At 42.8% G+C, this 72,089-nt stretch overlaps 1 protein-coding gene across 1 annotated transcript; it reads left to right on the top strand.

Moving 5' to 3' along the window:
- Positions 1–20,012: 20,012 nt before the first annotated feature.
- Positions 20,013–55,488, top strand: LOC141984517 (uncharacterized). Its single transcript, XM_074947599.1, has 3 exons — positions 20,013–20,075; positions 53,980–54,388; positions 54,968–55,488. Exons 2-3 carry the CDS (start codon positions 53,983–53,985, stop codon positions 55,486–55,488), a joined length of 927 nt encoding a protein of 308 aa, XP_074803700.1. The 5' UTR covers positions 20,013–20,075; positions 53,980–53,982.
- Positions 55,489–72,089: the final 16,601 nt, after the last annotated feature.

Raw genomic sequence — 72,089 nt, 5'->3', positions numbered from 1 at the left:
AAAAACATTTTCTAGTATCTAAAATGTAACAGATTTCAGTACCGGTCTCAGGCAATTTCTCACCTACCATCAGCTCTCAGCATCTTCAACCCACATGGTTGGGGCCCACCTGTCACAGATGCCAAGAGTGCTGGCCCCTTATGTCTCTTAAGTGATGGATGCCAAAATGGCTTTTTGCTTCTCTTTATATTTCCCAAAACTCATTGTTTTGTCCTCAGAGTCAGAATGACCCCCTGGGGTTCAGACTTTAGTCACGCTGTTTGTTTTTCAGCAAGCTGGGGCCTTCTTTGTGGTGATTTGATCACTCTGTTTTCCTTAGATGCAAATGTACATTTGTTGTCTTTTACTTGTAATCAAGCCGTGCTGTTTCTTCCTTTGATTGTTAGCTTGATCATTCTGTTTGCCACATCTGCAGATGTATTAACTGTTGCCTCTGGCTTACAAAGCTTGACCCCAAAAGACTGGCCACTATATGTTCCTTTATACAGGACAAACCTGTTTATCAGCTCTACTTGGACTGCTTGGTCTAAACATTTTTGTAATGTATTTCCAGCAGAACTATATAACTCTTTACATGCTAACTGTACTTACATCACACAAGAATATTAATGACCAGAGTATCACAATTTTTCATAAAAACAGCGAGGAGTTCGGTGGCACCTTAAAGACTAACAGATTTATTAGGGCATAAGCTTTTGTGGGTAAAAAACCCACTTCTTCAGATGATACCTTACTTTTATAGTACAATAGTATTGTATACAATCAGTTGATTCAATTGCTTATTCTTTGGGGTTCAGACCTCCTGTTCTCCTCCTGGGATGTCTGGACCCTGATTGTCATAGTTATTGAGTAAGGGGGATTCAAACCAGTAAAACTTCAAGGCACTTGGTGGATGGATAGTTAAAAACAGACACCTTTTAATAAGCCCATTCTTCTTTAACTGGTAGAACTGTATACTTAAAGGGCCCAGGATAAGCAGTGCTCTACTCAAGCCAGCCTTGTAAAATGCTACTCACCTACTCACTTGGGTGAGTGATTATTTTTTCATGGGCAAGAAAAACCATTACTATCCTTTGTATGATAATTTCTATAAGGTGGATGAACAGAGGTTATGGTTGGACTTTTAAATGTTTTTGATGATTTACATAGCTAGCTTATGCCACTCCCTTGTACTTTAAAGGAAGAGCAAGTGAGACTAAAGATACATCTACTCTACAGAGCCTTAGATGGTATGGTTATGCTGGCAGAGCCCATAGAGTCTGTCTGGAATGAGCCTTCCATCCCAGGACCACAGATTTGTGCCATCTGGGATTGCACTAGCATGCTGAAAATAGCTGTGTGGACATTACTTTGACATTGCCGCTTGGGCTCTCAAGCCTGGAGGTGGGCTTGAGAGCCAGAGCTCTAGCCTGTACTGTAACATCTACACAACTATAGCGTGAGCCCCACTACCATGAGTGTGTAGAACTGGGCTGGGAGACTCACTCCCAGATGCAGTAAACAAGAGGTATAAGCCAGCAGAAGTTCTTCTGCTAGCATAGCTATATCACCTCCACAGTAACGTTAGCTACACTGATTGAAACACTCTTCTGTTGGCTAATTTTGTCTACACTGGGTATTTTACTGGCATAACTATATTGATTGGGGGATGATTTTTTTTCCACGCTCCTAGTCGACATAGCTATTACAACCAAACTTTGTAGTGTAGACCTGGCCTAAGCAGTTGGGGCATAAGACAGGGTCAAAAGGAGGCAATCTCTTCTACTAGATGTATCTTTTGCTAGTTTACCCCTTGAAATGACATCTTTTGTCTCAGTTAAGCAGAACCCAGCTCAGTGACATTAAACACCCTCCTGGTTTCAAAAGGGGTTAAATTTTCCAGAACTGACTCCAGGCTTGTTCCCTTAACATTTTGCAAGAAAGACAATACCCGTTGAATGCCCTTTATCCAGAACCAATGGAGATGAGATTACAAAATCAGCATATTCCCAAGCAATAGAACCAACTGACTAACACGTGACATGTAGGTATCGGCCATGTAGGTGTTTGTAGTAGCCTCTTTGTAAACAACTTCTCTCATTTCTTTCATTCCAAATGGCTATGAAGTACAATTGATGATGGGAAGATAAAAGTTAAATAACATAAGAGAAGTGGAAAAGCTCTGTCTGAGCACAGGTCTTCTATAGGTACATATACTGTTTCAGTGCTATTAAAGGAAACTAGATTTATTAGTGCGCACTGAATAAAATCCAAATAGTTCACTAGTGGAAGAGCTAGTTTGTTCTGTTTTTTCCTGATCATTGATCCAGAAAAAAAATACTCATATGATGGGAACTTTAACAATGCTTGGGTGACAATTTAAAATTGACTCCAATCAGTAAAATTTCTTTGGTCCTCAACATTAGTTCTGATGGCTCCTCTGAGAATTTCTGCTACTGAGAGTAGCAACAAGCAATAAGCAAAATGTTCAGGCTGCTACAGTTTCATTCAAGCAACTCTCTCTCTTGCACTGTGTCTGGCTCTCCAAAATTTAACCTTCAATATGCAATTGTTCCACATGGGATAGAAAGAGAAATTGAGATATTTTTATAGAACAGTATACATTTTTTTACAAATGTTATTTGAAATTGCACTGGACTTTTCCTGAAGATATTATTGCCAGTGATAAGTGAAACTCAGTACATTCAGAGTTTGGGTTGAATTCATACAAGCACTGAAAAGTTTGGAATCTTAACCTGAGCTTATTCAAACTATGCACTGTTCCTGAAGGTGTAAAATTAGGCTGCAAATCATGACAAGAAGCTTTCTCATGACATTTCTGATTCTCCCTAGCTCTGGTCAATCTGGAAAAAAAATTGAACATTTTGAACTCTGTAAAAGGTTCTTTTTATTTTATTTTTAACATATTACTTTATTAAAATTTCCATAAGTTGCATTGGCTTCATTGCTCCTTCAAGTATGTACTAAGCAAATCAGTAAGCATTTCACAGCAGCGTCTGAAGCCTTTATTTTGCAAAGTTTTGCACTTTGCGTAGTAGTGAGCACAAGGTGTTTGAAGTTAAGCATTTATACATGAAAGATTAAGCATTAGGCATAAATCCTCCATGATGGCCAGGAATTCATTCAAGCCTTCTCTTTTACTGTCATAGAATATCAGGGTTGGAAGGGACCTCAGGAGGTCATCTAATTCAACCCCCTGCTCAAAGCAGGACCAATCCCCAATATTTGCCCCAGATCCCAAACAGCCCCCTCAAGGATTGAGCTCACAACCCTGGGTTTAGCAGGCCAATGCTCAAACCACTGAGCATCATAGGATAAAAAGAGGACAGGGTATAGATGGAGACTGTGTCTCTGAGGAGGCTTAAGTGAGCAGGCAAACAAGGCATTTAGCTACATGCTCCCTTCTTTGGCCTTACTTCTCCAAGTAGGCAGAGTAGTGGCAATGCTCATTAAGGAACTGATCCAAAGTCGACTGAAGTTGGTGGAAAGACTCCCATTGGTTGGGTTTTGTGGATTTTGGAATAGTCCCTCCTCCAGGATTGGGTACCCCTGAATTCCCTATCTTGCTCAGCACCTTTTAGCTTGTGTTTTAAGGGTACCACTCTACACCTTCACTGTGCAGAACCAATCCCCAACCCTGTTCCCTCTGTTCCCCTAAAAAAACCAGCCCAGGGTCACACTTGTATTAGTTTTATTACATTCCACTGAATGCATCCAATGAAGTGAGCTGTAGCTCACGAAAGCTTATGCTCAAATAAATGTGTTAGTCTCTAAGGTGCCACTAGTACTCCTGTTCTTTTTGCGAATACAGACTAACACGGCTGCTACTCTGAAACCTTGTATTACAATGCCACTGTTAGGTCAGACAGAAAAAGGAAGGAGCTTATTTATACATCGCATTCATACCCCCATGTACCCACACACTTACACAGGCGGAGAGTTACCAGAGATAACATCAGAAGCCAAGAAGCCAAAACGTCGTAGCTCTGGTGTGTCCACCTGTGGTCACGGATCTGGGTTGGAGAGCAGGTCAAAGAGCAGAAGCTTGTGTGCGTGGCTGCTTCCTTTTATTTTGGAACTGGGCGCTCCTGTCACATACACTTGAGTTTTTCTTCTGTGTCTGTCACCGAGAAGCATTCCCAGTCCCTGTTCTTTTCATGCATCTTTTCTTTACAGCACTCCATGATTGCCGTCTCAGGGCAGATTACATCAGACACACCTGTCTCCGGGCTCTTTTCTCCTTGCAGTTCCTCTCCGCCCAGTCCCCCATACACTCCCTCCTTTGCACCCCCTTATCTTCCACACACACACACACACTCTCCCTTGTTCACACTCTCTCTGACTGCGTGATGGGATATTAAAAAGCTTGGCAGTTCATACAAGTGGTAACTTGAAAAGGTTACAGAGCTTGCAAAGGTTACAAAACTTAAAAGGCTATGCTAACAGTAACTGAAGTTACAAAGTCTGCAACAAGGTTGCGGAATTTAATGATACAGGTTACAGATCTTACAATCGCATTTGAGCAGCGGCTTTCCATAACAAACCCATTAATGTCTGAAAGCATCTTAAGTTCCTTCTGTGATATTGGAAAAATCCTTCAGTTGAAACTATTGATTCATAAAGCTTGCTGTGCTTTAAAGAAGACATCAAATAATCTCCTGCTATGCTAAAAAGCACAGCCTCAGACAGTGACTTTAAGAAAAATGTTCACTTAAAAGGCCTTTAGTTCCATTACAAAGTGCTAAAATGCACATATAAGTATTTTTGTAGCATAATAGGAATATATAGGCATGTTCTAGTGCTGTACTAGGATAGACTCATAGACTTTAAGGTCAGAAGGGACCATTGTGATCATCTAGTCTGACCTCCTGCACAATGCAGGGCACAGAATCTCACCCACCCACTCTGCAATAAACCTCTCGCCTATGTCTGAGCCATTGAAGTCCTCAAATCATGGTTTAAAGATTTCAAGACTTTTTGAGATCATGCCATTGTTTGATGGCTTCTTACAGCCACACAAAGTTTAAAGAATTCACAGAGTTCCTGAGGTTTGGTGAGCAGTGGAGGGAGGTGGGGCGGGGATTCCCAATTTTAAAAAATCCTGTTTTTTTAAAAATTTGAAACAACTTTATAGATGGTCAAAAGTTGGCTAACAAATTTTTATTTTTTCCATTTAAAAAAATCATAATTTATTAATTCAAACATTTGAAAATGGCTAAAGAGCTGGTACTCAGATCAAGATCTGGATCTATTAAATTTATACAGGGCTGGTGGTCTGGATGTAAGTCTGAATCAGGGCCACATTTCAGGTTCAATGACACTGAAAACACACAAAGCCACTTTTGTGAGATTTCAGCGCCAAATGGCATCTTATATTTTGAATAGCAAAAGTGTTGTCAGATCATCTGTTTCATGGGATTTCTACCATCTTGGGTGAGAATTTGGAAAGTAACCCCTTCTACTTCTCAAACTGGAAAGTAATCCCTTCTATTTCTGGATTTGACACAGAACCAAACCTTGTAACGGCAGGTTTGGGGACAAACATTTAAGTCTGAATTTCCTCTCCAGAAATTAAAAGAGCTTGAGATGCCAGGTTCTAGTTTTCGCCTATCTCTGCACAGGGGATTTGATAGTTTTATATTCTGCAAGTTATTTTGTCAGTATCAGTTGTATAGTTACTCTGAAATATCACATTGTGGTAGGTTTATCACAATTTGAGATTCAATATACAGATACATTTGAAATGTTCTTGCCTTTTTCTGTTACTTTCATTCGTGATATAAATGTGATTTAATTAAATGGACTAAGACTATTTTCAGTGGAAGCAATTTTCCAGTGTAATTGGATAGACTTGGATTATTTTTAAAAATTCAACATTTTTACAGTTCTTAGCATATGGGGAATTTTTCCATAGAACTCTTGCTGTCTTATCTAACACATGCTCAAAAAGGTTTGGTTTGAGTTTTGAGCAAAGATTCAAGTTAATTTTAATTTTATCCTGACAGGTTCACTTGCACCGGTTCTCTCATGTTTTGATTTAAGTTTATAAACCATGCCTCATTGTTCCACCTGATCATCCCCTGGTCCACGTATTCCAGGCCTAAGATCCCCACACTGGTGAATGAACACTTCGAGAGTTACAGCATACCACCAGTTATCTGATAGGATAAGCTCAGCGGGGAAAATCAGCATCAATTAAACAACAGAGATAATCCACACTGTCAGTTGTGATTTAAGGTGTCTCGTCCCCCTTCTCTCAGAATGCAAAGCTCCCACAAATTCCAATAACTGTAGTTACACACACATAGTTGTGCCCAAAGACACACACATTTAGAGAAGAAATCATCTCCCCTTAATGTTCATTTAGGGTCTGATCCCCCTCCCAGGGCAAGACATTGGCAAAACTACTGTTAATTTCCATGGTGCAGGATCAGCTCTTGGTGGAGCAATGTATGGTCCATTTTCAGCAGCAACTGGCCAGATATTGATTAAAAGGGGCATGGTTTGTAGTGGAAAGACAAGTATCAGACCTAATTTGGTCACAAGTGGTACAACAGAGAGGATCTATATTGGCCAAACAACTGAGTTTACTTTATTTTCTCACCAATGACAGAATGACAAATAGTATGCCTTGTAATATGCAACTTGCATCTTCGATGTCCTGAATAGAACTGGGAGAAATTTTTCCGCCAATTTTTTTTGACAAAATATACAGAATCAGGTACATTAAAACATCTCACAAATTTGTGTTGAATTCACCAGATTGTGTTGATTTAATAAACAATGAAAATATATCTTTGAGAAAAGCAAACATTTCATTTTGACATTTTTGAAACAAATTTGTTTGAATTTTTCAAAATTTACTTCAATTTTACTTTTAAAAAATGTTTTAAAAACTTAAAACTAAACATTTAATATTTTTTTCTCAGTACAGACAGTGAACTGAAAAATCATGTATTCACACCACTGTAGTCCTGAACTGGATACATTATCACCTTCCTCTCGTCGCTTGCTACCCATCTGCATCCTGAAGAGATATGGATGCCTAACCAGTGCTAATCTTTAAATCTCTGTTATTTAGTAACTAGTTTTATGTCACAGGTATCTAATGTCTTTAAGACATTCTCAAGCAAAGGGTAAATGAAGTTTTGTATCCCATATACTTTGAGCCTCTTTGCTGTACGTCACACACCATTGTGCACGGCTGGACATTCGACTGCCTGGGACAAAAGGTCAGGTCTCATGACTTGCAAAAAATAATGGAAAATTACAAATGTGCACTCACAAAAATGTTTTTCAATCATTAAAAAGTGTGCAAGTAATGGAAAGGGGTTATAGGGAAAGGCTGAATGAATTAGTTGTAGATCATTTCATTGTATATTCACAGTAAATTGTTCCTTAATGTGTCTGACTTGGGGCCTAATTCTACCCTCAGATATTTGTAGTTGGCTCACAGTGATTTCCACAGGAGTCCCATGTATCAAAGGGCATAATTTGGCCCTTTGAGATGAAGTGATTATTATTGCAGTTTCCTAGTACTGACTGCTACAGTTTTGGTTATGTCAAAACTTTACTTACTATTGTTTTCACATGCATGTAACTTTATGAATAATTCTCTAGACCTGAAGTTAATTTTATTTGAAAGTTTGAGGAAAATCTCTTCAGCTGTTACTGCATTATTGGAAAATGATAGAAAAATACTTTTTTTGTGTGTTTTATTTTTTTTTCTCACCACTAACTCAAAAATAACTCGACACTAAACTCCTGCAAGTTGTACATTAGTAGACCACATTGAGAAACAAGGTCTTTGAAACAAAACAATTTCTGGGCATGCACAGTTGGCATCTGCTAAGATTTTAAACATTTAATAAAGCATACCTACATTTTTAATATCACAATGCAAAATTTTCTTTCCTATCATCAGGTTCCTAAATGGCTGCCTGGAAATTATACACCACGAACTATATTCAAATAATATTATTAAGGTTGATACCATAATGCATACACACAAGTGGGCCGAATTAAGGTCACATTTCCTAATTTTTGAGTGCCTGACTTTGTAATTTTAATAATGTTCTTTCAATATAGTATTGTGTGTGTGTGTGTGTAACATATAATATAAAAAGAACAGGAGGACTTGTGGCACCTTAAAGACTAACAAATTTATTTGAGCATAAGCTTTCGTGAGCTTATGCTCAAATAAATTTGTTAGTCTCTAAGGTGCCACAAGTCCTCCTTTTCCTTTTGCGGATACAGACTAACATGGCTGCTACTCTGAAACCTGTCATATAATATAAAGAGAGTTGAGATTTGTAGTGGAAACAATTTCCCAGTAGATTGAATTGCTCTAGTTGAGTCTAGAAGGGGAAAGAGGGAGAAAAGTAGGCTAGGACACAGTTGCCATGTTGGCATGTAGCGTGCGTGGCCTGGATGTGGTATATAGCACTGCCCAGTAGCACACATGAGCTCGTGTACAATATTACCTGTGAGCTTGTTATGCTGGATATTTGGCAATCCTGAACAGGTTTCCTGTTGCTGACTTTTACACACAAAATGATCATTTAAAAAAACCGAGCCTGAAAAAACAACCAAAATTCCAAGGAAAAGTGACGTTTTCTGGTACTACAAAATGTCCAAGATCGCAACATGGAAGAATCTATCATCATGGGAGTATCAAAAAAGGCTGAGCAGGATAGACCACAATGCTAGAGAATGGAGCAGAGCGCAATGCTAGAGAATGGAGCAGAGCGCAACGCTAGAGAACGGAGCAGAGCAGACTATTTCACTGCTGTATCGAAAACATTCATATACAGGGCAAATTGTTTTTCACTCAATAATGAGATAAGCATCCTTGTTCTTCTGAAAAGAGCTAAACATATGATAACACTTTACATCAAACACCCATCAGAATATGCTCTTCTTTCAATAAAGTGTGTAAGGCTCCCCAGGTGTGTTGCACAGATAAGTTTGTTTCAAGAGGATGGAGTGAGGTTTCTACTACAGCTATATTCATTGGGGGATGGCTATTATGTTCACCTGTGGGGGATGTTATTTATTTAAGCTATTGTAAATCTTTCATTACTGAGATACGTCGGCGATCCCTTTACCATTCCAAGTGGTGACAATACTTGTGAACTGTACACAAAAGAAATGAGAAGTAACTTGAGTGAAAGCTATTAATCACTTCAGGAGGTAGGCCTACATTTACATCTATCTAGTGTGAAGCTTGATGTTTGATGTTTATACCAACATACACACTACATTAAGTGCATGTGCTGAGTGTGATGAAACTATCTGTTCTGAATTATAATAATACAGCTTTTAGACAGCGTGTACTATCTAAGAGTGGGATCGCTGCTTGTCTTCCAGGAATTTCATACACACCTCATACCCCATGAATGTCTCAATTCAAACTGGCTTAAGCATGTGTCTAACTTTGTACAAGTTAGAATCCTCACTGACTGCAATGGCACTATGCATGTGCCTAGAGTTTGGCATGTGCTTAAAGTGCCTTGCTGAATCAGGGCCAGAATACCTGAGTATTAAGGCATGTGCAATCCTGTTTAATTCATAAAACAGGGGTCACTTCACCTGCAATAGCAAATGAGGAGTAATTAGAAATAGCAAGTGAAAAAAGACAGCAAGCGCTTTGTTACTGTTTTGTCTTTACTACGGCACTTATTCTGTTCAGCTAGGTGTTTATACCATCTGTGTAAGATTAGAGCACCTAGTTAAGAATAATTGTTAGGATATAGATATTCAGGCCTGTCTGTAAAGGCCTATACTCTAAGAATGAAAGTCTATGTTTATCATTTAGCTAGTAATAGAGGTATAGAAGAAAGAATCTGTGTAAGGGCCTTCTCTCACTGTGACAGTCTGCGGCCCTGTTCTTAGGCCAATGCCTTTGGCTAGGCAGCAGAGGCAGCCATAAGCTGGGAAGCGAACGATCACATCCTCACATTCCAGACTAGTCAATATGGGGCTGTTAGGAAGGTGATCCGATCTATCACCTCCAGAGAAAGGGAAGAGCCTAGAAGATGTAAAAGGAAATGTAGGTTGATAGTTTTCTGTCTGGTAAGAACTCACTTATCAATAGACACAGCTGGGAAACCCTTCTGTCTTTATAGATGTAGTTGTGAAATCCTCACTTCTGTATTGTTTTGTCATTATAGTTCCCACTTTGCTATTGTTTATTGGCATGGTGTCTGTCTGGTTCTGTGATTGTTTCTGTCTGCTGTATAATTAATTTTGCTTGGTGTAAACTAATTAAGGTGGTGAGATACAATTGGTTAGCTAATCATGTTACAATATGTTAGGATTGGTCAGTTAAATTTCAGTAGAATGATTGGTTAAGGTATAGCTAAGAATATTACTATATAAATTAGGGGCAAACAGGAAGTAAGTTGGGATTCGAAAATAAGGAAAAAGGAACTTGGATTTAAGCTTGCTGGAAGTTCACCCCAATAAACATCAAATTGTTTGCACCTTCGGACTTCGGGTATTGTTGCTCTCTGTTCATGCGAGAAGGACCAGGGAAGTGGGAGAGTGAAGGAATAAGCTCTCTAACAATAATCACTTTGACATTTTCCCCTTTCGCTTCCAGTATCTTGTAACATATTAAATCAGCTATTTGCATGGGGGACCCCTAAATCAGGAGATAATTTTTTCCCAAGTCACCAAAGAACCCTTCAGTTATTGCCAGCTTTCCATGCCTTTCTCCCCAAATTCTCAAAGCCCATTGTTACAGCCAGGTGTCGATTGGGCAGTTACCCTGATGGGGTGATCCCTTGAATGTAGAAAGCTGGTGCTGCTCCCACATCCACTTCAGAAAGGCTGCTTTGATCTGCTGGTAGCTCTCTGTTCTGTTCCTAGCACAGAGCTTTGATCAATCAGCAGTAGGAGTAGAGTTCAGATCAAAGTTCTCTCGGGCTCTGCATACAGCTGTTCAGCCCCTAAACTCAATTACTCCCCACACTGAGGGGAGGTGGAAAAGAATGATAAAACCAAACCCTTCCCTCTTAGTCTTTTCTGTAGGGAGATGCAAAAAGGGGAACCCTCTGTTCCTTTCTAGGGGCTGAAGCAAAGGTTGGAGGAGACTGAGGACGAAGAAGATGCTCCTACCCACAGCTGGCTTTTTGCCCTATGTTTGTCATTCATTGAAAAGGGGAATTATAGAGTTGAGTGTGTAAGGACTCAGCGAATTATAGACAAGTCAGCCTAACTTTGATACCTGGAAAAATACTGATACTGGAAAAATAATTAATCAATCAATTTGTAAGCACCTAGAGAACAATGGGCTAATAAGTAATAGGTGACATGGATTTTTCAAGACCACATCATGCCAAACCAACCTAATTTCCTTCTTTGTCAGGATTACTAGCCTAGTAGGTGGGGGGGACGGGGGACAGTAGAGAGCATACAATCATAGGACTGGAAGGGACCTTGAGAGGTCATCTAGTCCAGTCCCCTGCGCTCCTGGAAGGACTAAGTATTATCTAGACCATCCCTGACAGGAGTTTGTCTAACCTGCTCTTAAAAATCTCCAGTGATGGAGATTCCACAATCTCCCTAGGCAATTTATTCCAGTGCTTAACCACCCTGACAGTTAGGAAGTTTTTCCTAAGTCCAACCTAAACCTCCCTTGCTGCAATTTAAGCCCATTGCTTCTTGCCCTATACTCAGAGGTTAAGAAGAACAAATTTTCTCCCTCCTCCTTGTGATATGATGTATCTTGATTTTTAGTAATGTTTTGGACACAGTCCCACATGCCATTCCCATAAGCAAACTAGGGAAACTACAAGGTGGGTGCAAAACTGGTGTAAAGACCCTACTCAGAGAGTAGTAATAAGTGGCTGGCTGTCAAATTGCGGGGAGCATATCTAATGGGGTACCACAGGAATCTCTCTTGGGTCCAGTACTAGTCAATATTTTAATTAATGACTTGGATAATGGGGTGAAGAGCATGTTTAGAAAGATTGCAGGTGACTCCAAGCTGGGAGGGGTTGCAAGCACTTTGGAAGACAGAATTAGAATTTAAAACCACCTTAACAAATTGGAGAACTGGTCTGAAATCAAGATGAAATTTAATAAAGACAAGTGCAAAGTAATACAGTTAGGAAGGAAAAGTCAAATGCACAACTACAAAATCGGGTATAACTTTCTGGGTTATAGTGGACCACAAATTGAATATAAGTCAACAATGTTGTGCAGATGTGAAAAAGGCTAATATAATTCTGGGGTGTATTAACAGGAATTCCATAGGTAAGACACGGGAACTAATTGTCCCACTCTACTCAGCACTAGTGAGCTCTCAGCTGGAGTATTATTTCCAGTTCTTGGTCCCACTGTTTATGAAAGAGGTGGACAAATTGGAGAAAGTCCAGTAGAGAATCACCAAAATTATAAATGGTTTAGAAAAATTATTAATGACTTATGAGGAAAGGTTAACAAAATGGGCATGTTTAGTCTTAAGAAAAGAAGTCTGAGTGGAGATCTGATAAGTCTTCAAATATGTTAAGGGCTGCTAAGAGGATGGTGTTCTCCCTGTCCACTGAAGGTAGGACAAGAACAGCCAAGGAGATTTATAATTAGAAAGTTTTTCATAATATCTAACCTAGGTTAGTTAAGCTCTGGAACAGGCTTCCAAGGGAGGTTGTGACATCCCCGTCACTGGAGGTTTTAAAAAAAAGTTAGACAAATGCCTGTCAGAGATGGTCGATTGTTACGTGGTGCTTCCTCAGAGCTGGGGCTGGACTAGACGACCTATCGAGGTCCCTTCCACTCTTATGTTTCTATGATTCTATGATATTCTTGAAAATGTATACCAACCTGCTCTCCCCAGAATGATTGGGTCAGTGGATCCACATAGTCACAGAGCCACTGGCCCTATTCCCAGCTCCACCTACCTTTAAAATTCTGCTTCCTGCTGGCAGGCAGAGATCCTGAACCCTTTGCACAGATGCCTGCCATCCTACTTCTCTCCCTCTTCAGAGGCTTCGTACTGGTTTCACTGTATTTTGGGTCTTCCACGTGTGTGAGTGATTGGGTTTAATGCTTAGGCCAAATCCTCAAAAGCATTTAAGCCCCTAATTTCTATTACTGGAGGTTAGGAGCCTAAATGCCTTTGTGAATCTGGGCCTTAGTGCTCATGTGGTTGGTCTCACTTCCACTCTCATACACATGAAAGATGATGAGACATCTGCCAGAATCAGATTTTGCAAATATATCTTTGTGTTAACACAGAACCACACTTAACTTGCTTAACCCTTCCCTAAAAAGGATTAAACCGGGGCAGATTCTCCTCTTCATGCATAGGCATTACTTCTATTCAGCGCTGGATTAAGGCAATATGGGGCCCTGGGCTCACCTTAACATGACCCCACTCCATGCCAAGTTCATCTTTCTGTCTTCAGACTGATATTTTAACATGGCAAGCACAAAGTGGTACAATTTTCCACTGCAGATATGACTGCATTTCATTAGTGGGTGATGGACCAGTAGAAAGATGTAGAGCAAAATTCTGCTCTTCTTTCTGCAAAGGGAATCTCTAGCACACATCTGAGGTGTAGATCTTCCACTGACAACAGTTTTATGATCCAAATTTGCAATGGATGTCCATGTTATACAGTTAAGCGTTCTGCAGTACTGGCTGGAGAAAGAATTTTTGCCTCTACTCAGTAAAACAACTCAGGCATCAGGTTTTCTGGATGAAAGGACAGAGGTAGTAGATTATACATGGATAATGTTAGTGTGAGTTATGCACATGTACTGGCAGTGAAGCTGTATGAAACTCATGGCAATCTCAGGGCGGGTTTATTCAATCCTTTATTTTACTTCATTTGGTTCTACACACACCTTACTCCAGAGTTTTGCTTTGAGAGCTGGAATTCAAATGAATCCCAAAAATTCAAACTTGGAACAGATAGAGAAACATACCAAATACCACTGTCATGTCAAAAGGTGCCTGTTTGCCAGCTTAACTTCTGGCAAAGCAATCTTTGGCTTCATATTTTGGTAGGTATGGGGAGCCCATCAAATTGAATCCACCCTCCTCTGTTTCACCCCAAGGAGAACATGTTATGACATGACACCACCAGTTTTGGCATAGTTTCAGGTTGAAACAACGTGAAACCACAAAAAAAATTTTAAATGGTTTACATATAAAACCATTAACAGGGCCAAGGTTTGCTGAAGTAACTGGAAACTGTCACCCAGATTCAACAAAAAGTTTATAAACTTTGGCAAAAGTGATCTGAGTTTTCTACCTATCCATTCACTCACCCACTTAAATGGTCCTGAGCACTGTAGTACCTAAGCGTGTTTGTTGCTTACAGAATCCCAAACCAGTTCCAGAATTGTTTATGAAAATTTTGCACGATTTTTCGCTAACTAAGAAGAGAACGTACTCCAGTGGATGTCACAGGATGATTAACAGAGGCTCTTGTCATGTTTTCAAGCTTTAGTATGTCTCAGGCTTCATTTGGAGAAATCTTACTAAGATTTTTCTTTTTAAATAATAGACTATTCCATTTGATTAAAAATAAAATCAGGCCTCAAAAATTGCCTGGATTTTGTGGATGTTTGTGCATTAATACATGACTTTAACATAGCAGATAGAAATATTTTCCAAAAGTAGTTTCTGAAAACCTGTCATTGCACTATCAGGAGCTCACCCAGCTGTCAGAATCTGAGCATCTTTCCATTGCCGTGGGAAAAGATATTTTGACATCTGCAATGCACCAGCAACATTTTGCATCACAAAGAATAACAGACTCATGGGAGGAAGTATCTCCAAGGAAGAATTCTCAGCTTTTTAGATTTGTCTATATGAATCCTTTACCTTTAGTCATCACACACCCTGGTAATATTCTGTGCTTCGCTGTGACTGGGTAATGTTTATTCATCATTTCTGAGACTGTAGATATTACCCTGGGAAATTTAAAAAGAAAAACTTTCTCAAAACATCAGAAAAGAACATGAACCTGGGAAATTTCATGGGACATGCTAATCAGATCATATGGCTTTCTCAGCTTTCCTCATAAGTACTGATTTCTGCTCAGTGTCTTGTTTGCTCCGTTTTCTCAAAGAGCAAGAAGGAAAGGAGGGTTATAGAAAATAATAGCCTGCCTGCACATTTCCACATTTTGTAAATCACCCATCAACAGCTTCTATGGACAATGTTATGTTGCTTTAACTTTCTGAATATGATTGCTCACCCAGAACATGATGTATGAGTAATATGAGTAATGATTGATTTAGAAATGATGAATGAAACCTGAGATCAGGGCTCTAGAAATATATAAAGTCTCATAGTTTGGTGTATAGGTTTTCCAAATAAAAGGAATTTGAAGACTGGTTTAAATTAGAGAAAAGTAACTGATAGTGACATCATAGGGGTTCCACATTTAATTGTCCTCAATTATTTCTATATCTGATCTTCCCCATTTACAAGTTTAAAGAGGATTTTTCTAACTTGGTATTGCAATCTCTGATCTGAAAATCAACCTGAATTCTTGCTGCCTCTTGTATTTATCATCACCATTAAGAAAGACTCAGTAATCAGAATTTAGCTAGGAGGTTTGTTGCGCATTCATGAAGCAAAATCACCAATTCAGAGGTGTGTTCGCTCTGCAGTGCCTAATGCAGCAACGACTTGTTTTATTAGTAATTAAGCAGATAAGTAACCTTACAGGGAGCTAGCTTGAGCACACGTGAACTTAAATGAAAGCAGCAGTCAATTCTGCTACCCTAGTTATGTTTGCAATGATTCTCACATTTAAAAGGTTAAAACAAATTCTCAGCATTGGATGCCTGGCAATTCAGTCTTAACTTCGACCCCAACTTTTTCCCCTCCAAGGTCACCTCTCTCTCTCTCTCTCTCTCTCACACACACTCTCTGGACCGGTGGTTCTCAACTTGTTTACCATTGTGGGCCGCATATGAGCTCTCTCTGTGTTATGTGGGCCGCATCCACACAATATTTATACTATCTGTACAGCCCTGAGGATATCAGATGACCCGCAGCTGTGTGCTGATTGGGCCACGGGTTGAGAACCTCAGCTCTGGGCTGTTTCCATGATCCTTTCTCACAGATTCCAGAGGGTCAGTCTTTTTCTAAGTCATGTCCTTTCTGCTACCATGCCTATCTTTGCTCAGATAAACGCTCCTCTCTCACTGCTATTCTCACAGGTAGTGCCCTGGGTGTGCATAGTCTACCGTGACAGCAGCAGAACATTCCTCTGCCACCACAGCATGTGGGATAATAAAGGCAGCCATATTTTGATGGTACAAGCTGTAAATTGTTTTATGTAATTAGAAAAATATGTTTTCTTGGGCTCTGTAAAAGTTTCCCCGGGGGAACGAAAGCACAGTCTTTTCTAAATGTGGTTACACCGGTCAGGACACCCGTCAAACCTTGTTTAAAAACGGTCATACGGGTCTCATTGGTTTCTCTTACACTTGGCTTTCCTTGTATCATTGACAGGGAGCTACCACACACAAAGAATGGTGCACAGCTGCTTAGTGCCCTTGCTCAACACTGAAGAGGCTTAAAAAGAAGAAGGGTTTCTTCTGGCTGTGTATACACTACTGCTCATGTTGGTATAAGTTATGTCACTCGGGTGTGAATAAGCCACCCCCCAGGAGCGACGTAAGTCACACCGACCTAAGCACTGGTGTTGACAGCGCTTTGTCAGTGGGAGAGCGTCTCCTGGCGACATAGCTCCTGCCGCTCGAGGAGACTGGAGTAATTAAGTCGACAGGAGAACTCTCTCCTGTTGGCTTAGAGCATTTGCACTAGCAGCACTACAGAGGGGCAGCTGCATCGGTGCAGCCGTGCCGCTGTAAGCTCTGGAGTATAGCCGTAGCCTTAGGGATCACATCTGAAATGTCAACGTCTGTTTGCATGTCAGTGGGATGGTGGTGGCTGTTCAGTTAAAATCTGAAGACATAAGGGGAGGGAGGGATGGTGACCAAAATTATAATTTTTAGATTAGAAGATGGGGATTCTTATAGAATGCAAAATCCAGAGGCACTTTGAAATGAGTATTAGCAGGATGCTTTAGCGTCTATATTTGAGGAAAAAATAGCTCAACACCACCAACTGTCTCTTTGATTCCAGGTCAGCTAAAGGGTAAGTTGAAAAAGAGCTGTCTTGGTTGCTTATATAGTCCATGTTGTTGCACTTATGTATTGTAAAAAGAACTCCTGGGTTTGTGACTTCTGGTGCATATTTAAAAAATGGTTGTTTCTTTCAGTACATGATGGATGGTATGTAACATAACATTACCCCATGCAATGTGATGCAACATTGCATAAAGCTATTACATTTGCCCCTGAGCACCAGGGAGCATAAAAATTGGTTTTAAAGAGCTCTCTTCATAGTCAAAATACATTCCAAAGTACTTTTCAAACCAAAGTGCTGGGTTGGATGGAGGCAGTCACAGTGGTCATTACACACTCAGCAATAGCTTATGCATAGCCATGGACATCAAAACTTGTGCTTTCTTTGATATAGGGAGAGTCTGTTGGCCTGATCGGTGGCACTGTAATGTTAATCTACTGTGAATATTTGCGCTTATGGAAACGTCAATATCTTTGATGTTTTCTTGTTTAGTGACATTATAAATAAATAGGGGCATGTTATATTTGATCGGTGCGAGCCAATAATAGCATCTCATAACAACAGGAATTAAAACACTGGTGTTTCATGTGGTCATAGTTAATGTTCTACAGATGAAATCTTGACTCCCCTAATTGAAACTGACATATCTGACAGGATTAGGAATATATATTGGAATCGTCTTATCTCTTCCCTTCCCTCATCTTATAGCACATTTAGTCATAAGCAACCTTAACCTTCAGTTTCTTTTGAAATATGATACAGGTGACGACAAGACTATATGTGCAGTTCAAGGGCCATATTCTTCCCTTAGCAACTATTACATGGAGGTCAGTCAGGGCAGAATCTAGCCCAGTCTTCATTTGCTGCTGGAAGCAGAAAACTGTATTTTAGACAGCATGCATACCGAAAATTTTGCCTGAGTATATACTGATTAACATGAGGAACCACACTGAATAAAACCATTGCACACAATTCAGATTCCAGTACATTCAGATTTCTTGAATGATCACAAGGCGGGGCTGATATAATATAGTAAAGGACAACTATGATTTAAGGGCATGCATCACAGCTAGTTTTGTACCTATTAGGAATAAGCCATAATTTCTGGCCAGGTTTTTGGCTTAAGTATTATAATTTGGAACGATAAGGCATTAACATTTATGACAATATGTTGCTCCGCTGTTTGTATGTTTCAGGGAAACAAAGACAATCCCTGCCCTGAAGAGTTTATAATCTCTATTCAACCATGACATGACAAACGAGCCGTAAACAAGAGTGGTAGAAGGGGAAAGAGAGAACGAGGGTTATAATAAGATCACACAGTTACTCAGAATGGCATTGAGATGGGGTATACAAACCCCTCACTGGGCAATGGGGGGGCTAGGAAGCAGCTCTTGTCAGGCTCCACCCAGCCATGCCTGAAGAGCGTTTTCTCGATGGTGGAGCTTAAAAGGGTGCCGCAGGGGACAGACCTGCACTAGTAGCTTCTGCCAGAATACAGTAGGAGCCCCACACTGCTCTAAACTGGACCTCAGCTCAGAGCTGTAGGCCACCGCGTATGGGACAATAGAGCATATGCTTGTGAGTGGGGAAGGGAACGTCCTGACCTTTTTCCGGTCGGATGTGTGGTGGGCCAATAGCCAGGTCTTTGTCATGCCTCTGGAGGGGCAGGGACACAGTATGAAGTAACCCAGAAAGTAGGCTAGTTGGTATCCTTACCCAGATTGCACACCTGAACTGCCCACCCCAGGGCCCTGGCTTGAAACCTGGTGGAGTGGGTGGGGCTGGGTTCCCCTATCGCCAATCCCTGAGCTTGAGCCACTAGATGCTATGGCTAGGTCTAGGGAGGCATCTCCCCATCACAGGCATACACACCTCTTCACAGTTCCATTACATTTGGTGGTCCCTCTCCCCCCCCCCCCCGGTATTATGAGTAATAATGAAACCGGTTTCAGGTGGACCTGGGATTTAGGATTTACATTTTTCTTTCAGAAATCCAGAGCGTGTGTTAAAATAGCATCCCATTTGTAAGGCAATTGGGGATGTTTAATAGATACTTGTCTTTTTTAAAAAATAGCAACGTTAATTTAGTGCAGGTGCACAGTGGTGGAACTGGCCAGTGCATAAGCAGAGAAGGTACAGAATAGGCAACATTTGAATAAGCATCCTCACTCTGCTCTAGTAATGTGCCTAACCCTGATTTAGATGGGGAACAAAGAGGATGGTTCAATCTCTATAACCCTTCAGTCCACGGCATCCCTGCAGAAACTGCGAACAAAGTTTGCCTACTGGAACCAATTCATTGGGATGCTGGGTTTTTGTATGTTAACGTATGTCAAGTATCACGTGTTCTGAGACCACCAACTCATTTCAGATCTGGCAATCAAATGCAAAGTGGTTGTGGCACAAAGACACTGGACCAGATCTTCATCTGGTGTAAATCAGTGTCACTCCATTGCATATATACCAATTTACACCAGATGAGGCTCTGGTCCACAAAGTCTGTAAGTAAAGAAGAACCGTGTACTACTGAGGCATAAGTAGCAGATGTAATAATCAGTTGTGAAAGAGCCTCCAGGTCTTCTCACCTGGGAGGAGAAAGCTTGATTTTGTTGCACCACAGGGAAAAGGGTGAGTTCCGTGAGAGCAAAGAAAAGTTTTGACTTGTTTCATGCAGGTAGTTTTATAAGTGACAATGTACCATACAAATTTGCCCTTGGTACAAATTCCAATGAAGAAAGCTTCCATCAGTTAAGACCTCAGCTCCTGAGGAGGTAAATAAATAAGCCAATAGTTAAACATTTGTAAACTAAATTTGCAAATAAATCCCACCCTTTATTTTAAACCATGTGGCCAATTTCTAGCCTGGTGTCCTACAGTCTATGCAAAGTGGGGTGCCAAGACAATATGTTAATGTCCCACTTGGTACAGAGACAATTAAGGAAGCAACCAGGTAATTCTTAGAAACTCCCTGGGAAGCATGAAAGGGAAAGCAGTGGTGTCCGGTCACACCTTACCTTAATCCTGATATAGACCTGATGAAATCTGCATCTGATTCTGTACGGTATGCCTAATTTTGTGACAACATCATTAACAAATTGGGCTGGCTGACACTTGTAAAATGGTTTTAACTCTGCATGTGCTCCATTATTGCATGTTTCACAACTTTTTGAATACCTCCCTGCTAAGATTTTATGAAAAGGATCCAGTTAATTACTACTGAACTAGAGTGGGCTTCTACCATCGTGATCAGTGTTACTGCAAAGGGATTTATAATGACAACGATTCTCTTAACGTGCTATCGGCTTCATCTTGTATTCCCAAGAAATTCATTTCCCAGCATAGGTAGATTTTAAATTAATTGATACATGGATAGTGTGTTTTTTCCCCTAAGTCAATTCCTGTCATGCCCACAGCAATCTTATTATATGAAACACTGATAAGAATATCAATCAGGAATGTATTTGATGTCTGGTTTCCACCACATCAAAAACATTGAAAAGGCAATGAAAGGAATATGTGTAATTAAACACTAAGTACATATTGCAAAGTAGAAAATGATGTAACCCATATCATACATGCTGTAAAACATGGAAAGCAGAAATGTTATAAAGAAACATATACCCACTATAGTGAGTGCTGTTGTATCCACAATAGTTAGGGCTGAATTCTGACTTCCATTGTAATCCCCCCTTTTCAGTGACTTCTTTTTGGCAAACAAATTCCTGTAACATGGAAAGTTCTCTGCTTGGCTCAGCCAGGAGAGGAAACTTTTTAGAATGTTTGAGCAAAATTAACTCTGATTTCCTGGTCAGATAATGCCCAGTTGTGCATAGGTGCACAGATAAATACAGTCTCTCTCTTCAAACTTCCTGCTGTGATATCAGTTTCATATGGTATTCTTCACTACCACTCTGTGAATCAGCTGCTCTGGTTTACCTTAAGGCAGCTATATTTCAGTGATGGGAAATGTGACCCTTATACATCCCTTACTAAAAAGGGTCTACTGTATTAGTATATTTTGACTGGACCATTACTATACAAATCAGAGAAATGGAAGACCTCTTAGGTCATCTGCTCCATCCTTTCCATGTCCTTGTTCTCCACAAGCAATATAGTGTGTGAGATGCATGTAAAACACTCAAACACCTCTCCTTTCCCCCAGGAAAAGGCATCAGTATGGCAAACTGGCTAATATATAGTTGATTTAGTTTGCCGGCTGGAGATTGCTAGATCTGAACCTGCTTGCGACAAGAAATGAAGACTAGCAAACCTCGACGTAGTGCTATTATAGGCCGCTGCCTCACGAAAAAGGATTCCTATCTGATTTTAATGCCATGTGCTATGGGCAGCAGCGTATGACTCAGTGTTATAAAGAGATAGTGACATATATTAATTACCCTCCCTGAATCCTGGATTTACAGGAGTGAGTCGTAGGATAATGTGATTTCATAACACTTACCTCAGAAGTATCTTAATGTGTGGCCTTATACTTTCACTATTTTATCCGTTCACATGGGTGATTGGAGAAGATGATACATGGTCACAAACAAACTCACATTATTAACTAGTAATAATTATTGTGATTTATATGGTGCCATAGGCATGCATAATAAGGGTACTGCACCTAGGGGCTTGCAATTGGCTGCATACAGATGTGACAGTCATATCATGAACTCACGGTGAGTGGGGCTAGTGACATGACATGCAAGTACAAAGGCTCTTGGAAGCATTTTATTTATCCATTTGTCAATGATTCCAGATCATACATTGTCCCACTGCACACTAGAGATCAGTCAGTGGACAGGCTGGGGTCAGGGGCACTTTGGAGGAGGCGTAACGGGGTCAGAGATAGGGGCTGTATTCACTTTCCTAAGCATCTCCATCTGCATTTGGTAGGAAGAGCAGGCACCTGCTGGAGTGCCTCAGGGCATGAGCAGGGGCAGAGCCATGAAAGAATTGCAGAGCCTCTTTAGGGGAACATGCCTTCTATGTGGATGGTCCTGTGTCCCTGAGATATGTGCGACTGTGCCACTTTTGACAAGTTGTTTAATCTCTGTGCCTCTCTTACCTCATCTGTCATAAAGTTTGCACAGCTGTGTCAATTGCTTTGAGATCTAGAGATGAAAAATGTTATCTAAGTACTAAGTGTTATTGTTTCCGTTATCTAGGTCTTATGTGATCCTCATTGTCAGAGTTTCTGAGCACATCACAACCACTAAAGGATTTTATCCTCCCAATACTTCTGCAAGCAAAGGAAGTATTATTGTCATAATCTCCATTTTAAAGATGGGAAATGGAGGCACAGGGTAGGTTAAATTATTTGCTCAAAGTCAAACAGCCGTCTGACTAGGGAATGGACCTCAGATCCCCTGAGTCCCAGCTCAGTGCATTAACCACAAGACCATCCTCACTCCTGTACTGCACGTATGCCAATGGGCTGTACTCATCTCCATTATAATGTATATCTTTCTTACTTTTCATCCTATTAAGTGAGCACCTGGACTTTAGCTAGACAGCTCCTGAGGGACGATTAGTGGTAGAAGGTTCTAGCTGAAAGAAGTGTGTTTTGAGGAAGGATTTGAACGATGAGTCAATAGATAAAACTTTGGGGAAATTGTGGGCCACAATTTTGTTTTGGAAACCACAACTTTTAACACACCCCACAACTTTTTATCGTTGCTGCATATTTGCATGGCATTGCGTCCCCATGTGCCAGCTAGCAATGCCACTCACTCAGATTTGGCCAGGCCACCCTGCCGAATTTGAGTGAGTGGTGATGCAACCTGGCCCCACACCATAACCACTGCTTTAACAAACTGGGGCCTCAATCTCTGAACCAAAAAATCATGACTTTCATACAGCCTTATCAACAGGTGCATTGGAGGACGGAAGCTGCTTCATTTATAGGAAGAAAATTCTTGCCAGGCTGTATCACCTTTCTCTTTTTAAAGGTTAGTAAGATCTGGAGTTCAGAAGTGGTGGCGGTGGTGGTGGGGGGAACGGGGGGTTGAGTTAAGAATATAAAGTGTGTCTATATAGGAAAGAATATATTATATTTCAAACTATCTCTCTCTCTAATTACCAGCATTTGTGAAACACCTGTTACCATGATACCTATGTGCTGTATAGGGTCATAGCAACTAATGGGATCTAGCTGGAAAGAGCCTTCAGTTCTCCACCCTACTCTTTGGTTTAACTGTTGGCTTCTCCCTTTGAATGTGCTGCTATCTTTTCTTCTGCTCTGGTTCTTTGAGGAATGGTTTGATGAAGAGGTGAGTCCTGTGTTAAGAGCATTTACTATATTAATATTTGCAATATATAAATAACTACTACAATTAGAATTGTTCTCACTGCATGCTGTTTGGGGCATCATGCTATGCATATATGTTTGTATATTTTTCTTGTCACTGCATGCATATTACTCACAAGAATGCTAATGGAAAATTAGACACCAGTTCTGAGAGGAGAGTAAAATATAACCAACCCTAATTAATGTAAGTTCTACTCACATCTGGCTGATTTAGAAAGAAATTGCTCTGCCTGTGAAAGTGTTTTTTTCTTCATGGATTTCTTTTAGGTGGCAGGGAGAACCAGGGCAGCCTGGGAGGAACAAGAAAGCACAGCAAGTAAAGGTGGTGAGGTGTACAGTAAAGCCCAGAAGGTGGTGTTCATAAGCTGGCCTAGTCCTCAGGGACAACACAGCTCAGTCACAGTTTATGCTTTAATAGTAGTGACACACTCTCATGATGGTTTGCCTGCTGATCTGGAAAATTATAGTTCATGTCACAGCAGACTTCACTGGTGGCTGCCCATAACCGTCCCCCACACAGACTCCTAAATCCTGTCTATGTGTTATGTTATATGTGGTATTTTTACAATCTAGCCATTTTTAAAAGAGCTACATGGGTGGTTACATTGGATGTATCGGAGTAAGCTACATAAGCATAGACCTTATTGCTGAGTTACTGGCCCTAGTTTGGGCAACTTTTGTGTGGCATAAGCCAGGAGTAGAGTGCTTTTATTCAATAGCATAAAGGCTGAGTGTACTCTTTGGTGAGCTTGGCACTTTGATGTGCAAAGTCTGGGGAGGGGAATGACTGTATCCAATATTTCCTTTGAATAGAGTCATTGTTAAATGAACAGTACATGAACACAATGCACGTGTACCTTTTTGCTGTACCAAACACGGTACTCTAACTTTTCAATGCAAGAAACATGACATATTTGGAAAGGAGGCACGCACAATTAGCAAAAGCTAATGTAGCAGAAAACTAGGCATGATGTGAAAATAATATATCAGGCAACAATTTCTGTGGCTTTGTTTTTATGCTCTTCTGCAGAACCAGTCCTGGGGTTATGAAATCAAGTGCACCCACATCTTGAATACTGCATGCGGATCTGATCATTTCAACTAAAAATATATATATATTGGAATTGGAAAAGGTTCAGAAAAGGGCAACAAAAGCGATTAGGGGGATGGAACAGCTTCCATATGAGGAGAGATTAATAAGACTGGGACGTCTCAGCTTGGAAAAGAGATGACTAAGGGGGGATAGGATAGAGGTCTATAAAATCATGACTGGTTTGGAGAAAGTAAACAGGGAAGTGTTATTTCTCCTTCTCATAACAGAAGAACTAGGGGCCACCAAATGAAATTAATCGGCAGCAGGTTTAAAACAAACAAAAGGAAGTATTTTTTCACACAACCCACAGTCAACCTGTGGAACTCCTTGCCAGAAGATGTTGTAAAGACCAAGACTATAACTGGGTTCAAAAAAGAACTAGGGGTTGGTCCTGCTTTGAACAGGGGGTTGGACTAGATGACCTCCTGAGGTCTCTTCCAAACCTAATCTTCTAAGATTCTATGATAGATGAATTCATGGAGGAGAGATCCATCAATGGTTATTAGCCAGGATAGGCAGGGATGGTGTCCCTAGCCTCTGTTTGCTGGAAGCTGGGAATGGGCAACACTGGATGGATAACTTGATGCTTACCTGTTCTGTTGATTCTCTCTGAGTCATCTGGCATTAGCTACTGTCAGAAGACAGGATACTGGGCTAGATGGACCTTTGGTCTGACCCAGTATAGCCATTCTTATATTTTGAACATTGTTTCCCTTACCCTTGGGACCCCAAAATGCTAGGGCTAGGTGCAGCAGCAATAACAACGTTGTCTTATTTTAAGGAAGATGGAAGTGCTGAGAGCAGTGGGGGAAGTGCAGGTGTGGGAGAGTATCTTAAGAAACTAGTGCATCATCCATACAAGGCAATTGTTGTATTACCTCTAAAACTCAGTTACACTAATGCTGATCTTCTGTATGCTTCAGAAGCAACAGAAATGAAAGTGTCCAAGTTAACGACAGAGAGTAAGTTTGATCCCAAATATGGTTAACATAGTGCCTGCAAGCTGAAGCCTGAAGGTGATCTCTACTTATTTGAGGATGGATGAGCTTATCGCAAAACACTCGGTCTGACCCAAAAGCTGAGCTCTTGGGTTTTCCTTTATTAAATTATTGTCTAACATTTATATTACAGTGATGCCATTGGGAGTTGGGCATCTGAGTGTCAAGGACAGGAACACTTCTGTAAGCTGCTTTCAGCTAAGCCTGCAGCTGTTAGGGGACATGGTTCAGACTTGGGTCTGGGTTTGCAGCAGGCTAGCGGGTCTGGCTCAAACCAGGCAGGGCACTGAAGTCCTAAGCTGACTGGGCAGGAAAGCAGGGGCAGAAGTAGTCTTGGCACATCAGGTGGCAGCTCCCAGGGGGTTTCTGTGATCCAACCTGTCACAGTAGTGCTGTTTGAAACAACACTGTGTTAAAGCATACTAGGGAACACTACAAAAAGATTCTTTGTATACACTGTAATGTGTAGAGAGTCCCAAACACACTCCTCACAGTTTTTTTGATATCTACATAGAACTCAAAAATAGCTAAAATTAAACCTCAAAACTTGAAAATAATAAGCCCTGAAAAGCAGAAGCCCTCCATATAAAGAAAAAAGTCCCTTCTCCAAGAAGCTTGCAATATAAGAAAAGGGACATACCTAGAGTATCCAGACAGGAGTAAGGTCAAATACATACATTCTTTAAATACATAGATATACCCAAAGTTTGAAAAGAATATTTTTGAGTAAATGCCTCTCAACTGGCCACCACTCCTCATCTCTTTTCTTATAGGCCCTGCGCTAGAGATGACATGTGAGTTCAGATTTGTCGGAGAAGCTTAGGGAGGATATTACACATGTAAAATCCAGCAGCATGGGACAAGACCCAGTTATGTCTGTGGGAAGCTGACAAAAGGGCAGACAAGGTTGGCATCATTGGCAGAGCTGAGGGAGTGACACCATCAGAGGCAAGAACAGAGCAGAAGGGAAAGGTACAGTTGTGAAGGGCCTTGAAGGTCAGGGCAAGAGGATTGAACTTGAGGTGGTGAAACCGGAAGGGGAAGTCAACAAATGGCTACGCAGGTGGTGTCGGAGAGAAGGCTTTGGATTCTTTGACCATGGGATGGTGTTTCAAGAAGGAGGAGTGCTAGGCAGAGATGGGCTCCACCTAACGAAGAGAGGGAAGACCATCTTCAGAAGCAGGCTGGCTAACCTAGTGAGGAGGGCTTTAAACTAGGTTCACCGGGGGAAGGAGACCAAAGCCCTGAGGTAAGTGGGGACGTGGGATACCGGGAGGAAGCACGAGCAGGAGAATGTGAAAGGGGAGAGCTCCTGCCTCATACTAAGAAAGCAGGACAAACAGCAAGTTATCTCAAGTGCCTATACACAAATGCAAGAAGCCTGGGAAACAAGCAGGGAGAACTGGAAGTCCTGGCACAGTCAAGGAAAATATGATGTGATTGGAATAATAGAGACTTGGTGGGATAACTCACATGACTGGAGTACTGTCATGGATGGATATAAACTGTTCAGGAAGGACAGGCAGGGCAGAAAAGGTAGGGGAGTTGCATTGTATGTAAGAGAGAGGTATGACTGCTCAGAGCTCCGGTATGAAACTGCAGAAAAACCTGAGTGTCTCTGGATTAAGCTTAGAAGCGTGAGCAACAAGGGTGACATCATGGTGGGAGTCTGCTATAGACCACCGGATCAGGGGGATGAGGTGGACAAGGCTTTCTTCCGGCAACTAACGGAAGTTACTAGATCGCAGGCTCTGGTTCTTATGGGAGACTTCAATCACCCTGATATCCGCTGGGAGAGCAATACAGCGGTGCACAGACAATCCAGGAAGTTTTTGGAAAGTGTAGGGGACAATTTCCTGGTGCAAGTGCTGGAGGAACCAACTGGGGCAGAGCTCTTCTTCACCTGCTGCTCACAAACCGGGAAGAATTAGTAGGGGAAGCAAAAGTGGATGGGAACCTGGGACGCAGTGACCATGAGATGGTCGAGTTCAGGATCCTGACACAAAGAAGAAAGGAGAGCAGCAGAATACGGACCCTGGACTTCAGAAAAGCAGACTTTGACAACCTCAGGGAATTGATGGGCAGGATCCCCTGGGAGAATAACATGCGGGGGAAAGGAGTCCGGGAGAGCTGGCTGTATTTTAAAGAATCCTTATTGAGGTTACAGGGACAAACCACCCCGATGTGTAGAAAGAATAGTAAATATGGCAGGTGACCAGCTTGGCTGAACACTGAAATCCTTGCTCATCTTAAACACAAAAAAGAAGCTTACAAGAAGTGAAAGATTGGACAAATGACCAGGGAAGAGTATAAAAATATTGCTCCGGCATGCAGGAGTGAAATCAGGAAGGCCAAATCACACTTGGAGGTGCAACTAGCAAGAGATGTTAAGAGTAACAAGAAGGGTTTCTTCAGATATGTTAGCAACAAGAAGAAAGTCAAGGAAAGTGTGGGCCCCCTTACTGAATGAGGGAGGCAACCTAGTGACAGAGGATGTGGAAAAAGCTAATGTACTTAATGCTTTTTTTTGCCTCTGTCTTCACGAACAAGGTCAGCTCCCAGACTGCTGCACTGGGCAGCACAGCATGGGGAGGAGGTGACCAGCCCTCTGTGGAGAAAGAAGTGGTTCGGGACTATTTAGAAAAGCTGGACAAGCACAAGTCCATGGGGCCGGATGCACTGCATCCGAGAGTGCTAAAGGAGTTGGTGGATGTGATTGCAGAGCCATTGGCCATTATCTTTGAAAACTCACGGCGATTGGGGGAGGTTCCGGATGACTGGAAAAAGGCTAATGTAGTGCCCATCTTTAAAAAAGGGAAGAAGGAGGATCCTGGGAACTACAGGCCAGTCAGCCTCACCTCAATCCCTGGAAAAATCATGGAGCAGGTCCTCAAGGAATCAATTCTGAAGCACTTAGAGGAGAGGAAAGTGATCAGGAACAGTCAGCATGGATTCACCAAGGGCAAGTCATGCCTGACTAATCTAATTGCCTTCTATGATGAGATAACTGGCTCTGTGGATGAGGGGAAAGCAGTGGACGTGTTGTTCCTTGACTTTAGCAAAGCTTTTGACCTGGTCTCCCACACTATTCTTGCCAGTAAGTTAAAGAAGTATGGGCTGGATGAATGGACGATATGGTGGATAAAAAGCTGGCTAGATTGTTGGGCTTAATGGGTAGTGATCAATGGCTCCATGTCTAGTTGGCAGCTGGTATCAAGTGGAATGCCCCAAGGGTCGGTCCTGGGGCCAGTTTTGTTCAATATCTTCTTAATGATCTGGAGGATGGTGTGGATTGCACCCTCAGCAAGTTTGCAGATGACACTAAACTGGGAGGAGAGGTAGATACGCTGGAGGGTAGGGATAGGATACAGAGGGCCCTAGACAAATTAGAGGATTGGGCCAAAAGAAATCTGATGAGGTTCAACAAGGACAAGTGCAGAGTCCTGCACTTAGGATGGAAGAATCCCATGCACCGCTACAGACTAGGGACCGAATGGCTAGGCAGCAGTTCTGCAGAAAAGGACCTAGGGGTTACAGTGGACGAGAAGCTGGATATGAGTCAACAGTGTGCCGTTGTTGCCAAGAAGGCCAGTGGCATTTTGGGATGTATAAGTAGGGGCATTGCCAGCGGATTGAGGGACGTGATCGTTCCCCTCTATTTGACATTGGTGAGGCCTCATCTGGAGTACTGTGTCCAGTTTTGGGCCCCACACTACAAGAAGGATGTGGAAAAATTGGAAAGAGTCCAGCGGAGGGCAACAAAAATGATTAGAGGACTAGAACACATGACTTATGAGGAGAGGCTGAGGGAACTGGGATAGTTTAGTCTGCAGAAGAGAAGAATGAGGGGGGATTTGACAGCTGCTTTCAACTACCTGAAAGGGGGTTCCAAAGAGGATGGATCTAGACTGTTCTCAGTGGTAGCAGATGACAGAACGAGGAGTAATGATCTCAAGTTGCAGTGGGGGAGATTTAGGTTCGATATTAGGAAAAACTTTTTCACTAGGAGGGTGGTGAAACACTGGAATGCGTTACCTAGGGAGGTGGTGGAATCTCCTTCCTTAGAAGTTTTTAAGGTCAGGCTTGACAAAGCCCTGGCTGGGATGATTTAGTTGGGGATTGGTCCTGCTTTGAGGTCCCTTCCTAGATGGACTAGATGACCTTGGACTAGATGACCTTGTGAGGTCCCTTCCAACCCTGATATTCTATGATTCTATGATTCAAAGTGAGGAATGCCAGACAAAGAAGATTATCTTTACTCTGGGGCTACAAATGTATCCTTCTAGCACAGTCCATCTTATTAATTACAATCCTATGACATTCATTCTTGTATCTAAAGATCCACCTTCTTCTCATGAGAGCAGTTAGTGACTTTGGTAGTTGTTGTTACGTTCCCAATATCAAGCTGCATGGAGAAAAGAGCTAGCTGAGTGGTACAGTTCTTGTATCTTTTCAGGGTCTGACTGTGTCTCCACTGAAATCCACCTCGGCTCCACTAGCTTAGAAAGTTGCAGTGGAGTGAAAAGCTAGGAACTTGACATGAGGTGGTAAAATCTGCCTTTTTCACAAAAGATTTTAGAAAATATCCCCTTATGTAATCTTGCATGTTTCACTATAAGGAAAAAAAGAGACATTTTCCCTGGTAGTGAATCAGAATCCACAGAGAAGAGACTGACAAAGAAAATCACCCATGTCCCAGAAGAGGAGCGCTGTGTAGCTCAAAATCTTGTCTCTCTTGCCAAAATAAGTTGGTTCGATAAAAGATATTACCTCACCCACCTTGTCTCTCTAATATCCCAGATGTCATCATCAAAATACCCACAAGTAAAGTTATACTACGAGACACTCACTGGGTATGTCTACACTGTAAGGAGCCATGAGGGAACTGGAGGTGAGGCAGGCTGAACTGATTCATAGATCCCAAGGTCAAAACGGACCACCTTCTAGTCTGACCTCCTGTATAGCACAGGCTATGGGGGAGCTAAGCAGAAGCTGAAGGTCGGGAGGGTGGCTGGATTGGGGCTGCTTGGGAGCTGGAGGAAAATGCGTTTTGGAATTGGGAAAGGGGCCCTATTCTTGCACCAGGGTCATATTTTCAGGTAGTTCCAGAGAGATAAAAAGAGAGCCAGTTTTAGTGATGTTTATAGCAGAGCAGTGCAGACCCAGAGAGGTTGGATAAGCTTCAGATGAGCATCCAACCTCATAGCTGTGTATGTGAACCAGACTGAACCCAACCTCTGAAATGCATCAGTTTCTGCTGCCTTTGAGGGGATCAAACAGTCTGGAATGTTAGCTAAACCATGACAACCCCCACTGGATATCAGATGACACAGGACTCTGACCTGACTTTGGGGCTTCAAATTCCCATGATTCCCTTACACATGCTGTGGGCCATATCCAGGAGCCCTTATTTAGTTCTTATTTCAGCAAAACACTCACATTTAAACATCTTCAGAGTCTGGTAAGCGACTCATCCCTTTGCAGCTCTTTGTTAGTGTCACTTCCTCAACGCTGTGAACGTCCCCATCTCTTCTGCCCATCATGTTTGGTGCACATGCATCACCCGAGCACAAGTTACATAATGTTTTTAAATGCTTTTGGTTTCCCTAATAAACCACATTTGGCACTGAAGTTGTTCACTGGGTTATTACATAACAGGGCTGGGCCTTGGATGTGCACAGACAATGAAGGTATAGTTTTATGAGGACTTGAAGTACTAATTTTGCAGAATGTTCTCCGTGTCTCATGACTGCTCCCAAAGCAGCCAGGTGGAAAAAAGAAAAGAAACTCTACAAAACAATGAGGATTACATCAGTATGAAGATCAAAGATCCAAAGAGAACACAGCAATATAAAATTGTGACTCATTCCAGTAAAATCCAAAATGCATGGGTTCACTCACTGAGCCAGTGTGTTGTACAAGTATATGAGGTGCAGGGACTGGTAGGCGGCCCTTTGTCAATTGGTCCTGCTCATCTGTAGATTCTTTGCTTGATGATGATTAGTTAACCCCTTCCAGGCAGGCTCAGGGGTCAGAATTTGTTTTATAGAGCAGACGTTAATAGTTTATCTGATGAATTTAGCTCCCTGCCCTGTTTTCAGATTAGCTGGGAACAGACTGCAGGTTGGATTTGAAGTCAGTAGAAGTATTCTGATATTAAAAACGTGTGAAAGCAGAATTGGGCCCTTTCAGTTTTACACCTGACGCTGAATTGTTTTTCAGTGAGCAGCTGTGACCAATTTCAATCAAATTCAGAGATGGTTCATTTAGTCTCTTCACTATTCCTTATTGCTTAATAACGAAGTGTGATTGGTCAACTCAGTCACATGGGATTTTTTTTCAGCTCACTCACTGAGGAACAGAAATTCTATGTGAACAGAAATTCATTCATGCAAACGAGCTGCAGCCTCATTTTCACTTAAGACCGTGTCCAAGATTTGATCACACAAAGCCCCGGACGTGAAAAGAAAGCTCGTTGAACTGAAAGGAAACCAGAGTAAACAGCAGACTCATACAAAAGGGGACTTTATGCTAAAGGCAAGTTATACATTTAAGGGTGAAATGCACACTCTCAACATAGGCATTTGGAAAAGTGGGCGCTCACTTTTGCCTGTGTATGTTGGAAACTTTTATCCTTAAAGTGGGGTTATGGTGAGAAAAATGACGTTGTAAAAATTTTACCTTCTTATACAGCAGCTCTGCTTTCTTAGTACCCTGAGATTAATCTTCTTCATCTAGTGATGAAAATAAGTTTTGTATTACTTTTAATAACAATTAGCATATCAATGAGAACGTGAGCTGGAATCTATTCCATTCTGGCTCATGATTCATCAACAGAATGATTAACAAAGTTCCAGCTACAGGACCAAATTTGCCCTCAGCCCCACCTTGGTAACTGCTATCACTGAAGATAGCTGAGGGCATAATATGAAAACAACAGGGTTGCCTATAGAAGGTGAGCAAGGGCAGGATTTTGCCTTTCAAGCTTAATTATTGGTGGTGATGCACAAGCTGAAATTTCCCTTTCAGGCCACAGGTTGACTTTGCAAGACTGGCAATTAGAAAAGCCATCATTTTACCTGCAAACTGATAAGTCTGATCTAGGAATCACTGAGAGGCAATAAACATGGAATGCCATAATGCCAATTTGAGAGGCTGCTTTTCAGAACAGTACCACACTGTTAGGTCTTGTAGTGCCAAAATCTGCCTAACCACAAAGACATGCCCAGCTGTTTCTTGTCTTGTTGTACAAGAATGCTGTGCTAATATCAGTGCAGAGTGGTCAATCCACTGAACAGCTGGTTTTCAGTGAGATACAAATATTGAGATTTGAATCCATATATGCACCAAGACTCCCACTGACTTCAGTGGGCTTTGAATCAGGACCCACAAGGTATGCCAAGAATAGACTGACTTCACCTTCCAACAACTAACTAACAACTAACCCAGACTGGTATATAAAGCAGGCTGTGTTAGCAGGCTTTTACTTGTGTTACAACAAAAGAGGTTATTGAACCCTTTCCAATCCTGCTTTTGAGCCAGATGAGCAAGCAGTTAATTATGAGAGTTATTGCTCATGACATTTCAAAATAATTAAAAAAAAAATCAAATCCCAAATGTGACTAATCCTGGAATCCACGGGATGAATGGACTATCCCAGAGTAAAAGTAAATCATGGGCGATTATCTCCTTCATGTGAGAGGCAAGTTCTAACCGTTACCAAACAAATCCCTCTGACTCACTAGGGTTGCTTGTATTACTTCTGATCCTCCCAGCAAGGAAAAGGCTGGGTGGTTGAGGAGCTACAAGTTTATTTTTCTACGGAATATGAGAGTGTCAGCACTCAGAAAAGTGGCTGCCATGAGCTGTAGGTTTCCCGAATGGGAAACATAACTTATAACACAGAGAATGGCAAGTACTTTATAATGTGTGGTATGCCGCTGGAATATTTTTTCTCTGTTTTACATTTTTTTTTTTTTAATTCTCAAGAAAGGTATCGGCTGGAAAGCCCTGGAAGTAGGTCCTCCCCTATCCTAGGGATGACAAATATTTGCTCCTTACTTGACTTTTGTATGTACGCCTGTCATTTGCAGTTATTTGTACCCCAGCAAGTATTAAAATGGACATTGAATATTTGTAGCTACTACCATATGCCTGCCGCATTTATGCCAGATTCTGGGGCTTCCTTGGTACTTGTAGCCCAATATGCAAGGTTTTTCTGAACCTCCATTTCCAAAAGTGTGATGCACCACGGGGTTGCCTCAGCGTTTCAATGCAGCTGCAGTGGGATCCAGGACAGGGGTTATTGGATCCCACCTCCTCTGCTCCCCATCCCAGTGCAGAAGACCCCTCTACCATTACTCACATCCACTGGCCTTCCCAGCTCCAGAATGATCCTTTCCTTTTCCTTTTCACTGCTAGATCTCTCCCTCCTTACCCCACCCCTTCAGTGCATCCCTCTTGTCCCTTCGCATTGTTGGCTCCCCATTTCATTTCACTCTATTCCAGATCTCCCTCCTGTTCCCTCTTCCTGGTGGCTCCTTCCCTCTGAGATTCCAGCTGAGGTTTCAGAACTTCCATCCCACCTGGTTTCCTTTCCGGAGTGGAAATTAGTGTGTATTGCGATGGTAGTTTTATAACATGGATGCTTTTTTAGTTGGGATTGGACTACGTCCAGCTTTAATTTCATATAGGCCACGGAACATCCACCCGATGATAACTCTATGTCACTACTAAAGTGGTGTGAAATATTTTGGCCGAAAGGTTTTTCAGAGAAAAAGGCAGATTTGGTGACACTTAAACCTTTCATGAATTTGTGTCAGTTCTGTTGAATTATTCATGTAAAAAAACTTCCCAAAAACTCCAAAAAAATTGAAACTTTTTGGACATTTTCAAAATGAAATGTCTTGATTTTTCATTGAGAAATTTCCTTCAACTTTATTTAAAAAAAAACCCTGCTAGATATGCTCAAAATAGGACAAAATATTTTGTTTAACCACAGATGAACTATTTCAACGTTTTGATTTGCCATTTTTTTCCCCCAAATTTGTTTTCTGGTCAACCTGAATATTTTTTTAAATTTCTTTAAAAAGAAATTACCAGTGAACTGAAAAGTCAGTTATTCGCATGGCTCTAGTTGCTACCATATTTGAATCAGTGACCTAGAGATTAATGGTTCTGTATTCCATTACCATTTCCTTGAGCCACTGAGCCTTCCTGATAGGATGATCTAACAGTGTATGGGTGTGCTATACAAATACCAGAATGCTGCTTAATAGCTTCAAGAAAGTCATGTCTAAATGTTTTATCTTGAAGTATTTAATTTTGCCTAGAGAACTGGGATAATTTCCCTCAAAGGGACATATTGCTACACATTTATCTGCTTGAGAAAACTTGGGAGAAACTTCTCCCATCTGAATGTTGTTCATACTATTACGCACTTGTCCACGTTATGGTTCTTTACTGATGCTGAGTCTAATTTAATTTTGTAAGTGTTCTCATGGTGTCATCAGTTTGCTGCTGGCTGTCAGGTGGGAAATTGTTCCTTTTGTTGAATACACTGCTAATTCATTAAAAGTAATTATTAAGTAGCATGTCAAAGCGTGCCTAATATTAGAGCTACATGGGCATGTCTGAGGAACTCTACTTACAACACTTACTGCAAATGCAGCTGTCTTGGCACTGTCCTGAGTCTATTACTGTGAACAACTGTGCATAGTAAAAGTCACTCTCCCTGAGATAGCATGAATTAGGAAGATTTAAAGAACAGAAACGCTGGTCCAAAATCATCCCTGGTGTAACGCCACTGACTTCATTAGAGCTACACTAGAGATGAATTTGTCCCAAATATGCAGTGCATTAGAATCTCTTGGTTAGTGCCAAGGTGTTACAACACACCATATGCAACTAGAAATAACTTTCTGTCTTGCCCTAAAGTTTGTCTCAGGCTTGTTTAGCAGACAGCTTTACTCTTGTGTTACATGGGCATTGTTACTGAATCTATTACTTTACCTAATGAATCGCACACAGCTGCATGAGGGGTACACAGATCATTTGTCTGAGGGAATTCTGAATACCTTATAAGCTACTGAATTGCATTAACAGTAAATAAAGTTTCCATAGACTGTCCCTAGGAAGAAACGTGCTTTTTTGGCCAATTGCCTGTTAGGGGTTGGAACGTTTGTGAAGAGGGACAAGTGCCTTTTCAGGTCCCTTCCCTATTTCCCCTCCAGTAGGAACCCTTGGCTAGGATCCTGAACCACTGCAGCTTATCAGTCTCTTCTGACAGCAACTGGAAATCACAGTGCAATCTCCTCTGGCACAGGCTACATTTTCGAAAAAATGCATTTGAATGCCTTGACAGCTACCCAAGAATTTAGATACATCCAGTCAAATCAGCAGCTGTGCTTCTGAAATTACATGTACATCCTAATATTCCACTGATTCCAATGGACTGGTATAATTACAAGGAGTAATTGGATAGCATTCAGAATGATAGGAATGATGCTTAGGATGCTTGTCTGGGACTTGGGAGACCTGGATTTAACTCAAGGAAAGACTTCCTCTGTGATCTAGGGAAGTCACTTAGGGTATGTCTACACTTGGAGCTGGCAGTGTGATTCCGAGCTTGAGGAAACATGCTTGCACTAGCTGTCATTAAGCTAGCATGCTAGAAACGGAAGTTTAGCTATGGTAGCATGGGCTAGCTACCCACATATGTACCTGTGGGATCCAGATGGTACTCAGGGCAGCTAGTCCCTCCTGCTACCATGGCCACAATACTATTTTTAGCAAGCTTGTGCAAGTATGTTTCCTTGAGCTGGAGATCGCAGCTCCAAGTACAGACATATCTGTAGTCTCTCTGTGAAATCTGTAAAATGAGGACAAGAGCATTTCCTTACCTTACAAGGCTAAATATGTTAAGAGATTGTGAGCTGCTCAGGTACTGGGGCAATATTAGTACTTCAAAACAGATAGAATGGGAAGATTTTAGGCTGAATGTCAGGACTGTAGATTCCTCAGGAAATTGGTCTTGGGGAAAAGAAAAAGCATCGCACAAACCAAAACCCTGACCTTTCTATACCGAGTCGCATGGGGTGGGAGAGGGATTTGGGGGCAGGGGAGAAGCAAGAACTGAAACCGGGATAGCAATGTGAAGGATTCCTGCTGATGTGGGGCAAGCTAGCTCAGAGGATAGTTTGAGGAGAACCTGCTCTGTACTGCTCTTTTAACAGTAGATTCTGTCAGGCCCCAGCATGGGTAGTTGGGTGGGGAAGCATTCTTTCCATCTGCATTCACCTTGCACATAGAAAGGCCATTCATCCGATTCGAAGCTGGACCGTCCTGTTTTTCTACGGTTTGTCCCTGTCTGGTGCTGATATAAAACTAGACGTGGTTTTGTCTGGTCTCATCATGGGTGCACAGAGGATGCCATTTAGCTGAGCACACTACTCTGGCCCCACCAGCATGACCTCGCTTGCACTGTATGTGTGAGGTGATGCTGGTGGGGGCTGTGCAGTGTGCTCTGCAAAAAGACATTGTGTCCTTTATGTGGCATGACCTCACACGCACGTGTGTGTGAAGACATGCTGGTGGGGGCAGGCCCATGCCGTTCTGGAAGTCCTGTATACTGGGGATGTGTCAGTGGCCACCTAACTCTCACATGGACCAACTCCATAGCAATCTGTCCCTCATAATATCTCTGGGAGTGCAAGGCACCACAGTCCTGCTGCATCTGCCTCTGTATCATGAAGTATGCCTCTGTACCATGTACTATGAAGGTGCACTGGAGAAAGCAGGCTGCACCAACCAAAGGACTGGCACAAAGTGCATATTCCCTCTGTGTGATAGGAGGGATGAAGAATCAATGGGGTAATGTGGTTCCACACAGCCCTGAACACACATTTCTGACTATTTGGCATGATCTGACCTGAAGCATGGTGGGCTCTACCCCAGTACTTGCTGATGATGACAGTGTGGCCAAAAAATGCCCAGTAATTCTGAGTAGCTCCATTTTGGGGTGGGGGCTAACTTGACACCTAGGGCCTGATGCTTCTGTACAATATAATGCAGGATTTTATCCACAGGGTCTTTAAATGCACCCGCTACATTTAGAAGTGCTATTAGACATTTAATTACATTGTAAATACACATGGTGGATTAAATAGATGACCACAACACTTCCAGCTAAACCATATTCTTCTGTTGGTTCCATGCTAACGGTTTGGGGCACAGTAGTCAATTTGCTTTGAAATGCCTTCTCACAGAGCAGGCCCGTGCCCGTTTACAATTGCTGGTCTAACGTGTGCCACACCGGCATGAGAAAATATTTTTAAAATTTGTAGCCATAAACCGATTTGATTTTTCTAAATCACTATTATTTTGACCAACTGTTTTAGTCCAGATCTCCCAAATAGTCCAGCTGTTTTCCTCAGCCATTTTTATTATATAAAGTTTACAGTCTGCAAATCTGAGACACGTGCAACAATCCACATTCACTCAGCAGCACACTCTTTGTAGCTGTTAACCTTCAAGGCCTGACATCTCTGTGTTAGCAGCTACAGCTAATTGATCACTGTCCTATTTCTAGCCAACACTGTTGTGTTTAGCATGTGTTACATCAATACTCTCTCATGTTCAGCCAACAAATATTTACCAAACCAGTGGCAATATTATTTTGATGTTGTGCAAAGCCCTGGCTAGAATGCCTGACATGAAAAGAAAGGGAAAAAACCCAAACAAACAGGGTCAGGTGAAGTACACATTGTATTCCTGACCACAGTGGTCCTTGAATTAATACAAGAATGCTTAGTATGAAAGATCAAGAACTAATAGCTTTTCTCAGTTCATCTATCCTGGCTGGATTTCTGCATGCCTGCAGTGCTGATTACACACAGAGTCCTGTAGTGTCTTTTAACAATAAGCGTTGGGGTTTGTGTAAACACTGGGCTGGATCCCTCAGGGCTGTCTCTAATTCGAAGTCCTGGTCAGGAGTATGGGAAGGGATTTTGATGATGATATAGTCAGCTCTTTCAAAGACTCGCCTCAATGTGATCCTTTGACATGGCTCTTGTTTATAGTCAAATTCTTATTAACCTTCATTCAACCTAAGAGCCCTAGGTTGTCACAGACTGATGAGGTGTACTGAAATCTCTGCTTTTCATGTTCTCTGTCCCTTTAGGAATTCACAGGTGCAGTGCTCTGGGATGTCAAAAGAGGATTTGCAAAGTCAAGTGTTTGGGAGTTAAATTACGTAATCAGCCAGGGTATTTTCAGTGTATCAATCTTATCAAGTAGTTGTATAGAGTGTAATCATGTGTGGGGTATCAGGTAGAGGATGTGCACGCTAATTCAGGGCTCCGTCTGTAATTTAAACTTTATGATCTTTCAGTGAGTGTTCCCAAACCCATGTTTTTGTTTAAAAGGAACACTGTGTTTCAGTGGCTAGAACACCAGACTAGGAACTGGAACGTCTGGATTCCGTTCCCGACTCTTCAACTGACTGCCTGTGGGGCCCTAGGGATCTCTTAACCTCTTTGTGCCTTAGTATTCCCCATCTCTCAGTAGAGATCATTATACTCACCCATCTTTGTAAAGCGCTTTGAAATCTACAGAGGAAAAGTGTTGTGTAAGTGCTGCATATTTATTATTATTTATTATGATTATGAAGTTGATATAAAAATGTACCTGAGTTTCTCCAAGGTTTGAGGTTGTTGAGATCCAGTGTATTTATTTGATCCATTATAGAGTAGCCATAAAATTCAGATTTGGATCCTGATTCAAAGTTCCAGAAGTTTTGATGGTGTTTGTATCTAACCCTAACCCATTTTACAAAAGGGGAAAGTGAGGCACCAGAAGGGGAAGTGACTTGGCCAAGTTCATCCAGTAGGTTAAGGGCAGAGCTAGGATTTTAACCCAGGATTCCTGAGTCCTAGTCCCATGTGCAGTCCACTAAGCTATGCTGCCTCCCATGAATGAGCCTCTTTCCTTTAACAGGTTTCAGAGTAGCAGCCGTGTTAGTCTGTATCCGCAAAAAGAAAAGGAGTACTTGTGGCACCTTAGAGACTAACCAATTTATTTGAGCATAAGCTTTCGTGAGCTACAGCTCACTTCATCGGTTGCATTCAGTGGAAAATACAGTGGGGAGATTTATAGACACAGAGAACATGAAACAATGGGTGTTACCATACATACTGTAAACAGAGTGATCAGGTAAGGTGAGCTATTATAGCTATTGTCCCAGTAATAGCAGAAATAAGAGATGGGCAAACATTCTCCTCCCCAATCCATGCTGGAGATTTCCTATGCAATAATTGTGCCCCATGATATGTAATAGAATGCAACAATGGCAGCCAAACACGAGGTGCCAGGAGGCATTCTCCGGTGGTTGCACTGAAGCCTGTCTGAAGCAGCAGCAACAGCATCAGTTACACCAATTCCAAAGGGTTTGGCTAGGACCTAGCTGCATGTCTTAAGTACATAATAATGAAAAGTGAGAATCATTGTCTGAGATCATTGTGGTTTCAATATGAGCTCTGCATTAAAAAGCAATCCAAGATAAGACACTGGGAGATGATTTAGTACAGTATGGTGGCCTTGGACAAAGCCAGGAGGTGTTATTAATGGCTCCCTCTGAGACTGTGGCATTGATGTGACCTTTGGGAAAGCAAAGTATCAGAATAAAATACAGCAAGGTTAGGCTGTCTTTTCTGTACAAACATATATGTTTCCCCATCTGATTTTTCATGGTCCTGCTTACCACACTTCTCCTCTCCTTTCCTATTATCCTATGATAATGGAGTTTGATCACAATGACACTTTTAGCTCCAGAATTTTTAAAGTATTATGAAAATTCAGCTGATCTCAGGAGATGCCATTTTGTGCTGAAATCGAGCATGAATGCCCCAGGAAATGTTGATGCTGTCAGGTCCACTCCGTCTCTGGCTTGGCCTCACACCCAAAATCTGAAATGTAACCTCAACCTAATCCACCCCCAAACACTACCTGGCTGAGATGAGGTTGGGATGCAGAGGTTGATTTTAAACACAGTTATGCTTTCCCAATCCCGGGGCTGTCCTAGTGCCATGCTAGTCTCCTGCACAAATCAGAGCAACATTGATGCTGATCTAATTAGCATAGGATGCTACTAGCCCAAAGGAGGTTATCACAGCAGCAGGTGTGTAGGGGTACAAAGGTCATGCTCTCCTTACCCGGGCCATGCCTCCTGTGCTGTGCTAACCAGGGAAACTTCCCTGACCAGCCAGACCGGTTTTAGGGCATCTTTGTATTATGGCAGTGGAACAAAGCTGCCCCATTGCAGCGAAGGATCGGGGTTGCTCACTCGATGTGTGTAGCCTCTTCCTGATTTACCTCCTCAGGCACAATTTGGAGATGGGCAAGACTGAGCTTTATCAGGCTGTCACGTCTGCAGTACTCATAACCTATTCAGGATTTAGCCAGTCAGCCGGTCATGCTGGCAGGAGCACTCTGAGAGGATGATGGTATTGCTGTCATCCTACTTTCAAATTGCCAAGCTGCCAATTGAGATTTTGTAATAGAAAAGTCAAATATTGCCCCGAGTATTGTTAGGCACAGTAGAAACCAGTCGCTGGCCGGAGATCGCATGTAAACATCATTTTTCTTTTAAAATTATTATGAGCATTATGCTATTGTTTTCATTCTGTGCTGACATGAGTCCTGAATGATATTGAAACAGTAATCTCTAGAAGCTTACTGTAGTATAACAGGACACCATCCACTTATGCACCTCAGCTCTCTCTCCGGCTGAGCATGCTGCTTTGTTTCAGCTGAACAGCCCATCTCTGTCGTCCTGAACAGCTTTTCCCTTGCTGATTTATTGACTTTGTAAATGTTTTCCTTATTGCTGTATGATCTGAAATGTAAGTAGTTGTGGTACCAGCGCCTGAGAGAGCAGAGCAAGGTGTTTGTTTCTTCTGGCCAAGTTGACTGACTGGAAATCAATTTCCCGCTACAGTTGTACCAATGACCTGTAGCACTTGTACAGCAACGAGACCGGGACACTGCTGGAGTAAAACTAATTTGTCATAAGCTGTTGATACAGAAAGTTTCTCAGGCTTTTCCAAAAAATTCCAGCCCCTGCCCTGGCACTTTTCCTTTAGGAAAGGGAGGAGGTTTTGGGTAGCAGCCCGTGTCTCCAGTAAATCATGGTTCAGTTTCTCACTGTATGTCTTGTACTTATTTCAATAAAAACGATTGAACCCACAGCCACATATAAATAATTACCAGGAAGCAGATGGCCCTGATACAAGCTGCATCTGACTCTGCATTTGTTTATTTTGCATCTGACTCTGAACCTGGATTTTTAAAACCTTGGACTCTGAAACTTTGAACAGGTGTTCATCAGAAGGTCTCTTGCTTAGATGCTTCCCTAGGGCATTTTATGGGGAATGAAGACAGAGGGTCAGATACACCCTTGCCACTGAAGGAAGGTGCAATTTCCACCCCCTGAACCTGATGGGCAGCTCACCAAGGCAATTGTATCACTTCTACCCTCTTCTAAAGGGATCAGCTTCAAATTCCAACCACAGGTTCACAGGAGCTCCACTGGTGGAGGCTGCCTGGGTAAGGCACTGAATCGGAATTGACTCCCAGTCAGTATATGTCCCCACATTCTTCTGGGTCATTCCTATGCACTTTCAGGGCCTCTCCAGCTGACACCAAGTCCAGCGATTGAGTGGAGGTTGTGTGTGGTTTGCAGCAGCATGGGGCTCCTGCTCTGGGTGGTCTTTCGCTGTTGGGACCCTGTAGCCTCTCTTCGGCCAGCAGTGGCCCAGGCGGTTTCCAGTGCCATCCTCCAAAGGCAGTTCCAATTTCACATTACAGCTCCTGCCTTTTGTCTGTAGAGCATTACTAGCTCCAAAGAGAGTGAATTGAGTAAGTCACCCACTGGGTAGCATTGAAGCATCTCCTGATGCGGGCTAGTGGGCAGTCCAGAGGTTTAGCTATAGCGATTGCACTGAAAGATGAAAGCTTCTGAAACTTGTCTAGTTTTGTGGCCCCAGACCTGTCTCTGTCACACAGCTCGGTAAACGACACCAATGCTTTTTAGCGTTGGCCAAGAAGAAACATACAGAGACAATAAGTGTGCTCCTGCTCTGTGACTTGGAGTAGATGCTACGCAACGTGGAAGGGAACTGTCTCGGGGCTGGCGACTAGTGGAGCTTGTTGGACCAGGGTTACTGTGGAGCTCTCCTCGCAAGCTGCAAAAACAATGGACAAGCCTATTGTTACTGTTCTTATTGGAGTGGTTAACAAAATGGGACGTATCCATGAAAAGCATGAATGGTCTCTGTAATTTACCTTGCTGCTCCTGTTGACATGCCTAGTTTTCAGAGGAATCTGTATGATTACCAGATTTTTTGAAAATATCACAAATTGTTTTCCAGAGAGTTTTCCGTCTCAAAATTAGTGGGTTAAAGGTTGTAGGAATTATATTCCTGTCAGTTTAGTAAACTGCCTAGCTATTATCAGGCATCGTGGTGCCAAGTGACACTTTACATGGAGGTTTCATTTATATCTATGCAGCACTTTATAGCATTGGTTCATAATGACCTGAAATTGTATATTAAACAGGCACATATATTGTTTTAATTATCTCCAGGACATAGCTGGCTTTGTAATGGCTTGTTATAGCTTCATCTGTTCAGAACCACGTACAATTCTCACTGTGCATAGGAAGTTATTTAAATATTCATCTGCATCAGTAGTAATCACTGCTTACATTTTCTTAAAGTGAAATATAATGCTCATGAAAGGTGTCAGATTGTCAGCCCTGGAAAACGAAGACCTTTATTTACCTACGTCGCAGGTACAGCACAGTCTGCAGTCGTGCAAGCTTTCCCCATACCTCCATGTTCATGTACCTCAAGCAGAGGCGACCTCTGCTGGTGATAGGGTAAGTCAGTCTTCATGCCTACTGCAGTCACTAAACTCTCCATAGGGCACTGATATTGTGATAATGCTAGTTGTTCTTTAGAGGTCTGTCTCATAAGACACGGACTGAGACTGCCAGACTGCTATCAGGTGGTATAATGTCTTGTTCACTGCTACCAAATGCGCACATATTCATGCTGGAAATTACAAATAGAATTCAGTTTTATACTAGATGGAAAGTGCTTCTAATGTTATGCAAACCAAAATGTCAGTACAACACTTATTTTTTGTTTGTTTTGGTGTATCTCATAGTGACAGGTTTCAGAGAAGAGCCACAAGAATGCTTAATGACAGGTTTCAGAGTAACAGCCGTGTTAGTCTGTATTCGCAAAAAGAAAAGGAGGACTTGTGGCACCTTAGAGACTAACCAATTTATTTGAGCATAAAGCTTATGCTCAAATAAATTGGTTAGTCTCTAAGGTGCCACAAGTCCTCCTTTTCTTTTTAAGAATGCTTAAGGGATTGGAAAAGATACTTTATGTTGAGAGACTGAAGGGGATCAATATATTTAGCTTAATACAGAGAAGGTTAAAGGGTGACTTGATCACAGTTTATAATGGGCTCTTCTATCTAGTAGAAAATCACTGGCAATTTTTAAATCAAGGCTGGATGTTTTTCTAAAAGATATAATCTAGTTCAACAGGAATTCATTCAGGGAAGTTCCATGGCCTGTGTTATGAAGGAGGTCAGACTAGTCTATTATAGTGGTTCCTTATGGCATTGGAATTTATGAATCTATAAATACTGGGGACTAGTCCTTAAAGCTCCATGGGCCACCACTAGTTTTACTGATGTCGGTGGATTTGTGCCTGCTTATGTTAATAAAGGTTTAATATCTCAACACCAGTCTCCCCAGGCACCCAGTTTCTCATTTGTAACACATTTGCAAGTGGAAGCAAAATTAAAAGTTTTGCTATTGATAATGCTGTAGTTATGGTCTCATATAAAAATAAATCCAACTATACTGTATTACAACTAAGAAATTTCAACGTGCACCTGAAAAAACAGGAATCACAAAACTCCAGCTACGTATAATGAGTCTGCCATTCCCATGATGGATTCTGGTGACAATTTAAATCACAAGAGTAAAGCTCCAATGTCCAGAACCCTAAAATAGAACTATAGCTTTAATGGATGTACTTTGGAATGTATATTAATCAATATATCACTTGGTTATCATTACATTTACCTCCCTGCTGCATGCCTCACATCAACTTCTCTTCTCTTTCTATCCACCTGTCCCATGGTTTTTGTCCTACCTTTACGATTTCACTTTACACTCCCATATTGTGACAGTTCACAAAAGGTACATCATAAACCTTTCATCATTTGCTTGTCTGACATAAGGTTGTTGTTATGCACCTTTCCAATGTACTGTACATTTCTGATTGCACAGCAGTACAGAATGTTCGAAATACCTGTGTATGTATGTGTAGATCTGGGTATGAGCAAGAGATAATATGTAACAAGGTGAAAGTTCTTCCAATACTTGCTAGTGCACTACATTATTTAAGTAATTATACCTCCTTTTTTTCTAATTGCTCGCTTGTCATATTTATTTTTAATTTTAAATACATAATTGTGAAAAATGCTGTAATATTGCTTCCTGGCTGAATTCCAGTTTGGATGATTACATTTTGCCTATCTAAAATACCCCCTGAAGTTTCAATTGGCTATAATAGTCTTCACTTCCTGACTTACACGGTTGGATAGTGTTGCTTTGTTCTATTTAACAACGCATACATTTTACTCGAAGGGTGGTGGCATTTCAGAGATGAATGAAAAGATACATATGTGTATATATTAGTTTCTTAAGTACATTTGAGGATCCTTCAGGGTGAAAGGTATAAAGGAAAATATATATTTTATTACAGATCTGTCATGAAGGAACACTTCTAAAGGAATAGACCTTTAATTTTTTTTGCAACTGTATTTTATCTGGTATTGATGTTACATTTAAATTCAAACACATTTATGTGCATTTAGTGCACATAAATATATGAATGAATATTTGTTTTACATTTTTCAGATTAATCTATTTTTATTTTTAGCAAAAATGGCCATTTGCATTACATTTAGACACCATTACTGTCCCCTGCACCATTTTAAAAAGAAGCAATTTTTTTTTAATGAAAGTGCCTAATTCACTGCTGCATTATGCCAGTATAATGCCAGGGTAGCTCAACTAATGTTTAACAGCTCACAGTTTTCACAGATCATAAGAACAAAGGAGCCATGTGTTAAAAGAAAAGGAGTACTTGTGGCACCTTAGAGACTAACAAATTAATTTGAGCATAAGCTTTTGTGAGCTACAGCCCACTTCATCGGATGCATTCCCCACTGTGTTTTCCACTGAATGCATCTGATGAAGTGAGCTGTAGCTCACGAAAGCTTATGCTCAAATAAATTTGTTCGTCTCTAAGGTGCCACAAGTACTCCTTTTCTTTTTGCGAATACAGACTAACACGGCTGCTACTCTGAAACCTGTCATGTGTTAAAGTAAGCTATCTTCTAATTTAGTTAAACTATGCACTTTAAATAGGATAGTTTGATCTTGATGCCCTTTTTTATTTACCTATCTTTAAAACGACTAGCATACAAGAAGTGCTACAGTGAATATTATTGCATAAGTTATTACCAAGGTCAGATCACAGTGTTCTCTAAAGTAATAAAAATAATGTAGTCAACCAAATGTTGTCACCCTATAAATCTGTCTGCCACCAGGACAAAGTAATTAACATTAAGTTTCTATCTTCTCTGTTTATCTTTTCATTTTTCACATATAAGGACCAGGCTCTCATCTCACGCTGGTATAAATCAGGAATAATTTCACTGAAGTCTTTGGAGATACACAGTGTTGTAAGGGATCTTTTTCCTCACAAATGTTTTGCGGGGTGTTGCACTCTGCCCAGTGGTCAGAGGGATGGCCCAGTTCAAAGCATCTTAATGTAGTGTTCCAGGCAGGGTTCTGAGGAGCGAGCGGGGTGACTATTTTTTAAGGAATCAGTGGGATGCGGAAGCTGTTTCTCCTGACAGGTCCTTTCACTTGCGTGCATGAACCCTGGCACATTGTCAGCCAGTTATTTTGTAAGTAATCCAGTTAGTTCATTATCAGCCTCCAGAACCCCTATCTCTTCCATATCTCTTGGCTGGAGGACAGAAACTTAGACAATGTTTGACCTGGAGGTACAAGAAGGAAAAAATACAAGCTATTGAAGGCATTTTTTTATAACCATGGGTTAACACAAATCTTTATTTTGGCATTAAACTATGACAAATAAAAGCTATATAACTTCTGAACATGGACCTCTGTTATGGTTAGCACATTTTCCAGTGTAAACCTTCCTACCTCTATTAGTGAATAATAACTAGATTCCATGGGATTGAAATGTGCTACTGCAGTGATGCAGAAGGCAAGTGGAAAAGGAAACAGGACAACTGCCTACAGCTGCCAGACTTCAAAGGGCACCTCGAGAGCAGTGATTATTTTTTTCTTTTAAGAAAATGAACTGACAGCAATTTTCTAAGTTGCTCGTGATGCTGCAGAAAGAATCTGATCAAAACACGGGTCAGTCTAAAGCAATTGTCTTATCCCCTCTTGAGGCACTGTGCCCTAAGTTGGCTAGTTTACATCACATAACAAATTTAGAATGACCATATGCCCTAATCAGTTAAGCAGCAGAGGAGAATCAAGTTATGGGGACGCTGTTTCCTTGGAGGAGGTCATTTCCTATCTGTGTCTCATTAGTTTGAGCTATTTATTATCACTTAATCTGTCGGGCACTAAAGAAGGTAAAGTCTTCCTGGAGGGATCTATTTTTGAGGGAGTTTCCTCCGCATCAGACGAGGGCTTACGTAGCTTGGCAAACATCACATACAGCACCACAGAATCACCTCGTGTCTGTGGTGATCCCTAAAGGAATGATGTAACAAACGTGTCAGGCCAGGCCAGCCACGCCTCCACCAAAGTGGGCTGACAAAGCCAACTGTTTGAGGATTATCCATGAGCACTGAAGCAGACTGGATAACTTCTCTAAACTGCCTCTGTGTCTCATGGTTTTTGCTGGTGTCTGAGTGTAAGGACATATGGTGTTGGTCCTAGCGCCGATACTCAGTTTGTGCAGCTTTGAAGCCTCTGAATGACCAAGGACCAGAGTGTCCTCTCTTTTTGGCACCAATGTAAAAACTGAAATATCTCAACTGAATTCAAAGAGAGCAGTATTTGGTCCCAAACACAGAGTGAGGTAAAAATCCCACTGCAACAGACTGCACTGAAACAATTCAATTCCTGATTTAGAAAATGTTGGGCTTGTGGCTGGTCGGTAGATGGCCAAATATCTCCTCTCAGCATCTGTTGTTGTGGCAAAAAAAAAAAAAAAGGGGTGGGGGGTGTATATGAGGGTACATGTGTGTAAATGTGACCCTCCTTGTGTCAATCCAGGGCTTAGTTATGAAAGGTAGTTTTCTCTTAGTCTTTCCCTGCTGCTAGGCAGGTATAACTTAAGAAAAGTTCATTCACGCCCTTAGCTGTCCCTTCCTCCAGAAAAGTAGGAGAGGCTGTTAGAGTCTTTGACATCATAGAATTGCCTGTTCCCTTGATAGCCTGTTGGAGCTAAATGGAGAAGGTATTGGACTTTACTGAGATTTATTTCTAAGTATGGTATTTTCCCTCTTAGTTTCACTGGGCTGTTGTAACTCCTCTTGAAACAAAAACTGTGTGTGATGACAGCAGGATGATGGGATTCAAGGACCCTCTCCGATTTCATAGGGACAGAGAACCACAGCAAAGGTACAGATAAATATTCACAGTGCTTTCAGGTTGTGTGAAACTGGTGACAAGTTTTTTACACACACACACACACACACACACACACACACACACACACACACACACACACACACACACACACACACACAGAGGAAGGGATGAGGAACTCACCTGCATTGAAATAGGAGTCACTCTCCCCACACTAGTGATTGTAGCACTGATAATGAGCAGTGTTTCAGACTACATGTTGGACTGTGGCCCTATGCAGTTAGCTCTGTACCAATACATGGTAGCTTTCATTTGCAGTGGCAGGTTTTGTGAAGTGAAATGCTCTGCGCAAGAGACCCTGTGTGGAACGGACGGAAGGAAAACTGAGTTAATTTACAGTGCAGTGTTTCTTGCAGAAAGAATCTAGGGAACTTTCCCAGAATGAAAAGTATGAAGAGAGCTCATCAAAGGCTCAGTTCTTTAAATGGTAATAGTGGTGGCAAACATGATTCACCACACACGTGTTGATGAGTGTGGTATAAATGCCTATCTAGACAGCCAGAGAGAAAATGTTCCCTATGCCATCTACCCTTTCATCATCCTTTACCTTTAAACTGTGGAGATATTTAAAAATCTAACTCTTTACCCTAAAAAATAAATAATGCATCACTCCAGTGCTCTTTAGGATGACTGTTAGAGACACAAGATTGATTCCAAATCGCAACCACATGCAGTGCTAGTTCTATAAGAAGATAGAAAAAATGAGGCTGGATACATCTGAATGCCTTGTCCCACTGTACAGATTTCCTGGATGATGGTGAGCCCTGTGATGTAAGCTTCTGGCCCTGAGTAGCTTAGCTAAAATAAGCAAATACATTTTATTTATAGCCTGATTAGCGTTCAGCTTTATAGCTACTCCTAATCTAATCAGGTCAGGTATGGTGTATAGTCATTTGCTTTGATACCAAATGATTGCAATGTGAGCCTTTGAACCCAGGCCCTGCTTTCCCAGTTGTGCTTGATGAAAATTAATAGATGTTTAGTTGTATGGGTATGGAGGATGAATTGTAATTACTTTCATCTTGCTGGACAGCACAGAATAAATTATGTCTTTTCCCTACTCTGGAAAAGTGTGCCTCTGATTGCACTGATACAATTAAATCCTTAGGAGTAATGTTATCATTCAGGAGGAACTCCTGGTAAAGGTACAGGTCTAATAGCATCTTCATCCACAAGTCCTCCTTTTCTTTTTGCGGATACAGACTAACACGGCTGCTACTCTGAAACCTTCATTTTGACAGTTATTATTGGGACATGAGGAGCAGCATTTTAGGAAGACAGCATATGTGTTGGTTAAAGCAAGGGACTAAGAGTCTCCACTTCTGGGCCATGTTCCTGGCTTTGTTATGTCATCATGTGCAAGTCACCAAAACTTTTCATGCCTCAGTTTCCCCACTTTAAAATGGAGCTGCTAATCTTCTTTACTTCACAGGAGTGTTGTTAGGGTTAATTAATTAAGGCTTGTAATGTTTTTGATGTCCTCACATGAAGCAATCGCTCTTTGAGGCAAACCCCATGTGAGTCAGAGTTCAATTTGGAGGCATTATGTTACTTCTCGCAACACTAATGGGAGCTACAAGTGTGCATCAGTCCAGGTGAAAGGGAAATCTGACCTTTTTATCTGATGGACAGAGGAGAGTCTAATGACAGTGCTTTCACCTCGCTGATGAAGCACTTGAATACCCTCATTTGGCAATGTGTTTTTCTTTCAGTTAGAGGCACAAATGAGGGCTGAAGCCAGTAAGTTTGGTGCCTATTTCAGACTGGGCAGCAACCCTGGTCCAGTGGGCAATAAGGAGTTCATGTTTATTTCTCAGACAAGCAGGAAGAAAGTGTGTCAGCATTTCTGACAGACAGAGCAAGAGGACCTGCAACTAACCCAGTAAGGGAGCTACCCTGAGGGTCACATGTAAGGCGGATGGACTGTTCGACGTTGCTTGAGCCTGAAATTCTTCATCAAAAGAGCGAAGATGAAACACCACAGCACAGTTCCCATTTTTCAAGTCATACTTTTTAGAAGTCGTCTTCTTACCACAGCTCTGCAAGATTGCGATCATCATTGCTTTGCACAGCTACTGTGAAACAATCACAGCGTTTACAGGCCATTGGCATTCTCTCCCTGCTGTGGCCACTTGCATGGCCAAATACAGGAAAGACAACGGCACATTCCCTGTCTATGTTCACCTGTGCGTGAGAACCAACATGTGGGCTCCTCACGATTTCAGACCAGTCACACTGGAAGGAGAAGAGAGGGCACATTTTCAGTAATTCTGTGAATCAGGATTAGGATAGGGACCCTGGGGCAATATAAACATTTCACAGATCTCACCTTTTAGTCTCCATTCTGAAATATAACGGTTTGCTCTCACTTACACTGAGGTAAATTCCGAGTAGCTTCATAGCGGTCAAGAAGGTCACTCTGTATTTGCTCCAGTGTTACTGAGAGCATAACACGGGGACTCTTTTCTCTAGTTTCCTCATTGGAGAGGTTGGAGGCTAATGGGAAGCTGCCCTGGTCTAAATATAGACTAACCCTGCTGATTACTTTGCAGCTTCTCTGAATTTACCCCAGCGGAAATCAGAGCAAATTTTGGCCCACAACATTGAGTTCATTCTGAAATAGGGAACTTGCTTAAAGAGTTAGGAGTTTGTTGCTCAAATACATACCCTCACAAAGTTTATAGAGCATGGCCTGAGATTTTCGGAATCCATTTGAAACGGACCAACAAAAAGTATTGGCTGACCTGTTTGTCCATTCTGAAGAAAGGTGTTCCCTTGTGACTTCCTAGAGGGCACTGTTAATATCGCATGACTTTAGTACTTTGATCTGGCAGTACAGGGGCTTGGCGCTGACAACAGCTGTCTCTAATCTTCGGTCAGGGCTCCTTCAGACTTTGGTTGCCGAGAACTTCCTGTTTGAAGCTGAAAAGCAAAATAAAAGCAACTGCAAAAAAGTATCTAATGTAATGCAGCCTCCAAGTCGTTGCTAAGCATTGGTGGTTTAATTAGTTGGCAACCAAAGTTGGCACAAACACACTGGTTGCCTCACCTGTCCTTTTGGTTAATCCTGTTGTCTAAACCAGTGAGTTTGCTGTTTCCCCAGAAAGGAGACTGGATGGTCTTGGCACACAGACAAGTGACTAAGGCATGATTCAGAGGTATAGGAGAATTTATCGGGAAGCTAATTATTTCCTTCTGAGGTTGCAGAAGCTCTCTCTGTAGATTGTGGACTCAAACAGCTGCAGAAAACAAGCTCACATCTGAATGTAGAAGTCTTGCACATCTTGAAATAGTGGCCTCATAAAAATAACAGAAGCCAAACAGATGACAGAATTTACTATTCCTAGTTTCACTTCAGCTCTTTTGAATGGATTATTGTTGTGTTCTTACTCCTTTGGATTCCATTCCTCACTCCACTCCCTTCCCTGCAGGAGGCAATTAGGGGCTTGACTCTGATCTCACTTACTAACACTACTGTACATTGGTTGTGGGAGATCAGAATCAGGCTCCAGCTTTTCAGGTGCAGCCTGTGGTGGCGTGGTGCAGCCATAATGATTCTCCAGAGATCAGCTAGCAGCCGGTGTGCTGAAGCATCTCTCCACTCCCTATGCCATTGCCTTTTGTAAAAAAACACAGACACAGCACCATCTACCTCTTTGAGCCTGACCTAATGATCCAGAGCCTGTTCCCTCATGGCCAGACTTGGATACCCTCACTCACCTGGAGGAGTGTCTGACTCTGTGAGTAGTGCCATTAATTACAGCTGTCCTCAGTGGAGAGAGGCTTACCCTTTCTTTTAAAAGAGAGAGGTTTATTTGCTCTCATTTTTCTTCCCAGCACTACTTTTCTACCCTTTTTGTTTCTGTCCCTATGTGGAGAATGTAAACTACCTATAGAAAATTCACCTGAGGATTTCAAGGCAAATGTTAATGAACTAAACCTTACACCACCGATATAGGACAGGGATTTATCAGTATCCCCATAGGTCAGATGGAGGAACTGTGGCACTGGGAGATTAACTGACTTCCCCAAGGTCATGTGATGAGCTTGTGGAGTTGCTGGGAAAAGAACCCAGTGTTCCAGCTCCCACTGTTCCCTGCCCTGACCTCTAATTGGCTCTGGTTCTAAACAAGTCAGGATTTCCCACTCGCCTGACAATTTTCCAGCTTGAGGTATGATGCTGAGGGTTGGGTTCCAGGGATGGAAGGCTACAAGATATTCTTATTGTTGTGAACTAGAGATGTCATCGGCCTGATTTTAGGCTAACGTAGGTCAGTTTAAGCAGCAGTGTTGCATATTATCTTCTGTGTTACTGGGAAGGAATGCAAATGAATTCCCATGGGTTGCTGTGAGTTATCACTTCTGCTTATTATTTTTCCTCGTGTAAACATGAAATTCTGGCTACATGGAGCTCCTGTGATACAAGCAAATTACAGCACATGACATTGGCAGCAATTGGGATGGGGTGGGTTGGGGTGAGGTTTTCCTAGTGCTGCTTCATGTTACAACTATCAAGGAATCATCGGAACAGATCCTTTTTCATTTCATGTCCTGCGCTCCCCTCCTCCTATTTCCCCTATCCATGTTAGAAATGGACATGACAACCCAGGTGAGTCAAAATTTAATTCCGGGAAAAGTATTGCAAAATATATCTAATACCAAATTCATTCCTGGAGGAACTTCACTGACTCCAGTGGAGTTCCACCAGGGATGAATGTGGCCTGTTATAATTGCAGAGAAAGGGAAGGGACTTGCATTTGTGAACCACGGATCTCTGTCAAACCAACTTGACTGGCTTTTCAGCAACAGATGGGCAGATAAGGGAAATGCAGTGGATACAGTTTATCTGGATTTTAGCAAGTCCTTTGACACAGCAACACACAGGAAGCTTATAGAGAGTTTGGATGAATAATGCCTTGATAAAAATACAAAAACCGGTGGATAAAACTTGTTGGAAACAAGATGTGATTACCAATGGTGTTACATCAGAATAGAAGAGGGGCTCCACCGAGATCAGTATTCACTACTGGGATCAGCATTATTCTGCATAGCCCATTAACAAGGTAAAATAATATAATTTGACTATGATAAATTTGAAGTTGCTGTAAGGCAGAAAGAGACACACACAGGCTTAGCCCTGGTCTACACTAGGACTTTAGGTCGAATTTAGCAGCATTAAATCGATGTAAACCTGCACCCGTCCACACGATGAAGCCCTTTATTTCGACTTAAAGGGCTCTTAAAATCGATTTCCTTACTCCACCCCTGACAAGCGGATTAGCGCTTAAATCGGCCTTGCCGGGTCGAATTTGGGGTACTGTGGACACAATTCGACGGTATTGGCCTCCGGGAGCTATCCCAGAGTGCTCCATTTTGACCGCTCTGGACAGCACTCTCAACTCAGATGCACTGGCCAGGTAGACAGGAAAAGAACCGCGAACTTTTGAATCTCATTTCCTGTTTGGCCAGCGTGGCAAGCTGCAGGTGACCATGCAGAGCTCATCAGCAGAAGTGACCATGATGGAGTCTCAGAATCGCAAAAGAGCTCCAGCATGGACCGAACGGGAGGTACGGGATCTGATCGCTGTATGGGGAGAGGAATCCGTGCTATCAGAACTCCGTTCCAGTTTTCGAAATGCCAAAACCTTTGTCAAAATCTCCCAGGGCATGAAGGACAGAGGCCATAACAGGGACCCGAAGCAGTGCTGCGTGAAACTGAAGGAGCTGAGGCAAGCCTACCAGAAAACCAGAGAGGCGAACGGCCGCTCCGGGTCAGAGCCCCAAACATGCCGCTTCTATGATGAGCTGCATGCCATTTTAGGGGGTTCAGCCACCACTACCCCAGCCGTGTTGTTTGACTCCTTCAATGGAGATGGAGGCAATACGGAAGCAGGTTTTGGGGACGAAGAAGATGATGAGGAGGAGGAGGTTGTAGATAGCTCACAGCAAGCAAGCGGAGAAACCGGATTTCCCGACAGCCAGGAACTGTTTCTCACCCTGGACCTGGAGCCAGTACCCCCTGAACCCACCCAAGGCTGCCTCCTGGACCCAGCAGGTGGAGAAGGGACCTCCGGTGAGTGTACCTTTTAAAATACTATACATGGTTTAAAAGCAAGCATGTGAAAGGATTACTCTGCCCTGGCATTCGCGGCTCTCCTGGATATACTCCCAAAGCCTTTGCAAAAGGTTTCTGGGGAGGGCAGACTTATTGCGTCCTTCATGGTAGGACACTATACCACTCCAGGCCAGTAACACGTACTCGGGAATCATTGTACAACAAAGCATTGCAGTGTATGTTTGCTGGCGTTCAAGCAACATCTGTTCATGTGTTATCCTCAGGAGAGTGAGATATAATCCATGGTCACCTGGTTGAAATAGGGTGCTTTTCTTCAGGGGACACTCAGAGGAGCCCATTCCTGCTGGGCTGTTTGCCTGCGGCTGAACAGAAATGTTCCCCGCTGTTAGCCACAGGGAGGGGGGAGGGTTGAGGGGGTAGCCACGCGGTGGGGGGAGGCAAAATGCGACCTTGTAACGAAAGCACATGTGCTATGTATGTAATGTTAACAGCAAGGTTTACCCTGAAAGAGTGTAGCCAGTGTTTTATAAAATGTGTCTTTTTAAATACCGCTGTCCCTTTTCTTTTCTCCACCAGCTGCATGTGTTTCAATGATCACAGGATCTTCTCCTTCCCAGAGGCTAGTGAAGATTAGAAAGAAAAAAAAACGCACTCGAGATGAAATGTTCTCCGAGCTCATGCTGTCCTCCCACACTGACAGAGCACAGACGAATGCGTGGAGGCAAATAATGTCAGACTGCAGGAAAGCACAAAATGACCAGGAGGAGAGGTGGCGGGCTGAAGAGAGTAAGTGGCGGGCTGAAGAGAGGGCTGAAGCTCGAATGTGGCGACAGCGTGATGAGAGGAGGCAGGATTCAATGCTGAGGCTGCTGGAGGACCAAACCAGTATGCTCCAGTGTATGGTTGAGCTGCAGCAAAGGCAGCTGGAGCACAGACTGCCACTACAGCCCCTGTGTAACCAACCGCCCTCCTCCCCAAGTTCCATAGCCTCCACACCCAGACGCCCAAGAACGCGGTGGGGGGGCCACCGGCCAACCAGCCACTCCACCACAGAGGATTGCCCCAAAAAAAGAAGGCTGTCATTCAATAAATTTTAAAGTTGTAAACTTTTAAAGTGCTGTGTGGCATTTTCCTTCCCTCCTCCACCACCCCTCCTGGGCTACCTTGGTAGTCATCCCCCTATTTGTGTGATGAATGAATAAAGAATGCATGAATGTGAAGCAACAATGACTTTATTGCCTCTGCAAGAGGTGATCAAAAGGAGGAGGGGAGGGTGGTTAGCTTACAAGGAAGTAGAGTGAACCAAGGGGCGGGGGGTTTCATCAAGGAGAAACAAACAGAACTTTCACACCGTAGCCTGGCCAGTCATGAAACTGGTTTTCAAAGCCTCTCTGATGCGTACCGCACCCTCCTGTGCTCTTCTAACCGCCCTGGTGTCTGGCTGCGCATAACCAGCAGCCAGGCGATTTGCCTCAACCTCCCACCCCGCCATAAACGTCTCCCCCTTACTCTCACAGATATTGTGGAGCACACAGCAAGCAGTAATAACAGTGGGAATATTGGTTTCGCTGAGGTCTAACCGAGTCAGTAAACTGCGCCAGCGCGCCTTTAAACGTCCAAATGCACATTCTACCACCATTCTGCACTTGCTCAGCCTGTAGTTGAACAGCTCCTGACTGCTGTCCAGGCTGCCTGTATACGGCTTCATGAGCCATGGCATTAAGGGGTAGGCTGGGTCCCCAAGGATACATATAGGCATTTCAACATCACCAACAGTTATTTTCTGGTCTGGGAATAAAGTCCCTTCCTGCAGCTTTTGAAACAGACCAGAGTTCCTGAAGATGCGAGCGTCATGTACCTTTCCCGGCCATCCCACGTTGATGTTGGTGAAACGTCCCTTGTGATCCACCAGAGCTTGCAGCACTATTGAAAAGTACCCCTTGCAGTTTATGTACTCGCCGGCTTGGTGCTCCGGTGCCAAGATAGGGATATGGGTTCCGTCTATGGCCCCACCACAGTTAGGGAATCCCATTGCAGCAAAGCCATCCACTATGACCTGCACATTTCCCAAGGTCACTACCCTTGATATCAGCAGATCTTTGATTGCGTGGGCTACTTGCATCACAGCAGCCCCCACAGTAGATTTGCCCACTCCAAATTGATTCCCAACTGACCGGTAGCTGTCTGGCGTTGCAAGCTTCCACAGGGCTATCGCCACTCGTTTCTCAACTGTGAGGGCTGCTCTCATCTTGGTATTCATGCGCTTCAGGGCAGGGGAAAGCAAGTCACAAAGTTCCATGAAAGTGCCCTTACGCATGCGAAAGTTTCGCAGCCACTGGGAATCGTCCCAGACCTGCAACACTATGCGGTCCCACCAGTCTGTGCTTGTTTCCCGAGCCCAGAATCGGCGTTCCACAGCATGAACCTGCCCCATTAGCACCATTATGCATGCATTGGCAGGGCCCATGCTTTCAGAGAAATCTGTGTCCATGTCCTGATCACTCACGTGACCGTGCTGACGTCGCCTCCTCGCCCGGTAGCGCTTTGCCAGGTTCTGGTGCTGCATATACTGCTGGATAATGCGTGTGGTGTTTAATGTGCTCCTAATTGCCAAAGTGAGCTGAGCGGACTCCATGCTTGCCTTGGTATGGCGTCCGCACAGAAAAAAGGCGCGGAATGATTGTCTGCCGTTGCTCTGACGGAGGGAGGGGCGACTGACGACACGGCTTACAGGGTTGGCTTCAGGAGGCTAAAATCCACAAAGGGGGTGGCTTTACATCAAGGAGTAGTTCAGGCAGGACTTCACGGAGGGTTCCAATAAGAAATGGTGCACCTAAGTTATTGTTCTTATTGGAACAAGGAGGTTAGCCTGGCCTCTGATTGATACATGGCTAGATGTACCTCGCAGCACCTTCTCTGTGAGTGACTGCAGTGTGACCTAGAGGAATGAGTCCCCTAGACAGGGCAGGAGGCAAATGAGTACAAAACAAATCTGGTCTATTTCTTGTTTTGATCCACTCCATCTATCTTTTACATCTTTGGCTGGCAGCAGACGGTGCAGAAGGACTGCAAGCCATCCACATCTCATGGCTGCTTGGCAGAAGATGGCACAGTACGACTGCTAGCCATCCTCATCTCTTGCCTGCCTGGCAGAAGATGGCACAGTACGATTGCTAGCCATCGTCATCTCTTGCCTGCCCGGCAGAAGATGGTACAATACGATTGCTAGCCATCGTCATCTCTTGCCTGCCCGGCAGAAGATGGTACAATACGATTGCTAGCCATCATCATCTCTTGCCTGCCCGGCAGAAGATGGTACAATACGACTGCTAGCAATCCGTATTGCCTGCCTGCTCACCATTAGACGGTTCAATACGACTGACTGCAGGACTAAAGAGAATGACCTGGTCAAGTCACCAAAAATTTAGTCCCTGCGCCCATGTCTGCCCAGGCGCTCCCAGCCGACGTGGCCAGGAGCACCTCGGACATGACGAGGACGGCTACCAGTCATACTGCACCGTCTGCTGCCAGAAGGCAATGGGTTGCTGCTACTGTGTAGCAATGCCGTACCGCGTCTGCCAGCACCCAGGAGACATACGGTGACGGTTACCTGAGCGGGCTCCATGCTTGCGGTGGTATGGCGTCCGCACAGGTAACTCAGGAAAAAAGGTGCGAAACAATTGTCTGCCCTTGCCTTCACGGAGGGAGGGAGGGAACGGGGGCCGGACAATATGTACCCAGAACCACCCGCGACAATGTTTTAGCCCAATCAGAGTGCTCCATTGGGCTGCTCTGGACAGCACTCTCAACTCAGATGCACGATTGTTTGCCGTTGCTCTGACGCAGGGAGGGGCGACTGAGGACACGGCTTACAAGGGTAGAGTTCACGGAGGGTTCCAATAAGAAATGGTGCACCTAAGTTATTGTTCTTATTGGAACAAGGAGGTTAGCCTGGCCTCTGATTGATACATGGCTAGATCTACCTTGCTGCACCTTCTCTGTGCGTGACTGCAGTGTGACCTAGAGGAATGAGTCCCCTAGACAGGGGAGAAGGCAAATGAGTACAAAACAAATCTGGTCTATTTCTTGTTTTGATCCACTCCATCTATCTTTTACATCTTTGGCTAGCAGCAGACGGTGCAGAAGGACTGCATGCCATCCACATCTCATGGCTGCTCGGCAGAAGACGGTGCAATAGGACTGCTAGCAATCCATATTGCCTGCCTGCTCACCATAAGACGGTTCAATAGGACTGACTGCCGGACTAAAAAAAATGACCTGGTCAAGTCACTAAAAATTTAGTCCCTGCGCCCATGTCTGCCCAGGCGCTCCTGATCGACCTCACACAGGCGACCAGGAACACCTCGGACATGACGAGGACGGCTACCAGTCGTACTGTACCGTCTGCTGCCAGAAGGCAATGGGTTGCTGCTACTGTGTAGCAATGCCGTACCGCGTCTGCCAGCACCCAGGAGACATATGGTGACGGTTACCTGAGCAGGCTCCATGCTTGCGGTGGTATGGCGTCCGCACAGGTAACTCAGGAAAAAAGGCGCGAAACAATTGTCTGCCCTTGCTTTCACGGAGGGAGGGAGGGAAGGGGGGGACTGACGATATGTACCCAGAACCACCCGCGACAATGTTTCAGCCCCATCAGGCATTGGGATCTCAACCCAGAATTCCAATGGGCAGCGGAGACTGCGGGAACTGTGGGATAGCTACCCACAGTGCAACGCTCCAGAAGTCGACTCTAGCCTCGGTACTGTGGAAGCACTCCGCCGAGTTAATGCACTTAATGCACTTCTGTGGGGACACACACACTCGAATATATAAAACCGATTTCTAAAAAACCGACTTCTATAAATTCGACCTTATTCCGTAGTGTAGACATACCCTAAGTGACTTGCCTGTGGTCAAGCAGAAAGTTTGAAGCAGAGCAGGGAATTGAATCCAGGTCTCCTGAATCCCAGAACAGCACCCCTGGAACATCCTTTCTCTTCCTCTTGCCTCTTTAGCATGTATTTATTATCTGGAAGAGACCAATGGACAGTTTTAAAAATTGAGTAAAAGTTTGTAGGGAGAGAGTAAAAGTACTTTATTGGGCAGATTTTTTTAAGGACAGGTGCAAGATTTGCATGCAAACAGGCATGAGCAATTAGCTCTTATATTTGGGCACGCAATTACTACATATCAAGGCTCCTTTCTGGCAAACTGTTGCATGCAGGTTCAGGGATTCTCCTGAATGGAATTAGTTGCAGGGTCGAGGCCTCATTAAATTGCACATACAAATACAGAAGTAAATTAGGTGCCTAACTAGCCTGTTGTGTGTTCAGTCAAAGATTTCCACACAGTTACTTGACTGTGCCCAAAGTTCTGCACCCATAACTTAGCCTTCTCTTATAAAAATATGGCACTGTAATTCCAGAAACAGACAGGCCAAGGGAATCCTTGCAAATGTATAATTAGTTTTGAAATCCATAAGAATGGGATTAAATTTATATTTATGAACAGGCAAGAAGCAAAATATGCATGTAGACCCAGCTGGAGCTAGAGAACAATATTGCCCTTGTAGCCAAAGCTGTAATTGAATGTCTCCACTTGTTTATTTCTCCTAGTGTCTCCTATTAGGGCCCTTTCTTTTGCTGCCACAGAACTCGCACACAGAAGGTATTTTGTGCCCTTTCCCCATTTCCCCCTCCATTATCTGCCTTGGATATTTTGTAAAGATTTGCCTTCCTTGTGGAAGGATGTCGAATAGTTGTAGATATTTAAGGGTATTTGTTTAACAGCTACTGACTTTGGCTGATAGTCTTTGCAGTAATTGCAGTATGAAGTTTCTGTAATATGGAGTTGGGGGTGCAGATGTTCAAACCCGGTTCTTATTCAGGCAGTTAACTAAAGGGCGGGGTAAAACCCAGGCCCAAGTGAGGTCAATAGCAAAACTCCCATTGATTTAAATAGGTGAGACCACATTTTCAAAAGTGCTCAACAACTAATGGCTACCATGAAATGCTCATGGCTCAGTTTTCCAAAGATATCAGCTCCCAGTGTGAGCTAAGAGGTCTGCTGGACTCTTTTGAAAACCTGTTCCTCATAGCCTTGGCAAGAAAGAAGTGCTTAGGTAGTTGGTGCATCCCTTGTTGAGATGCATTCCCTTGTTTTATAATAAGGAACAATCTGCCACTACATACTGATTGGCTGAGAGCTTCCACGTTTATAATGAATTATCAAACATAATTATCTGATTCTTTTCATGGTATTAGAATATATGAAGATTATTATTGTTTATATATATAGTGACATAAATGCCTGGAACTTTACAGACATAGTTCCGGCCCAGAGGTGATTACAATCTGGACTAGAGAAGACAGGATATCTGAGGAGTCAAGTTAAAAGTCTATATCCTTAACCACCTGGAATAGTGTTGAAGATTTCATCTTCTTGATTTTTATCAGTTCATATCAAGCCAACTGGATAGCTAAAAAGCGGCTAATAATATGTTCTAGTAATATAACTGCTGCTATACAAAAAACAAAGGAAACCAACCAACCAGACAAACAAACCCCCCAAACCTGCTGATGATCCTGGCATAAATGTCACATCATTCACAGGCTTGCTGTGTATGCAATGAAAGGGAAGGAATGGCCTTATTCAATAATCAGATTGTGTGAAACTGTTCAATGACAAAATTCATAATGCAGTTGCTAGGAATGAACAAACACATCTAGACAAGTACACATTTCCACTGAACTCCCACAATCCTCTCTCCCACACCAAACTTGAGCAAGCCTTTTTTTCTTATTTATCTTTATATGTATACACTGGTCCAGATCCTCAGCTGGTGTAAAGTATCAGTTTATTTGACAAGCACCTTTTTTCTGAAACGTTTAACTGTGTTTTAAAATTCTTTTTCACTGAGCTTGTTTCTTTTCTTCCCCCTTCAGCTTTTGGGTTGGGGTGGGCAGGAAGGAACAAGGATAGCACATTTGCTCAGCTATGGTGAAACAGTTTGGTTGGGGCTCCTGCACAACTGGATGAGGGACAGCCAAGAGACTGTTTGTATTTTTAGATTGTAGCTAACAAGTCTTTGCATCTTTAACAGCCTGTTTGTGGTCTGTCTATCTTTGTCTGTTTTGTCTAATTAGACTGTAAACTCTTCAGGGTAGGGACCATCTTTTGTTCTGTGTGCAGCACAATGAGGCCCCAGTCCTGATTCAGACGTCTAAGCACTACTGGAATAATAACAATAATAACGAATAATCATCTATGGACAGACTGCAAACGTTCTAAATTTGATATCTCAAATTTAGAATATTTGAAGTCTGTCGCTAGATGATTATTCATTATTATTGTTATTCTTGATAAGTCACGTGGTATTTTTGTTCCCTGATTGGATAAGCATACAAACCCTTCTAACATAAACACTGAAATTCATTTCCCACAAAATTTATGCCCACAAACTGAAAGTGAACACAAAAGAAATGAACACAAAACAGTCACAAACATGTCCAGAACAAATTAATTGCAATTTGGATAATAATTGAGAACTACATTTTGCTTTATTGCCCATGCTCTTTTTAAAAGCTAGTTAAATTGAGTGAAAAGATGGAGGAGGAGGAAGAAGAGGTATGGGCAAGAAGTGAAAGGAAATCAAACAAAGACTCTCCTCTGGACAGAAAGCTCCTTTCACAGAATGAATAGAAATGAAGAGCCTGATCCTCCATTACCTTGCACCCTGTGAAGTCATTTACACAGGAGCAAAGTCAGTGCAAAGGGAGGATAAAACCCCTCCATTCTCATCTGGTAGCATTTTACTCCTGCTTTGCACTGTGGTAAGTGCAGATGCAAGGTGCAGAGCAATGGAGAATCAGTCCTGAAATGTTTTGACCACTTTCTGAAGAAGTGACATTGGGGACATTGGTATTGTGGTGTCCATGACAGGGCCCTTCTTAATGCCCTTTGATTATTTTCATTTGTCAAATACTCTTTGATGCTGATTTTTAGTGTGCATGCATTTAAAGTTTATGGAGTCAAATCAGGATCATTTAGAAATTACAATGCAGAAAAGCAAAAGGTTGCAATGTATTTGGATTGGGGGCCTTTGATATCCCCTGAGAATTACTAGGTTTCTTTATTGTGTTCAGTAATAATCTGGGTATTTTTAGTCTTATGTTTAGGGTCACCCTTCTTCCCCCCGGCCCCAAATGTTTCAACCCATGGTATTACGTTGGTACATAAAATGAACATTCTGTGCATGGTACGGTTGTACTCTTGCATTAAAAAGATGTCATTGCAAATGGTTTGATACAGTTTCTTTTTTCTGCCCACAACCACTCCATCTGCTTAACCTTCCTAAGGCCTGTGGGCAGCTGCGTTTATAAGGCTGAAAATTATAGATAGTTTGACGTATGAGCAATCAGCAGTTTCATGGTGTATTTTTCTCATGCAGCTGAAGAGGGCCTGGGAAAGCTATCCTGGGGTGAAATTACATGTGTGTCACAGAAATTACAGAGCACAGGAAATATTGCCTTGTAACTGTTTAGCAGGGTCCCAGCTGACTTCAGTGACGTTCGCATCAATTGAAATGTGTACATCCAGAGGAATGTTCTCAAAGGCAGCACTGTTCTGCCCAGCAGTGTGTTTCTTTTCACCATACAGATGTTCTGTAATGAGATTAGTTGCTCTGCAGAGGAGACTCAGAAATTTTTATATGCTATGGGAAAATGCAGTCTTTTTAAGTTTTACAGGTATTCCCTTACCGCTGTATTTCCTTATCTTTGTGCTGGAGGATTTGTCTATACTGTTCTCAACCTATTTATCATTGTGGGCTGCATATGCAGCTCTCTATGTGTTATGTGGGCTGCATCCATACAATGTATGTGTGTGTATGTATGTGTGTGTGTGTGTATATATATATATATTAGCTTTATAGCCCTGTAGATGTCACATGGGCCGCAGCTGTGTGCTGACTGGGCTGTAAGTGGCCTGTGGGCCACGGGTTGAGAACCACTGGTCTATACAAGTGACTTTTCTTTTTTCCTTGTCAGAGAAGAATGTTAATTAATTATACCTTCTTCCAGTTAAAAGATAATTAGGTAATTTTTATTGTATTCAGGTCAAAGAGTTACAAATGACTGGTTGAAAATGGTAACCTCAATAATAGGAAGGAACCACATTAAGGTATAAATAGTAGTACAAAACCCAAAAGAACAACAATAGATAATACATAGTTATACTACCTGTGAGTTATGCTAGTGGTTATATTGCTTCAGAAGAAAACACTTTGTAGTAGGATGGGCAATACTTGATGCTTTAGGAGGCCACATTTAAAATACTACTTTTTCTTTTTGCAGATAAAGCCATCAACATAACTTTATCAGATCTATTAGCAGTGGGACGGGTGCATAGGTCTCACTAGAAAAGTGTATATTCTCTGGCATCACAGATCCCAGAAGTCTCGCAAGTGAAGGAAGAAATGAAATTTTAAAAAAGTAAATGAAAACCGATTTCTGTGCTGAATTCTTCCGTCAGCTTTGCTAGTGGGGTCATCAGCTCAGAAAACAGGGACTTACAAAGTTTCCATAATAGCTTTGCAGTTCAACTAGAAAACAAAAAACACCTGAGAACATGTAGACAGGTTTCAGAGGGGTAGCCATGTTAGTCTGTATCAGCAAAAATAACGAGGAGTCCTTGTGGCACCTTGTTAGTCTCTAAGTTGCCACAAGGATGCTTCGTTTTTGCCAAGACCATGTAGGTTACCCTAATAAAGCATGACTTTGATATTTTTAAACTTGAACTAAATAAAATACAGCTCTGTTTTCGATTCTTCTCTGCACCTTAAGAGATGAAGCCAGGTTATTATTACATGATGCTACCTGTTTATTATTAATGGTATAGTAGAATCCAATGCTCCTTTTCGTTAGCCACTGTGCTAACAGGGTGATGCAGTCTCGGCCCCAGGGAGTTTACAGTCTAGATAGATAATATAAGGCAAATGACATAAACAAAAGTAACAGATACATGTTTTATGAGTTAATATTACTTTTTTTTGTGGGAGTCTCAGAACATATGTACTTGTGCAGCCAATAAACTGTCATATTGTCATATGAAATGGTTATATGGGATGAAGATGGGCTGCCCGGTTCTCAATTTCCTGGCTTTGGCAGGGTTTTCTGAGAATATTAACATTGCTTTGACCATTTTACGTGAGAACCTCCTCCTTATTCCAGCGTCTTTCAGTGAAGGAGAGAGAGCTTCCAGACCTCCATTACAGCCTTAACTGTAATCTTTGATTTCAGTTGCTCCTTTCTGTGCAGAATAAGGTTAACAGAACTTCACTTAACAGCTGTGTACATGTTTCTGAGGGCAAACTACCCATTCCTGAGAACAGTCCCACGTTGAGAACAGTCTCCCATTGCTCAGAACTCCATTTCACGTTCACTATATCTCCAAATGCCTCATCTTACACATGGGAAAGATGACAGGAGGGCAGAATTGGCCCTGACAAGCTTCATGGCTCAAAGAATAGCAAAGTACTTAACAAGCCACTTTTTACATCTATGTGAAGCTATTTCAGGGGCGTATGTGGGTGGAAAGGAAAACATAAGTGATATGATGAGAGACAGAGAGAATAGAGGACCCCCACTTCCTCAGATATAGACACAGAAATGCTGCATTTACAAGTGCTACATAATTAGGGGGAGGTTTTCTAACACAAAAAGAAACCCTTTAATTATATGTAGTGCTGGCAGCAGATGATGATAGGGATCAAGTTGAGAATGGATTAAAGACATGTCACGTGAAATATATTTCCCTCAGATACTGATGTTTTCTTTGCCAGCTCGCTAGGACATCACAGGGGAGAGAAACTGAACATTATCTCAGCATTCACCCTTGACATATATGATATCGAAGGCTGTGTCTACATTAGCCTTATCTTCTTTAAAATTGCCCTCTGTTGCCATCACTGGAGGACGTACTAATGTAGACCAATTACTAGCATTTTAATCATGGAGCTGTCTACCTCTGCTCGGAACAGGGCTACACGGCACAGTGGTTAAAATGTTGGTTGTCACTTGCACTCTGTCTGTGCTAGCTCTACCACTGGTGGAGTTGGAAGGATGGGGAATTTTCACAAAAAAAGGCTAGTGGTGGAAAGGCCTGTGAGTCCTGTTGGTCAACAGCCCTTGAAACGCATCAGAAAATTGGGTCTGCTGGGTTTGCAGGATGGCTCACTGAGTGCCAGAGTCTAGAATGTATGGCAGAGAGTGGTCTTGTATTTAAGACTTGGACCTAGGAAATATGTTTTCTCTTATTGGGTCTGACACTGATTTCCTGTGTGAACTTGGGCAGCATGTAATTTCTCTGTGCCTCCGTTTTCCTGTCTATCACAATTGTATAATAATACTTACCTACTTTGCAGGCATGGTATGAGGTTTAATTCCTTAATCATTGTAAAATGCTTTGAAATAATCAAAAGCGCGCGCGCGCGCACACACACGCACACACAGAGACTTACTCCCAGCTACCTATGTATGCACCAGAGTAGATACAGTAGTCCAATATTTACTGATTCACTTGTACAACTGATGTCACTTAATGAAGAAGGTGGAATGATGGCTTTCTGTATGGTTATTTAAACAGGATGTTATACACTATAACTTTTTCTGAGGACAGTGTATTCCGCACAACTATACAAAGGCCAGGATTTATGCAACCTCTATGGCCAAGAATTTTAAAAAGTGGGTACCTAAAGTTAGGACCTCTAAGTCCATTTTTGGGCACCTAAATAAGTGCTCTGATTTGCACGTGTGCTGAGCTCCAAGTAAGGATTGGTTGTAGCCAATTTAGTGAAGGTTTTTATGTGGGAAATAAATATATGGGCTCAGTAAAAGCACATCATGGCTCAGTTTGGGGTAGCTTACTAGCCTTTTCTCCCACTGATGCATAGGCATAACTCCAGGGCTGACAAGAGGGGAACAAAGCGGGGGACAACTGTATTGGGGCTCTGAGCTTGGGGGAGCGGGGCGGAGGAGAACATCTGTAATGTCTATGTAAATAAAATGAAATGGGAGGGGTTGGGGCCCCAGCAACCATGAGGTACCAGGGACTCAAATTTCTCTCAATGTGCCTGCATAGCTTTCACTAATATTAACAGGAGTAATTTTCCTGCACCAATGAGTTAACAACTCCCAGTGCTAAACGGTACTTCTGAAATGCCAGGGAAAGGGGAAAGCCTTTCTACTTTACTCCTTTTCTCCTTTCAAGAGGAATCTCACAACAGTTCATTGTGGCTGAGTCAGTGGCTGAAGCCCCTGGACTCATAACTCATGACATCAGAGAACAAAGCGTCTTTGCTGTTCTCATGTAGGCAGCACCCACCGATTTGTCATAGGCTACCACGCACATATTACTGCACCAGAAGAGTTTATTGCTGCTTGGTGACAGGGAGCAACCCAATACTTTGGTACTATTTAAACACTAATTCTATTCACAGCCTTCCCTCTTTCCCTGTGTAATGGCTCTCACATGCACAGCAGCAACACAGACAAATAGTTCAGCTGATGAATGAGTCATTTTTTATCGTTCTGTTTCATTTGTTTTCTTTATTTTTAAATGGTGGTAAAATAAGCTTCTTTTCTCTGGAAGAGAAAGACAAGTCCAGAAACAAAAGCAAGATTAGATTTTAAGTGCCACATAGGAACTCATCATGCCATGGAGTTTCTAAAAAGCAGGAGGCTTTTTAGGAGTGTTTCATAATTCTTTGTATCAGTGTTAAATTGATAGAGCAGGGGCTCTGAAGCCCTGGCTAGGAACACAGGAATTGCCATATTTGATTAAATCAGGCCTGGCCTACACTAGGAAATTAGGTTGGTATAAGTATGTCACTCAGGTGCATGAAAAATCCACACCCCCAAGCTATGTAGTTACACTGCCCAAACCCCCGCTGATCTAGCTATGGCCTCTCAGGGGAGTAGAATACCTACACTGATGGCAGAACCTCCTGTCAATGTCGATAGTGTCTTCACTGAAGTGCTACTTTAACACTGACAGACCATGGTTGATGGTGGGTGGGATCAAACCTTGGACCTCTGGAGCTAAAGGCATGAGCTAAAAGTCACATGCCTATTAGAGAAGGCTGTGGCATAAGAAGCCTCCTTAAGTCAACCTGTTAATGTATGTGTCTACACTACTGGGTCCTTTACACTGACTTAAGTCGCCTCTAATGTCGACTTCTGTAATCCATCTCTGTGAGAGGCGTAGCACTTTAGTTCGATTTTCATGGGTCGACTGTGAGGTAGTGCAGATGCAGCATTGTGTAATTCGACTTAATTGGCCTTCAGGTGGTGTCCCACGATGCTCATCTGTGACCGCTCTGGAGATCATTCTCAACTCTGCTGCACTGCAGCCAGGTACACAGGAAACAGCCCCTCCCCTGCTAAAGGCCCCGGGAATTTTTGATTTCCCATTTCCTGTTTGATCAGCATTGGGAGCATGCCAGCTTGAGCACAGCTGATCATGGAGACTACACTCCCCAAACGCGCTCCAGCCTGGTCTGCACAGGAGGTGGTGGATCTCATCGCTATGTGGAGAGAAGATTCTGTGCAGGCAGAGCTCCGATCCAGGAGAAGAAATGCTGACATCTATGCAAAGATCACTCGTGGAATGGGGGAGAAGGACTACACAAGGGACACACAGCAGTGCCATGTGAAAATAAAAGAACTTCGCCAAGCATACCAGAAGGCAAGGGAGGTGAACTGTTGTTCTTTGTGCTGAACCTCACACATGCTGGTTCTACAATGAGCTGCATGTGATTCTCAGGGATGACCCTACCAGCAGCCCCACAAGCAACATGGACACCTCACAGGTGTGTGAGTCTAGGGAAAACAAGGAGGATGATATGGTGGATGAGGAAGAGGAGGAGGAGAATGGGAGATAGGCGAGCAGTGGGTCCATTCTCCCCGAGAGCCAGGAAATATTTTTTAACCCTGGAGCCCTGTGGGTTGCAGGACATCATGGTGGCCGACAGTGATGCCAGGAAAGGTACCTTTGGTGAGTATACAGTTACAATCAAATCCAGTTAAACTTTAGTGGGCACACACATATTTGGTGGTATTGCATGTGGCAAGGTGCTGTGGTTCTTTGCTTACAAGAGGCTGCTCCAGGTATGCAGAGGGTGGTCCCCGGAAAAGACTGTTTATGTGGACTGGGATAGCCCGGGAATCCTCCATTTCCCATCTCTGGGAAACTTTCATGGAGGTACTCTGCAATCCTTTGCACAAGTTTTCTGGGCAGGACAGTCTTATTTCTTCCACCACGGTAGAATACTTTCACACGCAACTCCTGAATGAATTCTGCTGGCATCATTGCAGTACACAGCATAGGAACATAAGGACCAGGCCTATACCCAGACACTTGCAGCATCTCCTTCCTTTCTGCCTCTGTTACCCAAAGGAGACTGAGATCACATAGGGTCTCCTAGGGGAAACAGGGGAAGTTCTCATTAAAAGTGCTCTTACAAGAAAAAAAAGGGCATGTAGACCCACCCCACCCACACACATTCCAGATCACCAAATCACGCGACCGCTAATGTGCCTTTACTGTGCTAGGCATGGGTTAGCAAGTAGTTTATGTGGCTGATAAGGACTGGGGCTTCACATGTGAGATTCTGCAATTTGGGAGTGAAAAGTTTCCCCCGCCGCATTCGTAAAATTTCCTGTGGTGCTATGGTGAAGGGCCATTATTTGACTAGCTACCTCTGCTCCCGACATAAGCCTGCTATAAACTTCATTAAAAGTGCGGTCACCCATGACCCGGGGGGCCTACTCACCATGGCTGGAGTAGCAAAACGGCACAGTGAACAGTTGCGGATTCTGATTATGTTATGGCTTGCACCTAGTGTAATAAGGATTGGTGTTTTTATGAAAATGGCCTTGCTGTAGAAACATTTTATGCATGTACAATGGCTCCTTTATTTTTTCCCATGACTGACAGCTGGAAATGTGTCCTTCAGCATGTCATCAACACCTGAAAGTAGACTTTCGCTGATTAGAAGGAGGAGAAAGAGAATGCGGGAGGACATGTTCACTGAGATAATGAACGCCTCTGGGACAGCTGACACAGAGCTGAGAGCATGGAGGATTTCACTGTCTGAGAAGTTAGACATGGACATGGAGAGCAGGAAAGCTTCCAATGAGCGAGAGCGTGCGGCGCAGGCTGAGATGTTTCGGATTATGAGGGACCAATCAGATATGTTGAGGCATGTGGTTGAACTGCAGGAACAGAAGCAGGAGGGTAGAGTCCCTCTGCAGACCCCTGGTGGACAGCCAGCCAGCATTGCCTGGCACAGAATCACTCTCCCCCAAGCGTTCCATGAGGCGTGGGCGCAAAGTGCATTATCCCTTTTGCTTAACTCAGGGGGAGGATACAAAGAACAGAAGGAGGCCATTCACAGACCTTTGATTGTCTGAAACGCGGTGTTATGTTACACAGCTGAAAATGTTTCTCCCGTTCCAACTTTACAACCCCCTTTCCCCAAGGTTACCTTTTCTTTCTGTTCTCCCTCTTTACTTATGTTTATTAAATAAAGTAAATGGATTCGAGAAATAAATGTTCTTTATTGAGTAGAAGCAGTGGGTTTGGGGGGGGGGGTTGGCTTTACAGGGACAATGATACAAGCCAGGTGAAGGTTTGAGAAAGCACAATGCAGACAAGCAGTCCACATTACTGTGACTCATTACTGAAATGGCTTTTCAAAACCTCGCAGATATGCAACACCCCTTGCTGTGCTCTTCTTATTGCCCTGGTGTCTGGCTGCATAAAAATGGCTGCCATGCAATCTGTCTCAACTGCCCATCCCTGTGGAAAATTTTCCCCCTTTTTTTCTCAGATATTATGGAGCACACAGCAGGCAGCTATAACCATTGGGATGGTCTCCTCACTAAGGTCCAACTTTGTTAGTAAACTTCTCCCGCGCCCTTTCAAATGACCAAAGGCACTTGTTGAGCCTATAGTTGAACTGCTCCTTACTGCTGTCCAGACAGCCGGTGTACGGCTTCATGAGCCATGGGAGCAAGGAGTAGCTTGGGTCCCCCAGGGTAACTATAGGCATCTCAATGTTGTCAATGTTCATTTTGTGGTCTGGAAAGAAAGTCCTGGATTGCAGCTTTTTGAACAGATCCGAGTTCCTAAAGATGCGCGCGTCATGAATCTTTCCCGACCATCCTATGTTGATGTCATGAAACGCCCCCTGTGATCCACCAGCACTTGCAACACCATTGAAAAGTATCCCTTTCAGTTTATATAGTCTTTGGCAAGGTGGTCTGGTGCCAAGATGGGGAAATGCATGCCATCTATCGCCCCACTGCTATTAGGGAACCCCATCGTGGCAAAACCATCCACTGTGTCCTGCACATTTCCCAGACTCGCTACCCTTTGTAGCAGAAGTCGATTAATGGCCCTGCACACTTGGAGCACAGCAGCTCCCATGGTTGATTTTACCTACTCCAAATTGATTCCCCACTGACCGGTAACTGTCTGGCGTTGCAAGCTTCCAAATAGCGATCGCCACTCGCTTCTCCACTGTCAGAGCAGGTCTCGTTTTTGTGTTGCGGAACGAGAGAGCAGGGGAGAGCTCTGCACAAAGTTCCTGGAAGGTGGCCTTCCTCATTTGAAAGTTCTGCAGCCACTTCTCGTCATCCCATACCCGCAAAACGATGCAGTCCCACCAGTCACTGCTTGTTTCCTGGGACCAGAAACAGCGCTCAACAGAGTGCAGCTGCTCTGTGACTGCCAGCAGCAACTGTGAATTGTTTTTTTCAATGGCTTGCAGCCGGGCTGCTTGCAAGACATCGCTATGTTCTGCGGGGCGGACCTACTTAGGCTCTGGAAATACTGCAGGAGAAGGCGCGAGGTGTTTGAGATGCTGACAGAAAAGAGTGCACAACTGAGCAGGCTCCATGTTTCTGGGGTTATGGCGTACATGCGGTGGTTTTAAGGCGCGAAAACCATTGGGTGGTTTGCCGTTGATATAAGGGAGGGAGCACAGTGCATCATGGGATGCCGACGCAATGTTCCCATTCTCCCCTGTGGCAATGTTTTGGTCCCATGAGGCTGTGCACAAACTTCCCAAAACACACTGTGGCAAGTTGCACTTTGGGATTGCTACCCACAATGCACTGCTTTGTGCATCGATGCAGGCGCTGCTAGTGAGGACACACTCCATTAAGACAACGAGCATGGTGTGGCCATGCACAATTGACTTAATTCAGAGGCTCGAGGTTGAATTAGATAAAGTCAACTTAATTTTGTAGCGTAGACGAGCCCTAAGTGGTCTTGGTGCCGCTAGAGGGGACAGAGCACAACACCCAGGAAGCGTGTGGGTTACATACTTCCCCTAGCTGAGGAAGTGTGTCCCGAGCTTCAGAGACATCCCAGTTGAAATCCCAGACGAGCCCCCACTTGTAACACTGACAGACCCCAGTCAGGACTGAACCTGGGACCTCTGGAGCTAAATGCATGAGCTAAAAGCTACATGGCCCTTAGCTTAGCCTGTAGCAGACTCATTAATCTCTATGTGGTATCAGTGCCAATAGAGGGGACAGAAAACCACACCCAGGAGGTGTGTGGGTTACACTATGGTGGAGCATTTTAAGCATAGAGGAGCCCTTATTGTTGTGTGTAGTCCGGTATCCTGTTT

This window comes from Natator depressus, chromosome 3 (genome assembly GCF_965152275.1).
Source record: "Natator depressus isolate rNatDep1 chromosome 3, rNatDep2.hap1, whole genome shotgun sequence".
Lineage (NCBI taxonomy): Eukaryota > Metazoa > Chordata > Testudines > Cheloniidae > Natator > Natator depressus.
The sequence above is the reverse complement of the archived record's forward strand: the minus strand, read 5'-3'. Positions and strand labels throughout refer to the sequence as shown.

What these genes read in the sequence shown, in the direction of transcription:
- LOC141984517 (XM_074947599.1), top strand. Translation starts at nt 53,983, where the DNA reads ATGAAGGACAGAGGCCATAACAGGGACCCGAAGCAGTGCTGCGTGAAA. An exon ending in AGGTGGAGAAGGGACCTCCG is followed by an intron (nt 54,389 to 54,967) that starts GTGAGTGTACCT and finishes TTTCTCCACCAG; the next exon opens with CTGCATGTGTTTCAATGATC.